Source organism: Cynocephalus volans, chromosome 8, assembly GCF_027409185.1.
Source record: "Cynocephalus volans isolate mCynVol1 chromosome 8, mCynVol1.pri, whole genome shotgun sequence".
Classification (NCBI taxonomy): Eukaryota; Metazoa; Chordata; class Mammalia; order Dermoptera; family Cynocephalidae; genus Cynocephalus; species Cynocephalus volans.
Window position 1 is genome coordinate 115,659,517 of NC_084467.1, and position 72,089 is coordinate 115,731,605.

Below are 72,089 nucleotides of genomic sequence, written 5' to 3' on the forward strand. Positions count from 1 at the left end.
TCCTTGATTAAATGTATATTTGAATACTTATTAACTAATACACACACTGACATAACTTCCTTTTCATCTTCCCAAAAGACAGAAGTTTCCAATTTTCCAAAGGTCTTTCATGCCACTTTCTTAATAATGACCCCAAACCCTGGCCTTAGGCAGCTACTGATCTACTTTGTGTCTCTTTCTGTTTTACCAATTTTTGAGTTTCATATAAATAAAATTGTGCCCCCCCCTTTTTTTACTTAAGACAATGTTTTTGAGATTCATCCATGTTGTTACATGTATTAGTAGTTTACTCCATTTCATTTTTGTGTAACATTTCCTCGTATGGACATACTACAATTTATCAATTAACCTATTCATGAAAATTTTGGTAATCTATACTTTTGGGCTTTCAGGAATAAGCCTGCTATGAACATTTATGTACAATTCTTTTGGTGGATGTGTGTTTTTATTTATCTTGGGTAAATACCTAGGAGGAAAATTGGTAAGTTATATATTGTGTTTAACTTTTTGACCTAAGTCTTATTTAGAAGTATATTGTTTAACTTCTAAATTTTGGCAATTTTCCATGTATATTTTATTTATCAATTTTTAATTTGATTCCCTTGTGGTCAAAAAATATATTCTGTGTGATTTCAATCTTTTGAAATCTACTGAGATTTCTTTTTAATGGACTGGTATATAGTCTGTCTTGGTGAATGTTCCATGTGCACTTGAAAATAATGTCTTTTCTGCTGTTATTAGATGGACTGTTTTATAAATATTAAATGGTTGTTCTTCAAATCTTCTATCTGCTTATTAATTTTCTACCTATTTGCTCTATTCTTTACTCTGATCCCAACTATAATTTTGGATAAATCTATTTCCTTTTGAATTTCTGTCATTTTCTTCTTCATATATTTTGGACTTATATTATTTGGTGCATACACATTTATGAGTATGTTCTCTTGATAAATTAACTCTTCTTTCATTACTAAATGCTCCCTTTTATTCTGATATTCCTTATTCTGAAGTCTACTTTGTCTGACGTCAAGATAGTCGTGCTTTCTTGCTTTCATATTATTACGGTTTGCATAGTATATCTTTCTCCATCTTCTACTTTTAACCTGTATATGTCTTTGTCCTTAAAGTGTATTTCTTTAGACTGCAGATAGTTGGGTTTTGCTTTTTCATCCTATATGCCAATTTCTGACATTTAATTTGAGTGACAATTTACATATAATAAAGTAAATTTAATGTAATGTTATTTTTGATATGGTTTAAATCAACTATTTTGCCAATTGTTTTGTTTATTTGTTCCATCTGCTCTTTTTCATTTGTAGGATTCTATTTTCTCACCACTAGTGACATCTTGGCTATGCTTCTTTTTAATACTTTTTTTTAAAGTCATTGCTCTAGGTTCACAATGTTTTTTGTTTTATTTGTTTTACTGAATCACAAGCTACCTTTAAATAATATTACATTACTTCACATGTACTGTAAGGACAATGCCGCAGTATATTTCAATTTCTCCCCTCCTGTTCTTCATATATTGTTGTCAAACATTTCACCATCCTTTTTTTTTTATTGGTTATGAATATTCATGGGGGTACAAAGCTGGCTGACACCACTCATGCCCAAGATGTGATAGCCAGATCCTTTAACTGTACAGTACACATTGTTTTTGTTTTAAACGTTTATCTTTAAGGTAAATTTTAAAATAACAAAAAATCTTGAATATTTGGTGATGCCATTAGCTCTTCATTCTTTTATGTAGATACAAGGTTTCATTTAGTATCTTTTTCCTTTAACCAGAAGAAATTCCTTTTATATTTCTCATAGTGTGCATCTGCTGGCAACAAATTCACTGAGATTTTATTTTCTGAAATAGCTTTTATTTTGCCTTCATTGTTGAAAGCTATTTGCTGGACATAGAATCCTGGTTCGATAATTTTTTAAGCATTTTAAGGATGTTGTTTCTTTGTCTTCTGGTTTGCATTGTTACTGTTATGAGGCCTGTGTTTATTTCTATTTTCCCCCATAAATGTAAGATGTCCTTTTCTTCGTGTTCCTTTAAAACGTTTCTCTTTAGCTTTTCAAGATGGCGGCGGCTGCGGCGGCTGGCGCGGAGTAGCTGAGGTGGAAAAGGCAGCCACTGGGACTCAGGCAGCCGGAAAACTTGTGGTCCTTCCTCTTGCCATCTCTTAAGGGAGGACTGCTGCTGCTGACCGGTCGTGGGGGGTGACCGCCACTTTGCCCCCGGCAGGAGAGGCTGCCTCATTTACAGACAACAGCTTTAAAGTGTGGAGCAGGAAAAGAACTGTTTCGTAGCTGCAAAAGTGAGTCTCGAAACAGGGAACACGGCGCCAGGGCTGCTGTGGATGCAGCCAGGATCCCGGAGGCCGGGGCCGCGCTGAAGGCGGCCAGCTGCCCTATTCAGGATTCGAGGTTTCAGGCCGGCATTAAAGAAGATTCCTGGGAGCGCCCCGAGCGGCGCCGCGACTGAACAGCCCGAGGCGGCAGCGGCCGAGAACTGGGAAAGGCGGCAAACCAGAGACAGAGAGCGAGCACCCAACCTGGCACAGCACTGTGAGTGATCCCTGGCACAGCTCTGTTCGGGGGGTGGATGCCCAAGCGGCCCCCGCCTGCACCACCAGCCCACTCACCGCTGGTGCTGCCTCCATTTTCCCAGGTGCGGGAAGCTCCGCCCTGCTCGGCCATCACTGAGCCCTCCCACTTGCTGGCCTGGCGCCAGGCTTTCCGGAGCCTGCGGACCGGCCTTGGCTCCCACTCCCTCCGCGGTTCTCTGGCGGGGCTGGTGGCGGAGGGCGTCCTGGGCCAGTTTCGGGAGGGCAAGGAAGTACGGGTGGGCCGACTATCACTCCACCATACCCTGGACTCCGGCCCCAGGTAAACTCCCTGTTACTGGGAGGCAGATACCATCTGTGCGGCCACCAGTTTGGAAAAAAGCCTAACGAATTTCTGGTTGGGAATAGTGTGGTAGGAGAGTTCCCAGGTCCGCTTGAACCTGCCGGAGACCAGGCTGCAGGTGGGCGCTAGACTCGGTTTATACAGGGGGGATACAAAGGTGAACAAGACCCGAGAAAGATCTACATAGTGCCACAAAGGCACCCAGAGAGACCGGTTGTCTGTGCCCAGCAGAAACCTGGTAGACTTCCTGGGCGAGGCGGTACCGAGCAGGGTCTTGAAGGCCCAGCTGTTAGACGAGGGGTGCAGAAGACATGCCCCAGCCCAGCACAGTGCGCACAGAGTGGGGAGACGTGCGGCCAGGGAGGCGGAGACTCGACAAAAACCACACACCCGGTGGGGTCGCTACTGCACTATCTAACAGCCTGGGCCAGAGCACACAGAACAGGGAGAAGTCCTGCACAGGAAGTGAAAGCTCAACAGAGATCACACACCCTGTGGTACGTGACCCACCAGCCCAGCAGAGTCCAAGCTGACCAGAAAGGTGGCTCCCCGGAGAAGCCCAAGACCCGAGGCAACCACACACACAAGGCACTAGAAGCCAACTGAGCAGTCACGGAGGGAGCCATACGAAATTGGCAACCACAGCAACATCCTAGTTAGTCATTAGTCTCAAACCGGTGGACTGTGAAACCCCCGGCCACAATGAATAAACACCAAAAAAAAGATACCAGAAATACAAAAAATCAAGAAAGTACACCACCAAAAGTTAATAAATCTCAAACTCTAGATCCTATAGAACAAGAAGCCCTTGAAATGACTGACAAGGAATTTCGAGTGATAATTCTAAAGAAACTGAATGAGATACAAGAAAACTCAGCTAGACATCATGATGAAATGAGGAAAAGTTTACAGGATCTGAAAGAGGAAATGTACAAGGAAATCAATGTCCTGAAAAAAAATGTAGCAGAACTTGCTGAACTGAAGAAGTTATTCAACGAAATAAAAAACACAACGGAGAGTTTAACCAGCAGGCTTGTTGAAGTTGAAGAGAGAACCTCTGAACTTGAAGATGGGCTGTTTGAAATAACACAAGCAGACAAAAAGAAAGAAAAAAGAATCAAGGACATTGAAGAAAATCTGAGAGAGATATCAGACAACCATAAGCGATCAAATATCCGAGTCATGGGTATTCCAGAAGGGGAGGAAAATGGAGATTCCATTGAAAACATATTCAACAAAATAGTGGCAGAAAACTTCCCAGGTATAGGAAAAATCACAGATCTTCAGATCCAGGAAGCTCAACGATCTCCAAACGTATTCAACCCAAAAAGGCCTTCTCCAAGACATGTCATAGTCAAATTGGCAAAACTCAGAGACAAAGAGAGAATCTTAAAAGCTGCAAGAGAGAAGCGTCAAATCACCTATAAGGGAGCCCCAATCAGGTTAACATCAGACTTTTCATCACAAACCCTAAAAGCTAGAAAGGAATGGGATGATATTTTCAAAATACTAAAAGACAAAGATTGCCAGCCAAGAATACTCTACCCTGCAAGGCTATCCTTCCGAAATGAGGGGCAAATAGTATATTTCTCAGACAAACAAAAACTGCGGGAGTTCACTACCACAAGACCACCCTTACAAGAAATCCTCAAGGGAGTACTGGGTTTGGTTCCTGAAAAATAACCACCACTGCCATAAAAACCCAAGAAAAATCTAAACCCGCTAGTATAATAAAAATGGCATTTATGAAGAGAAAACAAGCTAACAAAAACACTATCTACAACCTAAGGAACCAACAAACACAGAAAACAAACAGTAAATCAGAAAGCAAGGAACAAAAGACACTTAAGACAACCAAACAACCAATAAAATGCTAGGAATAAATCAACACCTTTCAATAACAACTCTTAATGTAAAAGGCTTAAATTCCCCAATTAAAAGACACAGACTGGCTGACTGGATCAAAAAGCAGGACCCAACTATATGCTGCCTACAAGAGACCCATCTCACCCATAAAGATTCACACAGACTAAGAGTGAAAGGATGGAAAAAGATTTACCATGCAAACAGAAAAGAAAAACGAGCTGGAGTAGCTATTCTTATATCTGACAAAATAGACTTTAAACTAAAAACCATAAAAAGAGACAATGAGGGACAACTACTTAGTGATAAAAGGACTGATCCATCAAGAAGACATAACAATCATAAATATGTATGCACCCAATGTTGGAGCAGCCAGATTTATAAAACAAACTCTATTAGACCTAAAGAAGGAAATAGACACTAATACCATAATAGCAGGGGACCTGAACACTCCACTGTCAATATTAGACAGATCATCTAGGCAAAGAATCAGTAGAGAAACACAAGATCTAAACAAGACTCTAGACCAATTGGAATTGGCAGATATCTACAGAACATTCCACCCAACAACCTCAGAATATTCATTCTTCTCATCAGCACATGGATCATTCTCCAGGATAGATCACATATTAGGTCACAAATCAAGTCTCAATAAATTCAAAAAAATTGGAATTATCCCATGTATCTTCTCAGACCACAATGGATTAAAACTAGAAATTAATAATAAATGAACCTCTGGAAACTATACAAACACATGGAAATTAAACAGCGTTCTACTTAATGACATATGGGTCCAAGAAGAAATCAAGCAGGAAATCAAAAAATTTATTGAAACTAATGAAAACAATGATACATCATACCAAAACCTGTGGGATACTGCAAAAGCAGTATTGAGGGGAAAATTTATTGCATTAAATGCTCACTTCAGAAGAATAGAAAGATGGCAAGTGAACAACCTAACACTTCACCTTAAAGAACTAGAAAAACAAGAACAATCCAATCCTAAAGTTAGCAGACGGAAAGAAATCATTAAGATCAGAGCAGAACTGAATGAAATTGAAAACCAAAAAACAATTCAAAAGCTCAACGAATCAAAAAGTTTGTTTTTTGAAAAGATAAATAAAATTGACAAACCATTAGCATGGCTAACAAAAAAAAGAAGAGAGAAGACTCAAATAACAAAAATTAGAAATGAAAAAGGCGATATTACAACTGATTCATCTGAAATACAAGGAATCATTCGAGACTACTATAAACAACTATACGCCAACAAATTTGAAAATCTGGAGGAAATGGATAAATTTCTGGACACACACAAGCTCCCAAAACTGAACCGTGAAGACGTAGAAAATTTGAACAGACCAATAACAATAAAGGAGATTGAAGCTGTTATCAGAAGGCTCCCAACAAAGAAAAGCCCAGGACCAGATGGATTCACAGCAGAATTTTACCAAACATTCAAACAGGAATTGGCACCGATTCTTTACAAACTATTCCAAAAGATTGAAATGGACGCAAATCTTCCAAACTCATTCTATGAAGCAAACATCATCCTGATACCAAAACCAGGTAAAGATATAACCAAAAAAGAAAACTACAGGCCAATATCCCTGATGAATATAGATGCAAAAATCCTCACTAAATTACTAGCAAACAGAATACAGCAACACATACGAAAAATTATTCATCACGATCAAGTGGGATTCATCCCAGGGATGCAAGGTTGGTTCAACATACGCAAATCAATAAATGTGATACACCATATTAATAAACTCAAACACAAGGACCATATGATCATCTCTATAGATGCTGAAAAAGCATTTGATAAAGTTCAGCACTCATTCATGACAAAGACCCTCTATAAGTTAGGTATAGAGGGAAAGTATCTCAACATAATTAAAGCCATATATGCCAAACCCACAGCCAATATCATCCTGAATGGGGAAAAGCTGAAAGCTTTTCCTTTAAGAACAGGAACTAGACAAGGATGCACACTCTCACCACTCCTATTCAACATAGTGTTGGAAGTACTAGCCAGAGCAATCAGAGAAGAGAAGGAAATAAAGGGCATCCAGATTGGAAAAGATGAAGTCAAACTGTCCCTGTTTGCAGATGACATGATCCTATATATCGAACAGGCTAAAACCTCTACAAAAAAACTGCTAGAATTGATAAATGATTTCAGCACAGTAGCAGGATACAAAATCAACACTCAAAAATCAGTAGCATTTCTTTTCTCCAATAGTGAACATGCAGAAATCAAGAAAGCCTGCCCATTTACAATAGCCACCAAAAAAATAAAATACTTAGCAATTGAGTTAACCAAGGAGGTGAAAAATCTCTATAATGAGAACTACAAAACACTGCTGAGAGAAATTAGAGAGGATACAAGAAGATGGAAAGATAACCCATGCTCTTGGATTGGAAGAATCAACATAGTGAAAATGTCCATACTACCCAAAGTGATATACAAATTCAATGCAATCCCCATCAAAATTCCAAAGACATTTTTCTCAGAAATGGAAAAAACTATCCAGACATTTATATGGAACAATAAAAGACCACACATAGCCAAAGCAATGCTGAGCAAAAAAAATAAAGCTGGAGGCATAACACTACCTGACTTTAAGCTATACTACAAAGCTATAATAACCAAAACAGTATGGTACTGGCATAAAAACAGACACACTGACCAATGGAATAGAATAGAGAATCCAGAAATCAACCCACACACTTACTGTCAGCTGATCTTTGACAAAGGCATCAAGCCTATTCAGTGGCGAAGGGACTGCCTCTTCAGCAAATGGTGCTGGGACAACTGGATATCCATATGCAGGAGAATGAAACTTGATCCATACCTCTCGCCGTATACTAAAATCAACTCAAAATGGATTAAGGATTTAAATATACACCCTGAAACAATAAAACTTCTTAAAGAAAACATAGGAGAAACACTGCAGGAAATAGGACTGGGCACAGACTTCATGAATACGACCCCAAAAGCACGGGCAACCAAAGGAAAAATAAACAAATGGGATTATATCAAACTAAAAAGCTTCTGCACAGCAAAAGAAACAATTAAAAGAGTTAAAAGACAACCAACAGAGTGGGAGAAAATATTTGCAAAATATACATCTGACAAAGGATTAATATCCAGAATATATAAGGAACTCAAACAACTGTACAAGAAGAAAACAAGCAACCCAATTAAAAAATGGGCAAAAGAGCTAAGTAGGCATTTTTCTAAGGAAGATATACAAATGGCCAACAGACATATGAAAAAATGCTCAACATCACTCAGCATCCGGGAAATGCAAATCAAAACCACATTGAGATACCATCTAACCCCAGTTAGGATGGCTAAAATCCAAAAGACTATGAACGATAAATGCTGGCGAGGCTGCGGAGAAAAAGGAACTCTCATACATTGTTGGTGGGACTGCAAAATGGTGCAGCCTCTATGGAAAATGGTATGGAGGTTCCTCAAACAATTGCAGATAGATCTACCATACGACCCAGCTATCCCACTGTTGGGAATATACCCAGAAGAATGGAAATCATCAAGTCGAAGGTATACCTGTTTCCCAATGTTCATCGCAGCCCTCTTTACAATAGCCAAGAGTTGGAACCAGCCCAAATGCCCATCATCGGAGGAGTGGATACGGAAAATGTGGTACATCTACACAATGGAATACTACTCAGCTATAAAAACGAATGAAATACTGCCATTTGCAACAACATGGATGGTCCTTGAGAGAATTATATTAAGTGAAACAAGTCAGGCACAGAAAGAGAAATACCACATGTTCTCACTTATTGGTGGGAGCTAAAAATTAATATATAAATTCACACACACACACACACACACACACACAGACACACACACACACACACACACACACGCACACAAACCGGGGGGGGGGGAAGAAGATATAACAACCACAATTATTTGAAGTTGATATGACAAGCAAACGGAAAGGACATTGTTGGGGGGGAGGGGGGGAGGGAGAAGGGAGGGAGGTTTTGGTGATGGGGAGCAATAATCAGCCACAATGTATATCAACAAAATAAAATTAAAAAAATAAATAAATAAAAAATAAAAAATAAAAAATAAAAATAAATAAATAAATAAAAATAAAACGTTTCTCTTTATCACTGTTAACCAATTTGATTTCAAAGTACCCTAGAATGTGTGTTTATAATGTGCCCATCTGTGTGTGTGAGCACTCGTGTGTATGTGATACATTAGAGTCATAACAGGGAGCTGAATACATAAATAAACAAATAAACAATAAAAAGAGACAAATAGACAGAAACAACAATCACAGTTATACAATGAAGTTTTAGAGAGAGAAAAGAACCATGGTTACTAGAGGTGGAAAGGGAGAGGGGAGGGGGAGAGTGGGGGTTAATGAGGAATTGGTTGAGGGACACAAAGAATGATTGTGTATTGTAATGAAAAATACGCTAACTATACTGACCTAACCCTCACACATTATATAGAATTATTGGAAATCAACGTTGTACCCCACATGTATGTTTAATACCTTATCTTAAAAAAAAAAATTAAAGTAAAATAAAAATTGTCAGGAGGTGCAGGAAATGGACGAAGCTGGGTACAAGAAGCTGTGGAGGTGGCCCTGGGAGCTGCCGATCAGGCGCCTGGACAAAGGCTGGGCCGCATGTACCCCCACAAGGGCGCAGTCTGCACCCCCAGGCCGTGACGGACATGTTTCCACAAAGCAGGCATTTGGGTTCATTGCACCTAATCCAGCAACTGAAATTCATCACCTCCGACTCCTACCACCCCATCAAAGATGAATTTTAACTGTTGCCGGGTCAGTATCAGCCTGAAGCTCGAATGCTACAAGCTAGCCAAGGAGAAGTCGGAGATGCAGCATAACTATGTGAAGTACTACGAGATGTCCTATGGCCTAAACATCGAGATGCACAGGCAGGCTGAAATCATCAAGAGGCTGAAAGGGATGTGTGCCCAGGTCCTGCCCTACCTCTCCCAAGAGCACCAGCAGCAGGTCTTGGGAACCATCCAGAGGGCTAAGCAGGTCACTGCTCCCGAGCTGAACTCCATCATCCACAGCAGCTCCAAGCGCCAGCTTCAGGCTCTGGCCCTGCCCCTGACCCCACTGCCCGTGGGGCTGCAGCCACCTGCACTGCTGGTGGTCATTGTGGACAATGGCTTCCTATCGCTGTAGGTGCTGGGCTCCCAGGTCCACCTCTCCAAGGAAGACAAGAACAGCCACGATGGTGACGCCCACCAGGAGGATGATGGTGAGAAGTCAGATTAGCAGGCGGCTGGGATGGGAGGGGTAGGGACAAAGGAGAGAGAGGCAAGGAGAGAAAGGGATGTTCAGCACAAGACAGTATAGCTCAGGATGGCTAAACTCCAGTAGCATTTACGGTAGCCACCTGCTGGGGTCCTACCCCTGCTTGTGTGCCTGCCACCCCCTAGATTTGCTCCAACCCCACCCAGTCCCCACCTCCCTTCCTCCTCCCCACATGCAGCCTGAATAGGTGAATACCTGCTCATTCCACAGATGAGGCAACCTGCGGCCTGGCGGGGCAAATGGGAGACCAGGTCAGATGGGAGCAAAACCTCAAGAAATCCAACACCCCTGGTACTTTCCCATTTCACACACATGTAACTGACAGTCTGCTCACTGGGCTCTTCTGGGTACACACTACAGCCTCATACCCTGGCACTGCATGCAAACACGAGGCTAGCCATCCTTTCCCATCCTGGGCACCCTGTCTCTCCCCTTGGGACCCACCTCCCACCCTGCTCACCTCTTCTGCTAGTCCTTGAGGCCCCCATGCCCACCTGTTCCTCCCCCCTTGCCCACAAATAGGAGGCAAAGTAAAGCTAGCTTAGCTGGGACAAACAGGGAAGCGGGGGGTGACCCAGGCTTTCCTTTCTCCCCTTCCCAAATAAACATGAGGATACTGGAAACAAATTTGTCTCCAGATGGAAAGGCAGGATCAGTATAGGCTTCCCTGGATAATTTTCCTATATTTGTATCACAGTCTCTTTCTGTTTTTCTGAATGTTTGAGAAGATCAGTTTCATACATTTTAATTAGTTTCTGTAAAATTCTATTGTAGGGAAAGTTCCATGCAACTTAATCTTTTATGGTCAGAAAAAATGTCCCATACCTCACTGTTTAATTATGTATTTCAGTTATTTATTTACACACATATATTTTTAATTTCCTCATGAACTGTAAAACCACTGCAGATTTTATTTTTATGGATTTAGTGTCAAGCACTCTGAAATCTTGCTGTCTGCAAAGAGATGACAGAATTCACTGACTCCTAAAATTTAAAATAAAGATGACAGTAGGAGTGCTTCCTCTGTATTTCATTTTCAAGGTTTACTTACTAATCATAATAATAGATTTCATTTATCAAATCAGATTTGATGTGCTAGTACTTTTTATCTTTAGTGGTTTGTCTCCAGAACATTAGGTTAATATTTATAACTTCCTTGATTTGCTTGGCAGACATGAAAACAAAGTAGAAACATTGCTTGTGAAATATATTTCAGTGATTAGAGAGCTGAGGGCAGTAGCAGAAGAAGACATGAAGATGAACAATAATTAAAATAAACAACATGGGGTTGTTAACGTATGTTCCATTTAGAACAATAGTAAAAAGCTATTAAATGAGGTCAGTTAATCAAACTAGAAAAAGAATCAAGTAACTTATACTAAGACCTGTTCTGCAAAGGTAAAAATAATCCAATTTGCAGATGAAAACAAGAGGCAGAAAGAAAAAAGGCAAACAAGAAAATAAAAAGGATGCTTTAAAACAAAGAATCAGCTAAATGATCATTGGAATCTTATAGAAACCATGTATTTTTTAAAGTATTTAAATAAATATTTTTTGGAAGGCATTCAATTTTCTCTCCAGTTTTTCTGTAGCAGTTGATACTCTGAATTAAAAATTATAGGAGTTTATTGTTTTGGACTGAGCTCCTGCAGTAGGTGCTAACAGACCAAATTCAAAATCAAACTGGAGTCACCCAGGCTAAATTTCCCTGTCACCAAACCAAATCTTATTATTTGACCTTTGGAGGAATCAGAAGAAAGAGATAACAGCCAATTTCCAATAGGCCAGTTTCAGACCTTAATCAGCATGAAAATGAATTTCCCTTTGTTTTGATCTTTACAATAAAAAGGTAACTTGAAGTAACCTCATATTAACCAATCTACTCATTCTCAATTGTTCTGTCTCTTTGTAACTACCTTATACGGAAAGAAACTTTGAAATAACCAGTCTACATTTTTGTTCGTTTCTGCTTTCTAGAATCCTTTTTCTGTTCATAAAACCCCCCTCTGCTTAACCTGCTGGAACGCTTATTCTATTTTATGGAGTGAGGTATTGACCAATTTTAGAATCACAAATAAAGCCTATTAAGATCTTTACTTGTTTATTTTTCAAACCCCGAATCCAGAAAACCTTTCTTTCGTTTTACCATTACACAATGTAAACATTTTTTATGGGCCTTTACCAATTTCTCCCTAACCCCCTCCCCCGTTCCTATATCTGATGGCCTCAGTTCCATCCTGTCCCTTTGAAAGTTCAATGAATTATTGTGATTATTGTACTTTTCTTTTCTTTTCTTTTTTTTTTCTTTTTTCTTATGAGTGAGGACATGTGGTATTTCTCTTTCTGTTCATGGCTTATTTCACTTCACATAATTTTCTCTAAATTCATCCATGTTGCTGTGAATGGCAGAATTTCATTCTTTTTTATGGGAGAGCAGTATTTCATTGTGTATACTTATCACATTTTCCTTATCCAGTTGTCCATTGATGGACATTTAGGTTGGTTCCAACTCTTAGCTTTTGTAAATAGAGCTGTGTTTAGTGGTGAGCAAGGGATACCTGCTCACCACTAAATATCATGAGCAGGTATCCCTTCCACATGATAATTTCTGTTCCTTTGGGTATACATCCAGCAGTGGGATTGCTGAATTATAGGGCAGTTCCATTTGTATTTGTTTGAGGAATCTCCATGCTGTTTTCCATAATAGCTGCACTAATTTACATTCCCACCAGCGGTGTTGTAGAGTTCCCCTTTCTCCACATCCTTGCCAGCATTTGTTATTCTCTGTCTTTTTGGTAATGACCAGTCTAAGTGGCTTGAAATGATACTTCAGCGTGGTTTTGATTTGCATTTTCCTAATGTTTAGTGATGTTGAGCATTTCTTCATGTGACTATTAGCCATTTGTATATCTTCCTTTGAGAAAGACCTATTCAGCTCTTTTGTCCATTTTTAAATTAAGCTACTTGATTTTTTTTTTTACTGTTAAGTTGTTTGAGTTCCCTATATATTCTGGATATCAATCCCTTGTTGGATGCGTAGTTTGTAAATATCATCTCCCATTCTGCAGGTTGGCTTTTCACTCTGTTAATCATTTCAAGCCCCAGCTGCTTTAAGGATGGAGCTGGTGAGCACACAGAGCAAGAGCTGGCAGAATCCTCAGCTGTGCCCTTTTTTTTTTTGCAGTGGCTTGGAGGCTGCAGGGGAGAAGAGGGCCTTGGTGGCCCCCAGGCCAACAAGACCACAAACGGGGTTCCCATAGACCCACATAAGAGCCAGGGGCCAAATACAACTGAAAAAAAAAGGAGTAAATCAGAGGCTGGTGAGTCATTGCAAGAGACCAGCACATGGCCTGTCCTATGGGAAGTATTTGAAGTGCAAGTGGTGGGGGAGACGGGCCGACCAGGGAAACACTGGGGCCATAGCATGGACAGCTGATCTGCCCTCCAATCAGCATAGGCCCATTCAGTGGACACTGGTCAGGAACATAGAACTGAAGGGGTGCAGTTTGCTGAAAAGACTCAGGCCCAGACAAGTTTCCACACAACCCAGGTGTACCAGACCTCACAAGACCTCGAAGTGCTTACAAGGTCAACAATTAAAACCTGAGTGGCACAAAAAACCTTCCCCAGAGATCAGCAGCAAAGCAACAATTTAGCTCAATGACAGAACTCAAATGTTGGTTCCCACAGGAATTTCCCCAGTTTAGAAGTAAGCAAAGTACAACAAATTGGTTCCAGTGCAGGCTTTAATTGGTGGGAACGGCATAAAACACAGAGCAGAATTGAAAGAAAAAACAAAAACCCACAAATCAGAGACAAATTTCTGATATTAACAATTAAAGGTCTAACACCACCAAAGAACACCTATAAAACCTAGAAGGACTGAAAGCCCCCTGTGAGCCCATGTTGGATGTGGGGAGGGCTGAGGACCTAAGTCACTCCCCCGACCACCACACTGAACCCTGTGATGACCACTGAGCCACTACTGAAGTGCCCTGGACTCCCCTGCCAGAATAAGGGGTGTGCCATGAGCCTTGAGCATGTCCTCCTTCCTCCCCCTCTCACCCCATTCCCCTCTCTCTTCCCCTCACCCCTTCCCCCCACTGCTCTGTAACGTCTTCTTAGAATGTAAAAACAAAAGTAATGATAAATAAATTAAAAAATAAAAATAAATACATTAAAAAAATAAATATATACAATAAAGTTATTGAGACTTACTTATTGGCCCAGAGTATAGCCTATCTTGGTAAATGTTCCATGCACACTTTGAGTGTCTGTATTCTTTTTATATTGTATATAAATGTTAAGTCAAGTTAGTTTTAGTGTTGTTCAAGTCTTCTGTGCCCTTAATGATTTCCTGTCTACCTGTTCTATCAATTATGGAGAAAAGTATGATAACTCTCCAAATATAATAGTGCATTTATTTCTTTCCTTTTTAGTTTAACCAGTTTTGGCTTCATATATTTTGAAGCTCTGTGATAAGATGCATAAACATTTAGGGTTATTGTTTACTTGATAAATTGATTCTTTTATCATTATGTTATGTTCTTCTTTAAATGTGGTAATAGTCTTGCCTCTGAAATGTACTTTGTCTGATTGTAATATAGCCACGTCAGCTTTCTTTTGATTAGTGTCAGCATGCCATATATTTTCTCATACATCACTTTTAACCTATTTGTATAATTATATGTAAAGTGGGGTTTTTTGTTTGTTTGTTTGTTTTTTGTTTTTTTAGGCAGCATGAAGGTAGGTTGCTTTTTTATTCAGTCTGAAAATCTCTGGCTTTTCATTTATTATGGTACGTAGACAATTTATGCTTTATTGATTGCTGGTACGATTGTGTTTAAATCTACAATTTAGCTATATGTTGTCTATTTGTCTCATTTATTCTTTGTTCCTCCTTTCTACCTTCTTCGGGATTGAGAATTTTTTATTCCATTTTATTTCCTTTGTTTGCTTATCAGCTGTAATGCTTTAGCTTGATCTTTAGTGATTATTTTAGAGTTTACAGTATACATCTTTAACTTGCACAGAGTACCTTCAAATAATACTTATTTCACCAATTATATAAGAATCTTACAAGAGTATATTTCTATATTTCCCCCTCCTATCTTTGTGCTATTGTTGTCATGCATTTTACTTCCACATATGTTATAATACATATTTTATGTGTAATATGTATGTATGTATGTATGTATTATATAACACACAATACAATTGCTATTATTTTTTGCTTCAAGTGGCTAATTATCTTTTCAAGGAATCAAAAATAACATTAAACATCTTTTATATTTATTCACATATTAACCATTTTTGGTGCTCTTTATTCCTTTGTATAGATTTGGATTTCCACCTGGTATCATTTTTCTTCTGCTTGAAGGACTTCTTTTGAACATTTTTTATAGCCGGTCTGCTAGGGATGAGTTCTTTCAGTTTTTATTTTACTGTTATTTTTGAGAGATATCTTCATTGGGGATAGGTTTTTTTCTTTCAGTATTATGAAGACATTTCTCCCTTACCTTTGTCTCGCATTGTTTCTGATGAAAAATTTGCTTATTCTGAATGTGCTGTCATTTTTTTTCCTGTCTGCTCTTATAATTTTCTCATCACTGATTTTAAGCATGTTGATTATGATGTGTAATTTTCTTTATGTTTCTTATGCTTGAGACTTGTTGATATTTTTGAAAGTGTGGTTTATAGCTCTCTTCAAATTTGGAAAATTTTCAGCCATTATTTCTTTTTATATATGAATATTTTTTATTTCCCTTCCCTCCTTTTTGGACTCAAATTCTACATATACAGCCAGTCACTGTTGTTCCATGGCTCATTGATGCCATTTATATTGGTTTAGCGTTTTTTCCTCCTTGTGTTTCATTTTGGGTACATGTATTACTATGTTGTCATGTTCACTTACCTGTTTTTTCTGTAGTGTCTATCCTATCCAGTACATCTTTCATTTAGACATTGTAGTTTTCATCTTTAGAAGCTATATTTGCTTCTTTTTTAAATGTATCTTTCACTCTCTACTCAACATGTTCAATTTTTCCTCTACCTTCTTGAACATAGGAAATTTAGTTATAGCAACTGTCTTAATAATCTTTTCTACTAATTTTATCTGTGTTATTTCTATTTGTTTTATTTATTGACATCTCATCATTATGAGTTGTGCATATATATTTTGATAGTGCTGTAGTGGAGATAAAGAAATATTAAATTGTATTTTTTATTCTAATTTTATTTAAGATGTAATTCACATTTCATAAAATTCACCATTTAAAAGTGTAAAATTCAGTAGATCATAATATACTTACTAGATTGTACAACTATCACCACTAATTCCAGAATATTTTCATCATCTCCCAAAGAAACACCATACTTACTAGCAGTCAACCTCCACTCCTTCCTCCTTCCAGCCCCTGTTAACCACTCTGTCTTGTCTCTTGTCTCGACATCTGATGTAATGGAATGACAAAATGGACTTTTACTTTTGGCTTCTTTCATTTAACATAATGTTATCAAAGTCAATTCATGCAGTAGCATCAGCATTCCTTTTTATTACAAAATAATATTCAGTATAGATCTACCACATTTTGATCTTTTTGGCTATTATAAATAATGGTTCTATGAGCATTCATATACAAGTGTTTGTTTAAATAAATGTTTTCATTTCTTTTGTCTCATACCTATGAGTGGAATTGCTGAGTCATATGGTAACCCTATATTTAAGTTTTTTGAGGAACTACCAAAGTTTTTCAAAATGGTTGTACCATTTTGCATTTCTACCAGCAATATATGAGGGTTTCCATTTTTCTGCATCCTCATGAATACTTATTTTATTCATTTGTTTCTAATTTCATTTTGGATTATAACCATACTAGTGGATGTGGTATCCCATTGTGGATTTGATTTGCATCTACCCTAAAATGTTGAGCATTTTTTCTGTGTGTTTCAGAACTTTATACATATTGTCTTTGGAGAAATGTCCAGTACTGTATTAATATCCTTTGTTTTATTTTAATTGGGTTATTTGCCTTCTTGTTGGTGAGTTGTAACAGTTCATATATTCTGGATTCTATGGGTAACATATTTTTGCTTCTTTGTACTTGTATAACTGGTATTTTTTATTTGAATGCCAGACTGTGGATTTACCTTGTTGGATGGTGGATATTTTTGTGTTCCTTTAAATATTCTTGAGCATTTTTCTGGGTTACAATTAAGTTACTTGGGAAACTTTTGGATCTTTTAGATATTTGCTTCTAAGTGTTGTTAGGGAGTGAGTACTATGACTTTAATGTGTCCCCTTCAAAATTCAGGTGTTGCCTATGTGATACTATTAAGAAGTGAGGCCTTTGAGAGGTAATTCGGCCCTGAGGGCTTCTCCTTTGTGAATGTGATTAAGGCCCTTATAAAAGAGGCTTCACACAGCATTTGTTTAGCTTGCTCTTCTGCGACGTGAGGATATGATGTTCCTGTCCTCAGCAGGATGCGGCCCTCACCAGACAACTGAAGCCAATATCTTGATCTTAGACTTCCCATCTGCCAGAACTGTGAGAAAATAAATTTCTTTTCTCTATAAATTACATGGTCTGTGGTATTTTGTCATAGCAACACAAATAGACTAAGGCAGGTGGGATCAGAGCAGACTTTAATCTTGGGCTAATTTTGACCCACTGCTTTAAGCAATACCCTTCTGAGTACTCTACCTGAAGACTAAATGACACCCTCTACAGGTATTTGGAGCTTTCTCCTCTCCAACATTCTGCCCTATGAAATGTAAACCTCTTGGCCTTTCTAAATTCCTAACTCTATATTCTCAATTTAAGAGATTTCCAGGCTCCACATATATCACCCTCCCTGCACTGAAGCTTAGAAACTCTCTTCAATCGGTAAGCTGTGGTAATGGATTCACTTTGTTTCTCCTCTCCTAGAAATCACTGACATTCACTGCCTGATATCTATTGTCTAAAAATGGTTGTTTCACATAAATTGTCCACTTTTCTAGTTGTGTCAGGACAGAGGGTAAATCTGGTCTTTGTTTTACCATCTTGTCTGGCAGAGGAGGTCTATTCACATGACATTTGAGAGGCAGAAGGAAATGAAGTACTTCCTCCTAGTTGATTTTTCCTCAGCAGTAAACAGAGTTGTGAATATTTAAGGGTTTTTTTTGCATCAGTATTCCAGTTTCCATTGTTCAGATTTCTGGGTGCTGAGAGACTGGTTGTGATTAACAGTGGTAGACAAAGCTCTTTGACTTCAGTTTTTTTGGTTCATGGATTACAGCCACTGTAATGTGGTTAGGAATTCAATAGATTCAGTGATGATATCAAAAGCAGAAGCCCAACCAACCCCACACACCATTCCCATTGTGAGTCAATTATTAAGTGCCCTGGGTATTAATTATGAATTTTAATTTTCTATATATTATGATGCTTTGACATTTAGAGGACCTTGGTGGCCATGGAGAGACTGCCCCTTCCAGGCCTATCTAATTCCTAAATATAGCAAATTAGTGTCTTGTGAGTGTGCCTTTCAAATACAAACCAACCAGCCTAAAGCTCACATCTCCAACCCTTAAACTCTCACACACAAAGCCAATATTTCCTCTGTTCTAAATCACCACATGGCGAGATATTAAACTGAAGACCATCAATATAGCCCAGATCCTACTGAAATTATTCAAATAGCCAAACCTAAACTGTTTACCTTTTCTTGATTTGCCTTTCCTATGGAAACCACCGTAAAGGCTTTTGCCCATGATTTCCCTTCAGTCCTCTGCCTCTTGACCAATTTTGGTCCTGCCGCATGTGGCCCTGCATTGAGTGATGTGACCTCTTCTGTAGGGAACTGTGAGTAATAAACTATTGGTTGTAGAACCACTAAATCCTGAAAGTTCTCAGTGCTATAGAATCTATTATCAAATGGATATGCAACTGAGATCCAGTTACCTCTGTTTATATGGAGTTCAAAAATTCTGGAAATAATACTGTAACATATTTTTATAGATTGACAAGGTCCTTGACAATACAATGCCTGTGTTTCCAGATGGTATAGCAAGCATTTTATTGGCAGCTCAAATGACTCTTGCCCATCTTCAAACTCACAACATGTGTGAGAAGCTTGGATTGAGGAAGCTTGGATTGAGGTTTGACTGTCTTGAGTCAAAAAAGATCAATAGCATTTCCAGCCATGAATATAGTATGCCGTTGATAGTTGTGCCCGATGGTGGCAGTAAACCCTTTCAGCAGTCATCTATAAACACATACAGTCATGTGCTTCATAGACATGTTTTAGTCAAAGATTTACTGCACATAAGGTGGTCATCTTATAAGATTACTATATAATACCGCTTATTGTTATTTTAAAGTGTACTCCTTCTACTTATTAAAAAAAGTTAACTGTAAAACAACTTCAGACAGGCCCTTTAGGAGATATTGCAGAAGAAGGCATTGTTGTTATAGGAGACAACAGCTCCATGGGTGTTATTGCCCCTGAAGATCTTCCAATAGAACAAGATGTGGGGGTTGGAGACAGTGACTTTGATACTGACCCTGTGTAGGCCTAGGGTAATGGTTCATGTCTTAGTTTTTATTTAAAAAGTTTAGAAAGTAAAAAAAAAAAAATTAAATAGAAAAACTCTTATAGAATAAAGTTATAAAGAAATAAATTATTTTTGTAAAGCCATTTGATGTGTTTTAAGCTAAGTATGATTACAAAAGAGTTAAAAAGATAATAAAAATTTGGAAGTTTATAAAGTAAAAAAGTTACAGTAAGCTAAGGTTAATTTATAATTGAAATAAAAATATTAAAAAATAAATTTAGCATAGCCTACTGTACTGTACAGCATTTATAAAGTCTACAGTACTGTATTGTAATGTCCTTAGACCTTCACATTCACTCATCACTCACTCATTCACTCACCCAGAGCAACTTCTAGTCCTGCAAGCTCCAATCATGGTAAGTGCGGTATAAAGTTGTACGATTTTTCATCTTTTATCACATTTTTACTGTGCTTTTTCTGTGCTTAGATACACAAATACTCATCATTATGTTACAATTGCCTACAGTATTCAGTGCAATAAAATGCTACAATGAATGTGAGTGTGCAAATATCACTTCAATTTCTCCACATCCTTGTCAGCACTATTTTCTGTTTTTTTTTTTTTAATAGTGACTATCATAACAGGTGTGAGGTAGAATCTAATTATGGTTCTGCTTTGCATTTTTCTGATGATTAGTGATGTTAAGCATCTTTTCTTATGCTTATTGTCCATTTGAATGTCTTTGGAGAAATGTTTATAGAAGTCCTTTGCATATTTTTTAACCAAGTTGTTTGTTTTTGTTGTTGTTGAGTTGTAAAGTTCCCTTATATATTTTGTATATTAATCCCTTAACAGATATATGGTTTTCAAACATTTTTCCCTTTCTGTAGGTTGCCTTTTACTTTACTGATTGCTTCCATTGTTGCACAGAGTTTTTGAGTTTGTTGTGTTCCCACTCATCTGTTTTTGCTATTGTGGCCTGTACTTTTGGTGTTATATCTAAGAAATATTACCAAATCCAGTGTCATGAAGCTTTTCCCCAATGTTTTCTTCAGGGAATTTTAGCTTCAGCCCTTACTTTAAGGTCTTTAACCCATTCTGAGTTAGTTTTTGTATATGTGAAATGTAAGTCTTCCACATCTTTCTTTTACAAGTGGATATTCAGTTTTCCCAACACATTTGTTGAAGCAACTGTCCTTTCCCCATCGTGCAGATGTTGGCACCCCTGTATTCAGTATTATATATAGGAGGGTTTATTTCTCGTTGTGTTCTGTTGGTCTATATATCTGTCTTTATGCCAATGTCATCCTGCATCTAGCTTTATAATATGTTTTGAAGTCAGGAAGTATGAGGCCTCCAGCTTTGCTTTTATTCATCAAGATTCTTTTGATTACTTTGAGATTCCATATAAATTTTAGAATGAGAGATCATTATTTTTTTATCTATATGAATTCAGTGGGCCTACTTTGGGAAATATTTTCTACAAAGAGAATTTGCTTTTGCCTTCTTACTGCTTTAGAGGTTTAGTCTCAGAGGATGGTTCATAACTTAACATTTCTACTTTCTTGTTCTTTCAAGGATTGATATGCCTGAAGCAAAGTTTCTATGAATCAGTTGCAGAGCATCCATGTCTTCTCTGCTTCAGCATTTCCAGGCTGGCTCCCTGCAACTCTTGTTCACTGCTGCTCTGTTTCCCACTGCTCTGGACTTAGTGGTCTACTTCTCTGGCTTTACTCTGTGCCCCCAAAGCCCAAATCCCTGGTGCTCCAGTTGCTGTCTGCTTTAATTCTCCTCTTTCAGCAGCTCCAGGCTCAGCTCTTATTTGTTTATTTTTTCATTTGTTATTCAATTTTGCTTGTTCACTTTTGAAGTAATGGGGTTGGAAATTTTCTACATTTTGTGAGTCACACAGAATCCAGATAAGGTGTCCTGTCTGTATTCTATATATGTAGTAACAATGCCTAGGCTCATGATAGAAAACTGAAATCTGAGAGACCACAGAGTTTTAAACATAACTATATTTTTAAGGTCCTATTGCCCATCAGGAGATAATTATGAGGAAGATAGCTCAGTTACAGACAAAATAAACTATAATTTTCTTAGCAATTTGGCTACAATTTAAACACAATAACCAAACTTCAGTCTGAGATGTGAAATGATGTGGAAGATATTTGTTCCCATGGTAACACCAAAAAAACTCAGCTATTATGAAACTCATATTCACCTATGAAACTACTAAAGAGTGAAGGATGCATGAACAGCCCAGATGAACTGATTTTCAGAGAGAGGAGCCCTTTATAAGTGACCATTTAGCATTGACAGTTTATTGAGGAAAAGGTGAAAAAGAAAGCCTGGTAAAGGCTGAGATAGATGAGCTATTGGTAGTGTTGGTGGCAGGGGAGGGAAATTGGAGTCTGGAAGACTCCAAAATACAGCAATAATGTACTTGACCTAACAATTCTCCCTTGGCTTCCCACTTCCATTTTGCAGAGAAAAGAGCAGTGACTGTGTGGCTAAAAGCAGAAATAACTCTCTACACTCATGCATTTTTATGGTGCCTCAAAATTGGGGCTCTACTACTACTGATTCAAGAAGTAAAACTGAGTTCCAACTGACACCAAGTTCCAGGATCAAACATTGAGAAGATCAAAGAAATCAGACTTGGGCAGAAACAGCTGTGGCATTGGGAGGAAAGGCTAACTAGGGGTGAGTTCAGTCTTAAAAAGTGCTGCCTTGTCCACTATTAACTTGATACTGGGTGAAATTGGAATAATATCTTTAGCAGCAACAGAGAGGGAAAAGATTACTGCTGATTAGAAATAAAAACAAAGCAAAAGAATTACATAACTCAATCTCCACTGTTATCTATATACAATATTCAGTACATCATAAAACATTAAAACACCATAAAACATATTTACATATAATCTAGACATTGGTACTAGCAGAAAAGGATTTTAAAAACTAGTGCTAAATATATTCGAATATTTATATGTAAAAGATGAAACAAATAAGGGGATATAAGGAGAATCTCATAAAATAAATAGAAATTTAAAAAAATAATTCAAAGAATGAGTTCTGTAAAAGAAACATATTGCATGGCCTTAACAGAAGAATGAACAATGCAGAAGAGGCAATAATTTTGAAGAAAGGTCAATAGATGTTATCTAAAATAAAATGTAGAGGAAAAAGCCTAAAAGATATGAAAATCTGAATACAGTACCTATGTCTTGTGTTATAATAATTGGACTGGGGCAGAAATAGTCTTTTTAGAAATAATGGCCAAATTTTTCCTAACCTTGATGAAAATTATCAGTTCACAAATTGAAAACTCCTAGTGAATCCCAAGTGGAGTAAATACAGAGAAAACTACACCATGTCATGTCATAGTCAAACTCCTAAAAACCAAAGATAAAGAGAAAATTTTAAGACAGTCATGAAAAATTACATAGAACTTACAGGGGAAAGGGGAAGAATGTCAGGGGACTTATCAGAAATATAAGCAGAAGATAATAGAGCGAATGACATCTTTAAAGTGCTGAGGAAAAATAAATAAATAAAATTAACAAAACCCGACCCATCCAAGAATTCTACACCCAGCAAAAATATCTTTTAAAAATAAAGGTGAAATAAATACATTTTCTGACTAATGATACTTTGGAGATTTGTTACCAGCAGATTTAAGAAATGCTAAAGAAGTCCTTCAGGATGAAGAGAAATAATACAAGTTGTTAATTCAGATACATGAGACGGACTAAAAATAATTGGGAATAGTAAGTAGAATATTTAGTAATAATAAAATAATCATTTCATACGCCATTAACATTCTAAATGTCAATGCACCCAAATTTATGATGGGGCCATGGAGGGGCCCAGAGCTGGGGCGGGGCGTCCAGGGACAGGGGCGCGAGGGCTGGCCGGGGCGGCTCCAGCGCAGGGATTTAGTTTCCGTTAAGCCGGGCTCGGGAGCAGCGGAACCGGCCGCCGGCCTGGCGTAGAGGGAGGAGCGGTGAGCGGTCCCGGCACCCGCGCCCTCAGCCCGCCGCCGCCTCTGGCCTCCAAGCTTCCTGTTCGCCACCTTCCTCGGCTCGTGCGCGCCTGTCTGCCTGCTGCGTAGACTGCGTTGAGCTTGAGGTGATCAGATCTGAGCTCTGCCCTGTCCTGACGGAGAGGAGAGAGGGGGCGGAGAAGGAAGGGGCATCTGCAAAGAAGGCGGCCCTGTTTCTCCCTACGCGCCAGGAAAAGGAAGACAACGTGGCCATCTTCTTTTCTTTCCTTTTTTTTTTTTTGGATTCAGATGAAGAAATTGCCAAAATTGACGGAATCGTAACAGACCAGTCAGCCTTGGGACGATAATACAGTCTGTGCAAACCCCGTCTCCTTGATCCCCACACCTGACAAGAAGATGAACTTGTATATACCCGAGTTCTAAAATATGAGCCTTGCAGTTTTCCCCTCCAGAGCCTCAGCGCTGCCTATACTGAACTGGGCAGATAGGAGGTTTGGAAAATCATGTTAAACAAGAAGACTTGCTGAAGGGCTAATGAGCACTTTATGCAGCGACACCCTCTCCTGCAGCCTAAAACACAAGCACTTTTTCTGGATTGGTTAATGGAAGTGTGCGAAGTCTGTTAACTTCACAGGGAGACGTTTTCATGGACACAGGCTTTCTTTGATAGATATATGGCAGCACAGGAAAATACTGTAAAACATTTTTTCAGCTTCTTGAGATTACGTCTATATTTAATTGCTGCCAAACTAGAGGAAATCTGTTCGCTAAAGCTGCACCAGATAGCTTATGTTACAGATGGGGCTGTTCATGAGAAGACATTCTTACCATAGAATTAATGATTATGAAGGCCCCTAAGTAGCATTTAAATCCCCTGACCACTTTGTTCTAGCTGAATGCATACGTGCAGGTTGCATATCTAAATGACTTATATGAAGTGCTCCTGCTGCATTATCTCCATGACATCTTCATATAGATGGCACAGCTTTTAGATGTCTGTGTCCTGGATGTTGGCTGCTTAGAATTTTCTTAGTGTGTACTCCTGCTTCTGTCTTGTGTTATTTCTCTTCTTCTGAAGTGATACGAAAGGTCTCAGGATATCAGTGATGTGATACAGAGAACCGAGTCAAGTGGATGATTCTGTTTGCCATGACTTTAAGGGAGAGAGGGAACTCAAAACTGAAGCACTTCAGGGTGGTTTCTGCTGAAAATGCACACAACATACAGACCCATGTAAACAGCTTGGATTTGGTGGACAAAGCCCAAGCAAAGACAGCCATATTCTCTGAACAAAATAGGATTTCTTCTCCCCCTAATGGGGGTCCTCACCCCACCCACAGAACACTAAAGAGCAGAGCAGTGGGCTGAGAACAGTGTGACCACACCAGCATTCTCCACCATACACAGTTGTACAGAAATGCCTGCTTGAAATTCCCTTCTGTCTACTGCAACAGAGGCGTGCATTAGCTTTTACAGATATTGAAATGGAGGAGTGTCTCTTCCACAATGGCAGTATTTCTGTGGATGCCATTGGACAGGGAAAAGTGTTTTTTATTGAATACTTAGATTTTTTAAATAAGTGGATCAAATACACCAGTCACCTCTGGAACAACAATGAATGCTCCAGATGCTTCTAAGGCATGTGATAGTTGACTTGACTGACGATTCACATAAATGACCAGGGCTTGAGTTAAGTCCCACTGTCACTGTTGGCTCCCCTTGGGTGTTGTGGGTTGTGTCCTATTAAGTGGAGCAGGTGGTTGTGAGCATGTGTGGTGATGCAGAGCTCAGAACCAGCTGGGCTGGGGTCCTGCCCTTTTCACACTATCATTTGACAATTTACAGTGCCTTTTATGAACTCTTATAAGTGATGCTATGTCTATCTATGTTTTAATAAAGATAATACTATCTTTGAGAAAAAAAAATTAAGAGGGAAAGACTGACAGAAACAAAGGGAGAAATAAATCACAATTATGGTGGAGATTTTAAAAACACTATCAGCAGTTGATAAAATAAGTGAACAAAATTCAATAAGGATATAGAAGATTTGAACAATACTCTCAACCGCAATGACCTAATATACACCTATTGAACATTACACCTAATGGCTTCTGAATATATGTTTTTTTCCAGCACACATAGAATCTTTACTGTAGTACACCATATGCTAAGCCATTAAGAAAAAAAAAGCTCAATAAATGCTGAAGGATTGAAATCACTAAGTATATTCTCTGATCACAAAATAGAATTTGTCAGTAGCAATAGGACATCTAGAAAATACTCAAATATTTGAAATTAAGAAGCACAATTTTAAATAATTCATGGGCTAATAAAGGATTTAAAAGAGAAATTAGAATACATTTTGAACTGAATGATAATGAAAACATAACAAACTATGTGAGAGACTCCAGAAGTGGAGGAAAAGGGAACTCCAGAGCTTCAAATGCTTATGTTAATCAACAAGAAACGAGGTTTCAAAATCATTGCTCTGACTCCAACCTTAAGAAGCAAGAATAAAAACAGCAAACTAAAACCAGCATAAATAGAAGATAAAAGTAAAATTGAAGAAATCAATGAAACAGAAAACAGAGAAAAGCAATAAAGACAAATGTTTGTTTTTGAGAAGATTAATAAAATTGGTAGATCCCTACCAAGAATAATCAAGACAAAAGAGAGAAAAAAGAAGTTATCAGTATTAATGGTAAAACAAGAGATATTACCACAGATCCTGTTATTAAAGAGGTAAGATGAGAATATAATGAGAAAACTTTATTCCAATATATTTGAAAATGTGTTTTATATGAAAAAATTCCCTGAGAATCACACTTACTGAATCTGAGACAGGAAGAAAGAGATCATCTGAATAGCTCTACGGTAATGATAATTTGTTATTAAAACAATAAATAATAAATATTAAATAAATAATACAAGAAAAAAAATAAGATATTTTGTTTTAAAAAACCTTTCCATAAAGAAAAATCCTGGTCCAGAAGGCTTAGTAAATTTTATCAAACATTTAAAGGGAAAAAAATTACAACTTTCATAAAATCTTTGAGAAAAAAGAGAGGTCAAACAGTTCCCAATTTGCTTTATGAGGTCAGCATAACCCTAAAATGAAACTGTACAAAGAAATTACAAGAAAAGAAAATTAAGACTAATCTTACTCATAAACATAGACACAAAAAGATTCTTAAAATTTAATAAAAGCTGCAACCTCTATCAAAAGGCTATTATATTATTACCATGTGGAGTTTACACCAGAAAAGGAAGATTGGCTTAATATTTGAAAATCAAACTGTAATTAATCACATTAAGTGAATTAGCCAAATAATCGTATGTTTGTATCAACAGGTACAAATAAAAGATCTGAAACTGTCAACACCTGCATGACAAAAAAAACTCCAGTTAATTAGGAATAGAAAGACACTTCCTCAGTTTGATAAAGGGCAAAACCAAAAAGCTATAGCTAACATCATACCAAATGGTGACATTGTGTACTTTTTTCCCCTAAGAATGTGCTTACCATTTTTATTCAGCATTGCACTGGATGTCTCAATGTTATTAAGAATTAATAAAGCAAAAGAAAGAAATGAAAGCCATAAAGAGTAGAAAACAATATGTCTAACTACATTTATTTGTAGGTGACATGATAGTCTTTGTAATAGAGAACATTTAAGCCCATTAATATGTTCTTAGTCCAGAGCCTGCATATTTAGTATTCAGCTTGCAAAATTTGTGGTAGAAACAAATTAGCAATGTTACCATCCAATTCAGGACAAAGAATAATTATAGAATATCTCATTAGAAATACATCAATGAGTTAAACTACTTTTGCCTTATCTAAAATTTTAAAGAAATATGAATAGCAGTAAAATTCATCACAAAATACAACTTATTGTGGATAAGATGGCATATAAAAACATTTAGATCTGTACAATTTAGCTGGGAAAATTGCATTTCATAAAATTAAGGGCTACAAAACAAAACTCAGAAATGCAAACCATTGTAGGTATGATTTAACATTTTATTCACCAAATAGTTTTTTTTTACCATGTATAAATTTTTATTTGGAAAATAATTGATCCCAATGAATATAATTTTAATACAACATAAATAAAATTGGGAAAGATAGAAATTATTTAATTGTGGTTTTAGAATAATGGAATTTACTTGGCTTAATGGAATTCGTTTGGTATTCTTTCTCATAGATACTTTTATTTAGAGATTTAAGTAAACAATGACCCTGGAAAGCTAGAGAAATTAGATTTGTTCAGATTACAAAAGCATTATGGAGATCTCATTTAAGGTTAACTGTAACTATGAGAAGTAGCACAGAGGTAGATAAAATCCTCCATTTACCAACAAAGCTCAGCACATCAATATAGTTTAATTACATGGACCAAATTGTGTTTGCCTGTTTTTCTTAAAGTGGTGGGTTAAGATAAGGATCTCAACAGATGAACAGCTGTCACTGCAGGTGCGTTCCACATCAGGCTCCAGATTTTCAGTTCACAGTGCAGTGAAGCCAGCAACATAGAATATTCAGAGGATTTGCTCTTTATACACCATTAGAGTTCTAACATGATGCTTGTGAATGTCTAAATTTCACCCTTTGGTGGCATCGTGAAATTTTCCTATGGGAAAAAAAACCTGATTTTTTTATTTTGTATATGCTTTTTTTGTTTGTTTGCCCATAAAACATACTAGAAAACATCTCTTGTATGATGCGGCACATCTCAGCCCACTTTGTTTTCCCCTCCAGTCCTTGTTGAGGAAATTGGTGACAGAACCTCACTTCAGTTGCAATGTATATCCCCTGCTTTTTTGCTCAAAGGCTTTTCTCATGATGTGGTTGGAACACCTGTGAGAAACTACTAAGCATTTGTGAATGCTCAAATTGCAAGTGTGGGTATATTATCACCCCATGGGAAGTCCTTGACAATTAGGGGACAGTAGTCATGGATATGTTTTCCTCTCATGTTCTTCATGTGGACATTTCTGAGGCATGATCTTTATCTCTCATCAGAGGGTCCCAGGGAGATCAGATCCCAGTTTTCCATTGTGGTAATCAGCCTTATAACACGACTGTCTTGGCTTTCCCTCTTTTCCTGAAAGTTTTACTTTTCCCAGGGTCCCACCCCTGCTACCTGGCATAATGTCCCCAAATGGAATTAACTATAAAGCTCTCCATGTCAATATAGGTTACTGTGTAGGCTTTCTCTCCTTTCCCGTTTTAGAGTCTGTTTCTGGAAGGAACCCAAGCATAAACCACCACCCCTGTAAGGAATATTTGCAGCACTCAGAAGTCTCTCTCACAGCTACTTTTCCCAGTCAACACCCTTTTATTTTTATTTACCATTATTTTTATTTTGGGCCACAGAATAAGTCTTAATATATTCAAAAAGAGTAAGATCATAGAATCTTAAGATCTTAAGATCATAAGGTCTGGTCTTGTGGCTGGTCTTGTGGTAGTGAACTCCCATAATTTTTGTTTGTATGGGACATACACTGTTTTCCCCTCATTTCTTAAGAATAACCTTGCTGAGTATAGAATTCTTGGCTGGTAATTTTTTTTTTTTTTTGACGGATTTTGAATTTTCTTCTGGAATTTAAGGTTTCAGTTGAATAATTTGTTGTTAGTCTGATGTGGGCTCCCTTATAGGTACTTGACACTTTCTTCTGCTGCTTTTAGAATTCTCTCTTTGAGTTTTGCTAGTTTTACTATAATGTATCTTGGAGAGGAACTTTTTGTACTGAATCTGTTTGGGGATCTTTGGGCTTCTTGGATCTGAGGGTCTGCCATCTCTCCCTATACCTGGGAAGTTTTCTGTTATTAGTTCCTTGAATAGATTTTCAATCCTTTTTCCTTTCTCCTCCCCTCCTGGGATATCCATGATTCAGATGTTTGTGTGCTTGAGGTTATCTGCTAGCTCTCTTAAATTTTCTTCATTTTTCTAATTATTTTTCCTTTTTCTTTTTCTTTCTTTCTTTCTTTTTTTTTTTCTTTTCTTTCTTTCTTTTTTTTTTTTTTTTTTGTCTGCCTGGGTTATTTAAAAAACACCATCTTCGAGGTCTGAAATTTTTTCTTCTGCTTGTTCTAGTCTGCTGCTCAACTTTTCTATTTATTTATTTCATTGAGTGAATCCTTAATTTCTAGCAGTTCTGATATTCTTTTTAAAGCTGTTCATATCTTTGTGTATTTCCTCCTTCATATCCTGCATATATTTTCTTATTTCATTGTGTTCTCTAATTGATTCTTATCTTGTTGAGTTTTCTTAAGATAAGTGCTCAGAATTTCTTCTCGGAGATATCAAGGGTTTATTGCTCTATGGGGTCTGGTAGTTGAGAATTACCACATTCCTTTGGTGGTGTCATATTTTCTTGTTTATTTGTAGTTCTAGTATTTTTTTCATTGATGTTTGGTCATCTGGTAGGACATTAGTTTCTTCTATTACTATGGAATGGGCTATTGAGGGAAAAGACTTCCTCCTCTATTTGTAGGCTCTGCTGGTGACTCTCTTTGTAACAATGCATGAAGTTGAGTGTGTGGTAGGCTGCCTCAGCTCCTGTTTGGTCACTGAGTGCGCCTCTGTGGGGCTTGGGAGGGTGTGGTCATGCCTGCAGCTGCATCAGATTTATTCTTTTATTTAAAAAAATGCTTCTTCTGCCATTGATTGTAGACCTTCTTTTTATTAAAATAAACATTTATTTAATTTAAAGCTATAAATATCCCCCATGCACTACTTTATCTACGTCTCATAAATAATGTTGCATTTTTCTTTAGTTTGGGAATATTTCCTAATTTTTCCTGTTATATATTCTTTGATTTGTGGATTATTTAGTTTCCAAATATTTGTGTTTTAAAACATATTATGGGCCAGCCCCGTGGCGCACTCGGGAGAGTGCAGCGCTTGGGAGCGCAGCGGCACTCCTGCCGCGGGTTCGGATCCCATACACTCACTGGCTGAGCGTGGTGCGGGCAACACCATGCCAAGGGTTGCAATCCCCTTACCAGTCACAAAAAGACCAAAAAAAAATAAAAATAAATAAATAAATAAATAAATAATATTATTATTGATTTCTAATTTACTTCTGTTGTGATCAGAGTACATAATATGAGCAACTTCTATTCTTTTAAATTATGAATTTTTGTGTGTGTGACTTAGTTTATGATTTACCTTGATGATCATGTCATGTGCACTTGAAAATAATGTGAATTTTGCAGTTGTTGTCTGTAGATTATTGTAAATATCATTTAGATTGAGGTGGTTGTTTGTTTGTTTATGTCTTCTATGTTTTTACTGACATGGATGTGCATATGAAAATTTCTAACCGAATCTCCATTGATTGTACAATAGCCTATTTCTTCCTTTAATTCTATCAATCTTTGCTTCAATTATTCTGTATTTCTGTTATTAGGTATACACACAATCATGTTTGTATGTTTTTGTGATGAGTTGTGCCACTTATTATAAATTATCATTCCTTATCTCTGATACATTCTCTGTTTCAATATCTACTTTATCTGATGTTAATAAAACCATTAGAATTTTTAATGCTTAATGTTTGTATCATTTTTCTTTATCCATCACTCTACTATCAATCTCTCTTGGTCTTTAAATTTAACGTGAATTTTTAGTACCACATATAGTTGTATCTTACATTTATATCCTTTCTGATAACATGTGGCTTTTAATTAGTGTTTAGTCCTTTAACATTTATTATAATTATTAAAAAGTTAAATTTAGAACTATTGTTCTACTTTTTGTTTTCTGTTTGTCCTCTCTCTTTCTTTCTGTTCCTCCTTTTCTTTTGGATTGATTGAATATTTTTTAAAATTCAGTTTTAATATTTCTACTACCCTTTATCTAAGCCTCTGCAATTTTTGGTGGTTTTGCTAAAGATTCAATATATATCCTTAGCTTTTGATAGGTTAATTAGAGTGAATATCATACCATTTCACCATAAAATGTAACAATTTTATAACATAAATTGATTAAATTTCTGTATATTTGGTATAAATTATGTCTTTTTTGTGTTATAACCCTCACAATACAATATAATAAGAATAATAACAATGGAAGTTATTTGTATATCTTAACATATTTAACATTTCTGGTGCTTCTCATTTCCCTCTTAAAATCTAAGTTTCCTTCTGGTTTTATTTTCCTTTAGCCTAAAAATTCTTGTATAGCATATTTTTGAGATCCATGTCTGTTAAAGACAGACTTTTTTATTTAACCTAAATTTTTTAAAAACTTTACCTTCATTCTTTAAGGATATTTTCACTCTATGTAGAATCTTGGGTTGACAGTTTATTTTCTTTCTGAACATTAAAGATGCTACCCTTTCTTCTGGTCTCCACTGTTTCTGATGAAAAGTCAAAATAGTTCAAAATTGTTTTTTGTGTGTGGTTGCCTGCCTTCACAATATTCTCTTTATCTTTGTTTTCATCAGTTTAACTCTAATGTGCCTAAATGTGGTTTTCTTTTTATTAGTTATACTTAGAGTTTTCTTAGTTCCTTGAATCTATAAGTGAATATATTTCATCAAATTTGGGAAAATTCTAGTCGTTATTTTTTCAAAGATTTGTTCTTCATTTTCTATTTATTTTCTTGGAACTCCATTTACACATATGTTAGACTTTTTGATACAGTCACACAGATCTCTTAGGTTCCGTTTATTTAGTATTTTGTTGTTGTTGTTCTTAAAATTGGGCAATTCCTTTTGATTTGTTTTCAAATTCAATAACCTTTTTTTGTCTTCAGGTCCATTCTGCTTCTATACCTATCCTTAGAAATTTTTAATCCATGTATTATACTTCTCACTTCTAGAATTTTAATTTAGTTCTTTTATGTTTTTTATATATTTTTTGCTGATATTTTCTATATTTTTATTGAGAGCATATTTTCTTTTATATGATGGGGTGTAGTTACAATAACTGCCTTAAAAGTTCAGTCTGCTAATTCCATCACCTGAGCATTCTTGCATCAGTCTCTGATGACTTTATTTTTTCTTGAAAGTGGGTCATGATTACTGAAATTTTTTTATCTGTATCTTGGACACTGTGTATGATATATTATTGATACTCTGTATTTTCTTGTGTTTCTCCAGAAAGTGTTGCTCTCTCTTGTTTTAGCAGGAAGTTAACCTGGTTGGAAATGAATTGCAAATTCAGTCTCCCCTGGGCTGGATAACCACTCAAATTTTAGTTTTGTTCTCCAGTTTTTACAGGGCTGCTTGGAGACTTCTATGTATGCTTGGTTCAGGTCTTGGCCAAAAGTTTGGGCAGAGTTATGTACTGAACTTGTGGCTCCTTTTCCCTTTATTCTCCTTTCTTTCAACTGTCTGTACGGTGGTTCTTCAAATTAGTAAGAACTGCAGATTTCCTCTCAAAGTTTTAATCACCTGCATCATGCCAACTTGGCTTCCTCTAAGGCTAAATGCCAAAAAAAAAAAAAAAGAAAAGAAAAGAAAAAAGAAATAAAAGAAAGGTAAATTCACACAGTATTGATTCCTTCTTCCAGGTGTTGATTCCCCTTCAGTATCTGCCAAATTTTTCTCACTTTCTAATACCTCCAAGTAGCTGTGTTGCACCTAGAGTTGTACCCACATTTTATAGTTGTTTTCTGCAATAAAATCTATTTGTCTATTCCTGAAAATAAAACCTTACAATGGACTTCTTGATATTTCTACTTGTATATTTAAATGATATCTGAAAGTTAACATGTTAACAATAAAATCCTGCTTTTCAAACTAGCTCCATCTGCAGGCTCTCTCATATCAGTTATATAAATTTTATCCTTCCAATTGCTCATGCCCAAATCCTATTATCATTCTGGATTTTATTCTTTCTCTCATACTCCCCATCTAATCCATCAGGAATTCCTGTTGACTCTACCTTCAAAATATATTTGCCGCATGATCACTTTTTACCACATAAACTGCATCAGCTCCTGCCCAAGCCACTATTGTCCATTGCCTTGATTATTCTAATACACTCCTTAGTGGATTCTCTTATTCTGCTCCTGTCTTCTAGAGTCTGTTCTCAACACAGTGCCCAGAATGATACATTTAAAACATAAATCACAATCATGTTACTCATCCCCTCTAATTCAAAAATGGTTTCCATTTCTCTCAGACTAAAAACCAGGATTCTTATGATGCCTTCCAAGGCCTTACATAATCTAGCCCATACTACATCATTATTCTTAGTTGTTAATACTCCCTATCTCATTAATTCTGCCCCAATTATACCAGCCTCCTTCCTCTTCTTTGAAAATGTCAGACATGCTTCTGCCTAAGGGCCTTTGCATTGTCTGTTTTCTCTGCTAATATGCTTTCTCCCTATATAATTAGGCTAACTACCCTATTAACTTTAAATTTTTGTTCAAATTTCACTTTCTCAGTGTGTCCAACATTGATCTCCTGATTTAAAAGTGAAACATACACCCCATGAATGTAAGTTCCACTAGGTCATATTTTACCTGTTTAACTCATTGATATACTACAAGTGCTTTAAAAATTTTCTGACACATAATAATCATTCAATAAATATATTTTTAAAATAAATAAACATAAGATGGTGGACTTGTGGCCATTGCCTTTACAGTAGCCTAAGAGACAAAAGACTGAGAATGGCCAACACAATATTGAAGGAGAAGTACAAAATCTTCAGGATTCAATGTATGATACACTTGTATTTAAAATCTCACTCAAGAGAGGAAAAACATCAATGATGAAACTGCTTGGGCTGGGTGTTGGGAGATGAGGAATAACAATGACAATATATCTATCATATCTGCATAACAAATATTTATACAGAAGCTCAAGCTGTAGAGTTACTGTTTTTAAAATTAAGAAAATTTATCCTCTGATTTTGTTGGAATGTTAAGAGTTCCTCTCCTTATTTATATTTTTTTCCAGATAGTTTTCTCTAACAATACTTACTGGCAAGTTCGTATGTACCTGCACACTTTGGAGCCAGTCAAGGATGCTTGGCCTTTGGATCACAATAAATGGAAGAAATAGGAAGGAACAAAAAGTAAATTTGTGGTTACTACTTAGATCTTATGGGCACTCCATTCATGTCTGTTTGTAAATCCTATTAGTCCTCAGAAAGTCTACATGGGTATGTGGGTATGTGTGGAAAATTCCTGACAATGTTGGAATATAAGTGCATTGTGTGATGCAACAGTAAATACATAAATATCAAGTGTGACAGAGCTAAACATACTTATACACCCACACACATATATGTGTGTGGGTGTATATAGGAGGGCACTTCAAAAAGTTCATGGAAAGATTTGGATTTTCTTTCTTTCTTTCTTTCTTTCTTTATTTAAAAAAAATTTTTAAATCTTTTTTTTTTTTTAAATTTTATTTTGTCGATATACATTGTGGCTGATTATTGCTCCCCATCACAAAAACCTCCCTCCCTTCTCCCTCCCCCCCTCCCCTCCAACAATGTCCTTTCTGTTTGCTTGTCGTATCAACTTCAAGTAATTGTGGTTGTTATATCTTCTTCCGCCCCCCAGTTTTTTTTTTTTTTTTGTGTGTGTGTGTGTGTGTGTGTGTGAATTTATATATTAATTTTTAGCTCCCACCAATAAGTGAGAACATGTGGTATTTCTCTTTCTGTGCCTGACTTGTTTCACTTAATATAATTCTCTCAAGGACCATCCATGCTGTTGCAAATGGCAGTATTTCATTCATTTTTATAGCTGAGTAGTATTCCATTGTGTAGATGTACCACATTTTCCGTATCCACTCATCTGATGATGGGCATTTGGGCTGGTTCCAACTCTTGGCTATTGTAAAGAGTGCTGCGATAAACATTGGGAAACAGGTATAACTTCGACTTGATGATTTCCATTCCTCTGGGTATATTCCCAACAGTGGGATAGCTGGGTCGTATGGTAGATCTATCTGCAATTGTTTGAGGAACCTCCATACCATTTTCCATAGAGGCTGCACCATTTTGCAGTCCCACCAACAATGTATGAGAGTTCCTTTTTCTCCGCAGCCTCGCCAGCATTTATCGTTCATAGTCTTTTGGATTTTAGCCATCCTAACTGGGGTTAGATGGTATCTCAATGTGGTTTTGATTTGCATTTCCCGGATGCTGAGTGATGTTGAGCATTTTTTCATACGTCTGCTGGCCATTTGTATATCTTCCTTAGAGAAATGCCTACTTAGCTCTTTTGCCCATTTTTTAATTGGGTTGCTTGTTTTCTTCTTGTAAAGTTGTTTGAGTTCCTTATATATTCTGGATATTAATCCTTTGTCAGATGTATATTTTGCAAATATTTTCTCCCACTCTGTTGGTTGTCTTTTAACTCTTTTAATTGTTTCTTTTGCTGTGCAGAAGCTTTTTAGTTTGATATAATCCCATTTGTTTATTTTTCCTTTGGTTGCCCGTGCTTTTGGGGTCGTATTCATGAAGTCTGTGCCCAGTCCTATTTCCTGAAGTGTTTCTCCTATGTTTTCTTTAAGAAGTTTTATTGTCTCAGGGTGTATATTTAAATCCTTAATCCATTTTGAGTTGATTTTAGTATATGGTGAGAGGTATGGATCTAGTTTCATTCTCCTGCATATGGATATCCAGTTATCCCAGCACCATTTGCTGAAGAGGCAGTCCCTTCGCCAGTGAATAGGCTTGGTGCCTTTGTCAAAGATCAGCTGGCAGTAAGTGTGTGGGTTGATTTCTGGATTCTCTATTCTATTCCATTGGTCAGTGTGTCTGTTTTTATGCCAGTACCATACTGTTTTGGTTATTATAGCTTTGTAGTATAGCTTAAAGTCAGGTAGTGTTATGCCTCCAGCTTTATTTTTTTTGCTCAGCATTGCTTTGGCTATGCGTGGTCTTTTATTGTTCCATATAAATGTCTGAATAGATTTTCCATTTCTGAGAAAAATGTCTTTGGAATTTTGATGGGGATTGCATTGAATTTGTATATCACTTTGGGTAGTATGGACATTTTGACTATGTTGATTCTTCCAATCCAAGAGCATGGGATATCTTTCCATCTTCTTGTATCCTCTCTAATTTCTCTCTGCAGTGGTTTGTAGTTCTCATTATAGATATTTTTCACCTCCTTGGTTAACTCAATTCCTAAGTATTTTATTTTTTTTGGTGGCTATTGTAAATGGGCAGGCTTTCTTGATTTCTCTTTCTGCATGTTCACTATTGGAGAAAAGAAATGCTACTGATTTTTGTGTGTTGATTTTGTATCCTGCTACTGTGCTGAAATCATTTATCAATTCCAACAGTTTTTTTGTAGAGGTTTTAGGCTGTTCGATATATAGGATCATGTCATCTGCAAAGAGGGACAGTTTGACTTCATCTTTTCCAATCTGGATGCCCTTTATTTCCTTCTCTTCTCTGATTGCTCTGGCTAGTACTTCCAACACTATGTTGAATAGGAGTGATGAGAGTGGGCATCCTTGTCTAGTTCCTGTTCTTAAAGGAAAAGCTTTCAGCTTTTCCCCATTCAGGATGATATTGGCAGTGGGTTTGGCATATATGGCTTTAATTATGTTGAGATACTTTCCCTCTATACCTAACTTATAGAGGGTCTTTGTCATGAATGAGTGCTGAACTTTATCAAATGCTTTTTCAGCATCTATAGAGATGATCATATGGTCCTTGTGTTTGAGTTTATTAATATGGTGTATCACATTTATTGATTTGCATATGTTGAACCAACCTTGCATCCCTGGGATGAATCCCACTTGATCATGATGAATAATTTTACGTATGTGTTGCTGTATTCTGTTTGCTAGTATTTTAGTGAGGATTTTTGCATCTATATTCATCAAGGATATTGGCCTGTAGTTTTCTTTTTTGGTTATATCTTTACCTGGTTTTGGTATCAGGATGATGTTTGCTTCATAGAATGAGTTTGGGAGATTTGCGTCCGTTTCAATCTTTTGGAATAGTTTGTAAAGAATCGGTGTCAATTCCTCTTTGAATGTTTGGTAAAATTCTGCTGTGAATCCATCTGGTCCTGGGCTTTTCTTTGTTGGGAGCCTTCTGATAACAGCTTCAATCTCCTTTATTGTTATTGGTCTGTTCAAATTTTCTACGTCTTCACGGTTCAGTTTTGGGAGCTTGTGTGTGTCCAGAAATTTATCCATTTCCTCCAGATTTTCAAATTTGTTGGCGTATAGTTGTTTATAGTAGTCTCGAATGATTCCTTGTATTTCAGATGAATCAGTTGTAATATCGCCTTTTTCATTTCTAATTTTTGTTATTTGAGTCTTCTCTCTTCTTTTTTTTGTTAGCCATGCTAATGGTTTGTCAATTTTATTTATCTTTTCAAAAAACCAACTTTTTGATACGTTGATCTTTTGAATTGTTTTTTGGTTTTCAATTTCATTCAGTTCTGCCCTGATCTTAATGATTTCTTTCCGTCTGCTAACTTTAGGTTTGGATTGTTCTTGTTTCTCTAGTTCTTTAAGATGAAGTGTTAGGTTTTTCACTTGCCATCTTTCTATTCTTCTGAAGTGAGCGTTTAATGGAATAAATTTTCCCCTCAATACTGCTTTTGCAGTATCCCACAGGTTTTGGTATGATGTATCATTGTTTTCATTAGTTTCAATAAATTTTTTGATTTCCTGCTTGATTTCTTCTTGGACCCATATGTCATTAAGTAGAATGCTGTTTAATTTCCATGTGTTTGTATAGTTTCCAGAGTTTCATTTGTTATTAATTTCTAGTTTTAATCCATTGTGGTCTGAGAAGATACATGGGATAATTCCAATTTTTAATTCTATTTTTTCCACAAAGTTTTTGAAGTATCATCACGTGTGTGTGTGTGTGTGTGTGTGTGTGTGTGCGCGCGCAAGGTGATTAAAAATTTCATGCAGCTTCCAGTCAAGATGGTGGGATAGATGGTCTCCAGCATCACTCTCTCCCATAAATTAACCGATTTACAACTATGAAAAAACAACAACAGCCAAGCTGGGACCACTAGAGCTCAGTGCAAGAGGACGAGAGACCTGCGAAGTGCATGAATGAGAGAGAAGCCACGATGAGAGAAAGAAAAAAGCCCCACTGATCATTTTGAATCCCGGCCATTTCCAGGCTTGAGCTGCTGAGCGCACAGAGCAGGAGCCAGCAAAAAGCTGCAGCTGTGCCTTTCAGATGAAGTTGCTTGGAGGTGGCAGGGGAGAAGAGAGCCTTGGTGGCAATACCACTAATAGGGTTCCCATGGTCTCACACAGGACTGAGCAGCCACAACAACTGAATAAAAGAAGCCACTCAGAGGCCAGTTAGTCATCGCAAGGGACCAGCACATGGCCCATCCCATGAGAAGTGCTTGGAGCATGGGTGGTGGGGAAGATGGGTCCACCAGGGTAACACTGGGGCACAGCAAGGACAGCTGACCTACCCCCCAAGCAGTGTAGGACCACTCAGAGGAGACTCGTCAGGAATATAGAATTGCATGGGGTACAGTTTGATGAAAAGACTCAGGCCCAGACCAGTGTTTCTACAAAACCCAGGTTCACCGGATTTCACTAGAATTGGAAGTACCTATAAAGTCAATCATTAAAACCTGAGCTGAACAAAAAGTCTTGCCTAGGGAATCAGCAGCAAAACAGCAATTTAGCTCAACCACACACCTCAAGTACTGGTCCTCACAGGAAGTTCCCCCATTTTAGAAGTAAGCAAAGGACAGCAAGTTAGTTCCAGCACAGAGTCTGAGTGGCAGGAACAGCAAATAATCCAACACAGAACTGAAAGAAGAAACAAAGTACCCACAACCACAGATGAAGTTTGATATTAACTAGTAAAGGTGTTCACCAAAGAACACCTTTAACACCTAGAAGGACCAGAAGTCCCCTGGGCTACCAAACCAGAGAGGTGGGAGGGCCGGGGGCCTCAGCTATGCCCCCCATGCCCACAACCAGTCCCAAGGGTGGGGGCTGAGGGCCTTGGCCACAACCCCCATTAACACAACCACCCCAATGATGATGACCACCAAGCAGCTGCAGGAAGTGCCCAGGCTCTCTGGAGCTGAGGCAATGGGGGGCTGAGGGACTAGGTCATGCCCTCCCCCCCAACAGGAGCAACCAGACCAGTGACAACCATCAAGTCACTGCAGGGAGTGTCCCAGGCTCTCTTGAGCCAGTTCGGTGAGGGGCTGAGGGCCCCAGCCACACCCCTACCACACCCACAGCAAGAACAGTCCCAGGTTCCTGAGCTGGGGAGATGGGAGGTGAGGGCTTTTGCCATAACCTCTAACATCTGCACCCAGCTTGGCAATGACCAAGCCACCATGGGAAGTCCCTTGGTCTCCCTTGTGGGAATGTGTGGGTGCCACAGGCCTCAATCCTGCCCCTCCTCCTTCCTCCTTTTTCCATCACATTTCCTTCCCCTTTCTCCTCTACCCCTCCCTCCCTCCCAACTGCTCAGGAACAACATCATAGAATGTAAAAAAATAATATTAATTAAAAAAAGTCATGCAAGTATTAAAAGCCTATTTAAAGAGTTTCCTACTATCACAATGAATGCAAAGGATGTTGAAAAACATATGCATGAATGTATATACGTATAAATATGTATACATAAATGACAACTATTACATTATAAATATATATATGTATAAATACATATACATAAATGGCAACTATTATTATAGACAACTGGGATTAGTTACTGAAAAACCATGCACATATCATGATATGTAAGAGATATATATATATGTTAATAAAGACAGATATGTTAGTCTTCCACTTATGCTTTGTTCAAGTACATATCAACTATTTAAATTTTAAAATAGAAGTAGGAAGGAAAGCATGATTAGAATGTACTTTAAAAATTGTATAATTTCAATATTAGGGCAGTATTATTTTAAGCGATAGACCTTGGAATTTTTTATTTAAATAAGAAATCTAGTGGTATTATAAGTTTTGGTTATTGTTTCTGCAATCATATGAAAGAAAAAGAAAAACATAATGTTTCTTTTGAGGCTGAAGAAAGAAAAATTAAAATTATTTATGCAGTTTAGAAAACAGAGACATTATTTATTTATTTATTTTTAATTTTATTTTGTCAATATACAATGTGTTGATTATTGTGGCCCATTACTGAACCCCCCTCCCACCTTCCTCACCCCCCTCTCTCCCAACAACTTCATATCTGTTTGCTTGTCATATCAACTTCAAGAAATTGTGATTGTTGTGTCTTCTTCCCTCCTACCCCCCAGTTTGTGTATTTATTTATTTACTTTTACCTCCCACAAATAAATGAGAGCATGTGATATTTCTCTTTCTGTGCCTGACTTGTTTCACTTAATATAATTCTCTCTAGGTCCATCCACATTGTTGCAAATAGCAGTATTTTATTCTTTTTTATAGCAGAGTAGTATTCTATTGTGTAGATATAACACATTTTCCATATCCACTCATTTGATGATGGACATTTGGGCTGGTTCCAACTCCTAGCTATTGTAAATAGTGCTACAATGAACATTGGAGAACAAGTATACCTTCAACTTGATGATTTCCATTTCTCTGGGTATATTCCCAGCAGTGGGATAGTTGGGTCATATGGTAGAGCTATCTGCAGTTGTTTGAGGAACCTCCATACCATTTTCCATAGAGGCTGCAACATTTTCAGTCTCACCAACAATGTATGAGAGTTCCTTTTTCTCCGCAACCTTGCTGGCATTTATCGTTCACAGTCTTTTTGGATATTAGCCATCCTAACTGGGGTGAGATGGTATCTCAGTGTGGTTTTGATTTGCATTTCCCGAATGCTGAGTGATATTGAGCATTTTTTCATGTGTCTGTTGGCCATTCATATATCTTCCTTTGAGAAATGCCCATTTAGCGCTTTTGCCCATTTTTTAATTGGGTTACTTGTTTTTAGGTTGTAAAGTTGTTTCAGTTCCTTGTATATTCTGGATATTAATCCCTTGTCAGATGTATATTTTGTAAATATTTTCTTCCACTCTGTTGGTTGTCTTTTAACTCTGTTAATTGTTTCTTTTCCTGTGCAGAAGCTTTTTAGTTTGATATAATCCCATTTGTTTATTTTTCCTTCGATTGCCCATACTTTGGGGGTCATATTCATGAAGTCTGTGACCAGTCCTACTTCCTGAAGTGTTTCTCATATGTTTTCTTTAAGAAGTTTTATTGTATCAAGGAAAGATACCAGAAATATGAAAAATCAAGAAAGTACTCCACGAAAGGGTAATAACACTCAAGCTCTAGATCCTGTAGAACAAGAAGCCCTTGAAATGTCTGACAAGGAATTTTGAGTGATAATTCTAAGGAAACCAAATGAGGTAAAAGAAAACTCAGCTAGACAACACAATGAAATGAGGAAAAGTATACAGGGCCTGAAAGAAGAAATGTACGAGGAAATCAATGCCCTGAAAAAGAATGTAGCAGACCTTGCCGAGCTGAAGAATTCATTCAGAGAAATAAAAAACACAACAGAGTTTAACCAGCAGGCTTACAGAAGCAGATGAGAGAACTTCTGACCTTGAAATGGGCTATTTGAGATAACACAGGCAGACAAAAAAAAAAAGAAAGAAAGAAAGAAAAAGAAAAAAGAATCAAAAACATTGAAGAAAGTCTAAGAGAGATATCAGAAAACTTTAAGCATTCCAATATCCGAGTCATGGGTATTCCAGAAGGGGAGGAAAAAGGAGATTGCATTGAAAACATATTCAACAAAATATTGGCAGAAAACTTCCCAGGTACAGGAAAAGACACAGATCTTCAGATTCAGGAAGCTCAAAGATCCCCAAATGTATTCAACCTGAAAAGATCTTCTATAAGACATGTTGTAGTCAAATTGGCAAAACTCAAAGACAAAGAGAGAATCTTAAAAGCAGCAAGAGAGGAGCATCAAATCACCTATAAGGGAGCCCCAATCAGACTAACAACAGACTTTTCATCACAAACCCTAAACGGCAGAAAGGAATGGGATGATATATTCAAAATACTAAAAGATAGAGATTGCCAGCCAATAATACTTTACCCTGCAAGGCTATCCTTCCAAAATGAAGGACAAATAGTATAATTCTCAGACAAACAGAAATTGTGGGAGTTCACTACCACATGACCACCCTTACAAGAAATTCTCAAGGGAATACTGGGTTGGTACCTTAAAAATAAGAAACATTTATTTAAATTCAATACACTTGTGGACATCAACTCCAGCCTGGAAAGCATTGTCCTTTGCATAGCTTTTGAGTAAATCCACCATGACTTTTGAGGCAGCATCATTTTCTTACAATCCACAAGTGTCTCATGGGTATTTTTAAAAGGGTGTGTTTGTTTCAGTGGTGAGATTCTAGTGTGAAATCCATTTTCTAACTTGATCTAGCTCAGTGGGAATGCACTGGATGGATGCTGCCATTTTAATAAAACTGCAATATGCTGCATATCGTATTGGAATATTTTTATCCATTCTATTGAGAGGTTTACTAATAAAAGACCATTAGATCTATAGAGAAAGAAAAAGAGAAACTCTATTTTTAAAATCAAACAAACAAACAAAAAAACACAATCTGCAGATTGGGACAATGGGATCTCCAGGGAAAACTGAAAATGCACGCTCCATAAGAGGGAGGTAGGGAATGGTATTTCTGTCTTGCAGGGTCAAACTTACATACATATTTAGCAGTTTCAGGAGCTTCTGTGAATATTTATGAGTGAAGTCATGCATGTGTGCAATGGGTAAACATACACATAACATATTGCCCTTGCTCACTTTGGGGTGTAGACTGAATATTAAAATGAGGTGAAATGTGGCACCTGATGTCAAAAAGTAACTACAGGGCACAAAAGACAGTTGACACACAGTCTCTCTGAACTGGCCAAAGCTGGTTTGGCGATTGTGCCCCTTATCAGAGAAAGAATGTTTGTGAATCTTATTTTCTGTCCAATTGAGCTATAGTACGCCACAAGAATGGGGTGTGGGGGTTGGCTGGCTGGTGGACAGATGGTCTGTTGGGAGCCAGATGGGAAAGTTTCCAGCTGTGGCTGCTTTAATATTATATTTCAGGAATTGGTTTCTGCTTAGTTACAGGAAAGAAAAGTCTCATTACAATCAGTAACGTACATATATGGTTCAAGTTGGGGAATGTGTGTCTAATTCCTCATCCTACTATGGCCATTTGCCATTTAGTTCTGTTTGATAGTTTTGGAGCATCTCTTTTTGGCCACAGGGAGCCCCCCCCCCTTTTTGTCTTTTGGGTACATTTAATAGGTTGCTTAACAACTGCAGTCATAGAGATGGTCTTTCACCTTCCTGAAATTTGACCAACTTCTCACATAGGCTTTCAATCAAAGCATCTTGCTTGTCTGGTTCCAAGACTAAGAGGATAGAAACCACACTGCTCATCACACTTTCAATATCTTTATCATCTTCCTTCAGACACACATCACAGGCTTCAGTAATTTGAGCTAAGTCTACAGGAAGTCCACCTTCTGAGTTCTCTTCTGAGATCTCAGCTCCTTTAGATTTTAGATAAGCACAAAGCTCAGCAGCTCAATCTTCTTCACTGATGTCGATGAATATCCTTCACTGAAGATGCACCATTCACAAACCAACCCCAGACAGCCATTATTAATAAGGAAACAATACAGAGTTATAGACTGTTTGGAAGTTAAGTGTTACTTTCATAAGCTATGGCAATAGACTTCTAAGTCTAGTTATTTATGATACCTTTGTTAATAAAAACACATTTGCAAGTAGAGCCTAAAAAAGTGAAGAATATTTTGAAAAGTGAGAATACCCAACGATGTGCAGTAAATTTAGTCTCCTCAAAATTAATTTGTTGAAGCTTAACCCCCAGCACCTCAGAACATGACTGTATTTAGAGATAAGGACTTTGAAGACATAATTAAATTAAATTGAGGCTGTTAGAATGTGTCTTAAATCGATCTGACTGGTGTCCTTATGTGGAGAATAACTTGGACACACAGAGAGACAGCATGGGTGTGTGCACACAGAGGGAAGACATGTAAGGACATGGCAAGAAGGTGGCCATCTGAAAGCAAAGGAGAGAGGCCTCAGAAAAAACCAAACCTGCCAAAATGCTTGAAAAATTTCCTTGGACTTCGAGCCTCTAGAGTTGTGAGAAATACATTTCTGTTATTCCAGTCCCCCAGTCTGTGACACTTTGGTATGGTGGCTGTAGAAACAAATTCATCTAGTGTTGGCAAATTTTTCTTCTAGGAAATAATTAGTCCTTAACAAGGAAGTAAAGTAAACAAGCATATAGCAGGAATTGCAGGTTAAGAATTAAACATTTAGGCAACATTTCAGAAAATATTGGGAAAATCAAAGTCTTCTTAGCATAGTCTTTGTAGAGAATGCTCATAAAGAGAACTTTGAGCCTTCACATAGCAAAGAGTGCCTTCTGCTGCTTTCAATGTGATAATAAAAAACCTGGGCAAAATAAGCAAGGTAAAAAAGCAATATTAAAAAAAATTGGCACTAGGAGAGACATCTACTAGGAGTGTTAATTATTATACTTTAGTGATTGCTAGAACTGGTGAGAACTATTAAACATGGCTAAGAAAGTGTTTCCTGACACCAAGAATTCTTATGAGCTTCTTTCTTTTTTTTTTTTTTTTTGTCCTTTTTCGTGACCAGCACTCAGCCAGTGAGTGCACCGGCCAGTTCTATATAGGATCCGAACCCGCGGCGGGAGCGTCGCAGCGTTCCCAGCGCCGCACTCTACCAAGTGCGCCACGGGCTCGGCCCATGAGCTTCTTTCTGAGGAGTTACAAGTTGATGCCTCAACTCTCAAGGTATCATATGTGGTGCTCATTATGTAGATTCAGTTCCAATCCTTTTTGATATCTTCATAAATTTCTGAATTAAAAATCACTTGAGATAGTCTCATGGATATACAAGTATGATCTCACTGTCTAGGTCCTGCTTGATTATTGTAGTAAAAATTCTAGTGCTCATGGTGAGCAAGGCCATGTAAACAGTGCAAATATAGATAAAACAGATTTAGTGAGGCTTATTCTTTTCCCTGTACCTTTCTCTCGTGAGAATTCTCACACTATTTTTTATGGTTGGTTTACCTGTTTCTTTTTCTAGAGTTTGAGTTTTTATCTTTCTGCTTTTTGTAATCTTAGGATTTAGGGAAGTCCTTGGTATTTAATAGATTGTTTATTTAAGCATTGACTAAAATATAAGAAAAAGGAACTTTGCTTTACATCATCTTATATTCATAGTTACCCATATCTTTGAGTTTTTTTCTTCACTATGAAAAATGAAGATTGTTTTTCAAAATCATTAATTCTGTTTTGGAGCTTTGTCTTTCCTGAATATAATGATTCATATCTTTAATTCTGGAAAGTTCTCAGCCATGATTTCTTTAAATATTTTCTCTTCCTATTATGTGTTTTATCTCTTTATGAAATTCCTATTGGATTTATATTAGATTTTATACTAAACTTTATGTCTCTTAATTTTTTTTTTTCATATTCAATAGCTCTTATCTATGTATTGCACTACAAGAAATTCTTCAGGTCTCCCAAATTGGAAACATTTAAAAATTGATTTCTCTGTTTTTTAATCCACCCATTGAATTTTAAATTATAGTGTTTAGAGTTTTAATTTCTAGACATTTAATTTGTTTTAAAAATATGACTTTTTTTTTTTGGACAATGTATCTTTATTTTCTGGAGTCATTTCTTTTTACATTGTTAAGCTTTTAAAATATAATTTCCTGTATGTGTGATTTCTTAAGGCAACTAAACTATTTTATCTGTCAACTTTTCTTCTGATAGATTGTTTATTCCTATGTTCTCCAATTTGGGAGGGTGGCCTCACATTAGAAAAGACTTTATGTGTGGGTATCCTTTGCAGCTCATATTGGATGTCATTCTCTTGAGATCCACTTTCCTTTGTAGGAGTGAAGGAAATTTTCCTTTCCCCTCACCTCTGAAGGTTTGATACTTTCAGTGTATAAAACAAACTTATATTAGACAGATTAACAAGAAAAAAGGCAAACCAATTATTAACATGCATATAGATGGGGACCACACAAAATATGACTAAAAGAAGAGCCAGATGGTTGAAGTTTTCATACTGTACGGAAAGAGATAGGAGCTTGGAGTCTCCTGCAGTGTGGTGGCATGAAGCTACAGGAGGGTGTGCAGAGAAAGTGCACTGCAAAAAATTGGTTGTCTTATTAAGCAGATAAAGTCTCTCAAGTAATAGCCCTCAGAAGAGTATTTAACATCCTGTGGATATCTCTGGGTTGGGGTGTTGATATCATCTGAGCTAGATCCAGATAAGGCAGATAAGGGGGCACCAGAGAAAGTGGGTATATGGAGGGGAAAAAAAACACATTTTTTTTCCTATACTCTCATAGCACAATTATCACAGAAGACTAACTTCTGTGATCACATGTGTGAGGGTTTCTCCCCACTAGCAAAAAAGACAGCAATTCTTCAGTGGATACCAGCTGGGTGGCCTCCAATTCACTTCCAACACTATCTACTTGATAGCATCAGATCCCACAGGTTGAAAGCTCAATCCCCCAAACTGCTCCAACCCCTCCAACTTCTGATGCCTATTATAAGCTCCAGGTTGTTTTACCTGTGCTTCTCACTGCACTTCTCACTGACTGGCTACAAATTGGGGTTCCCACATCCCCCACTCCTTGGGATCATCTGATTTGCTGAGTGGCTCACAGAGCTCAGGAAAACACTTGCTTACATTTTTACTCATTTATTACAAAGAATGTTATAAAGCATACAGATGAAGAGTTTCATAAGGTGAAGTATGGGAGAAGGGGCATGGAGCTTCCATACTTTCCCTGGCAAGCTACCCTCCAGGAACCTCCATGTATTCAGCTGTCTAGAAGTTCCTCAAATCCTGTGCTCTTCGGTTTTTACAAAAGCTTAATTATGTAGGCATGATTAAAACATGGACAACTGTGCAGAAATGGAATAGGTCAAAAAGGATGTCATCTAACACTAACAGACTGGGTGGGGACACCCAGCAAGGCATGTTTGTTCAGATTCTTCCTGGCCTCTCTGTGTAGCCTTTCTTCCTCTCAGGCTTGAGGCAGGGCCCCTCCTGAAATGGGGGCCTATGACCTCCAACCAGCTAAGGTAGGTCAGACAATTTTCTGCCTTGGAGAGAAAAAGGAGCTGATGAAAGGAAGGCAGGAGAAGATCAGAGTAGCATGAGCCAGGAAGCATGGACAAAAATCAAAAATATAAATGTAATATCACAGCCTGTTTACAACTGCTGTTTACTTCACAATATAGATTTTCTTTGCAGATGCAAATCAAAAGGACAGCTTTTAAGAACTATTCCTGTGTCTGCAGCCCCTCCCAATAGCCATCTTGAAATATGTCAGAAAAGCACACTTTGGTGTGGCATATTTTAAACTCCCACACTTTAAATTCCAGCAGGTGTCACAGGAGTATTACAAACTTGGAATCACTTTTTATTTCAGCTTATTAAGTTGTGAATTTCAGGATCGTGCAAGTAGAGATTTCTACTCCAAACCCAGACTTGTAATTAGTAATTCTCATAATAGGAAAAACAAAACCAACATTTAGTGAATAGATAGACAAGCTTTTTTCTCTGTATAATTGGATGGGCTTTTTTCTAGTCTGTGTTGTCACTCAGGTGAGGGTGTAACAGAAGCCTCGGTTGCAGCCTTCACCTTGTTTGCCTGGTCAGAAGGCACATATACTGATGCAAGTGACCACAGTACCCAAACCCCTGGGGAATCCATATAAGATAATGCCACATATGCCCTTGTGTCAGATCCTGTTTGCCTCTCTGGGTTTCCATTTCATCTTTGTTTTGTTTCCTAGAAGGCTTTGCTTATTTCATGGTAAATGCAGTTCTGCATTTAAAAGGAATTAAACAAATTATCTTGTATTTTTCGTTGTTTCACACTAGTAAGTCTTTTCAAGTAATGTAGTGTGCTATCTTGCCAAAAACAGAATCATGGCTGTGTTTTATACATTTACACACAGGAATCTAAAGGCCATATTGTAAAACAATGCTTCAGATTTGGAAAGAAAGTCAAGGAGAAGTTACTGAGATTAGATTAAATGGATAAGGAGTATGAGAAAATGAAGAAGAGGCTCTGGGAACTGAGATAAGGTCTGAGAGGGGAGTGATGGCAAAGACATGGAAGAGTGAGAGGGAATAAGGAAGAAGCAGAGTGTGGAAAAAGAAGAACATGTGGATGGGATGGTGTCAGGGCACAGTGAGACACGCAGGATGTTGGAGCCATAAGTAATATTAGAGAACATTCAGTTCTTTCAGTACATCCATTTTACAGATAATGAAACTGAGGCCAGAGTGCTGATGATCTCTCCTATTTAGTGCATCCAGCAGGTGTCCCATGCAGAATTTCTTCCTGACTTTCAGTCTATAGCCCCTTTCACTGCAAGAAATTTGCTGTGAGAGGTGAGAAGCACATAGGCCAGATGAAGGGAGAACCACTGAAAGCCAGAAAGATGAGAGACAAACTTGAATCAGAGTAGGAGGGAAAACAAGAAGCCCATGAAAAGGCATGTGGTTACAAGAGGCAGTGGTTTTCTCTGCTGGGGAAGCTGAGGTTTCTGTTGGCGAGGAGGGGAAAGTCAGACAAGAGTATGAGACTGTATGGGAGAGGAGATCACATTTTTGTTCTGAGGAGAGGTTTATGGAGGAAGAAGAAATTCAAGAGCTATGGTGGTATCTGGGGTAGCAAGTAATAAGAGCTGCTAGAAACAACATGAGCTTGCTTGGGGCCTGAGCAACAATGGATCAAGAAGAAGGATCCCCAGGGGAGATCTGATGACAAATGTAAGAATACTGGACTCCTCTACGATAGCTGGGACCCCCTGTCTGGTTGACTTCTAATCAGGGTGTATCCTACTGATAAACCAGAAATCCGAGTTCAGCTAAATTCCTAAAGCCTTGGGGGGAAGGGCTTGGAATGGGGTGACCGTCATATGCCTACATCCTGGAACTGTTACTACAGGACTATTTTTAATCTAAATCAAGACTTAGTAATGTCTTAAAAAGGCTATAAATTAATCTGGGAATGCTGAGCATGTGTCTTATAACCCTTACTCATAAATCTGTATGTAAAATGTAACAAAGGATCAACCACTAACCTATGCCATGCTATGTAACCAATAGAAAAACTGATGTGCTCATTAGAGGTTATCCCCCCTTCTCCCCTGTGTTCTCCCCTTCTTTGTGACTATAAAAATACTGAAATCTGGCCCACAAATTGTAGCACATTCCAAGGCACCTTGGCTGCATCTGCTGGGCTGCAATCACATATATCAGCTCAAATAAACTCTAACGTATTATCAGTGCCTCAGGTTCTTTTTCCAGGTTGACATTACTCATCCTAGCTTTTTCCTCTACGGTCTCCTATGTTTAGTGAGCGCCCAATTGTCAGTGATCTATATATCTAGCTCCTTCTCTCCCAATTATTTTCTTTTTTTTCTGGTCCTGGTCACTTTCCCCACCTATTTTATCTCCTCATTTTTTCCTGTGGTTTTGTTCTTTCTCAGCTCCCCCAGTCCTCAGCATCCCTCAGCCAGTTCCTGAGAAGCCCTTCTCCTTTCCTTTTCCTCGTTCAGGTCTTGTCCTTCATCCACCGTAGCTGAACATCCACTCAGGAGTGGAGCTGGCTAGGAAAGTCCCACAGACCCACAGTGGCACTGTGACTCAGGCACCGGCTGCTACCTGCATCTGGTCAGGACCGACTCTGCTCATGGAAAAGTTGAAGTGAAACTTGTGGCTCATCTCCTCTTCTTTTCCCAACCTGACCCTTCCTTCCTCTTCCCTCTCCAGCATCTATTATGCACCTTGGCATATCTGAGCAGCTCCCACCCATTGGTCTCAGAACTACATTCTCATTTAGTTAATTCTCTTCCCTCTCCTTCCTACCCAATTCTAAACTGGCCCCACCTGTTTTCCCCATCCCACACTCAAAGGTGTAGGCCACATAATTTGTGGGGTCCAGTGCAAAATGAAAGTGTGGGGCCCTGTCTTAGTCTGTTTGGGCTGCTATAACAGAATACCATAGACTGGGTGTCTTACAAACAACAGACATTTATTTCTCACAGTTCTGGAGGCTGGGAAGTCCAAGATCAAGACAGATTCAGTGTCTAGTGGGGGCCACTTTCTGGTTCATAGAAGGGACCTTCTGGGTGTGTAGTCACATGGTGGAAGGAGTAAGAGAGCTCTCTGGGTCTCTTGTATAAGGGGCTAATTCCATTCATAAAGGCTTTAATCACAACCTAATGGCTTCCCAAAGGCCCCATCTCTTAATGCCATCACATTGGGGATTAGGATTTCACCATATAAATTTTGAGAGGACACAAAGAATCAGATCATAGCAGGTTTGTATTCAAAAAGCAGAAAAAAAGTGCTTTTAAACATACAGAAATATAAAAAATTTATTTCTTCTGATGTTTTTGTCTCTCTCTGTCTCCACCTGTTATGGTGTTTTTGTTTCCTTACTGTTATTATTGTTTGTTTAATATACTAATGTTGCACCGCTTGGGCACATGGATACTCACAGGGTGAGTGCAGAGGCTTGTAGGTGCCTGGGTGTCCTACTCTGTGAGTCTGAGCACATGTAAGCTGCACACTTGCTACCTGGATCCCCTTGCTGCCAGCTGCCCGACTGACTGACATGTGCCCCACTGAAGGGAAGGGGAAAGTCAAACTCCCCTTACCACAGTTGCCACCCCAACCTTTGGCAGATGAGTGACAACCAAGAATATGTAAGAACAGTGAGGAGAAGCTTGGATCAAGGGTGGGAGAGAAACTCGCCCTGATTAGTTTCAAAACATGCCATCCTGCAGCCTAGATAATGTGGAGGTTGTGCCTCTGGTCTTATTCTCCCTGTGCTCCTGCCAGGGGCAAGGTAATCATGGAGAGTGATGGCAGAAGAGGCTTCCCTGCTGATGAGACCTGGGTGCTGCACTGACTGAGGGTGGCAGTGGTGGCAGGGTGGAGGAGGTAGAGGAGTCCAGACCTGCCTGGGGCTACAGACAGTAGGGAACAGAGCAGACAGCAGAGAACGAGTGATGGGGAAGCAGAGGAAATCACGGGAGGTGGGATCACATGTAAGCAAAAGAGGCTCCTCCAAACTCCCATTGCAAGTTTCACTGGCTCATTGGACTTCACTTCTAAAACACAAATTCAAGGCAAAATTATTCAGAATTTCAAGATGGTGATCATAGAGTATTAACTCTGTGCTACTGCACTGGTTGCACACCCATGAAGCCAGTCCTGGTATATGATACACAGACTAATTGACTATTTTGGGGATGATCCTGACTCTGACTCTTCAAACATGCTTTGACTATGGCCTCTTCCAGGCTTTCAAACATTATAACCCTGGACGGCTCAGTTTTCCACAACCAAATTCACCATCTCCCTTGTCAGACTGAGTCGAGCAGCTGCCCCCTGCCTGATCAGCCCAATATCATCTCTCTTTCCATCCTCCCCACCTTTGCATCCCCTACTCCTTGCATCCATTTGGGAAACATTTTTATGTGTGTGCTAAATTCATTTCCCTTTCTTATTCCCACAGAGTGAAGTCTTCACAAATCACCCACTGACCTCCCTTGTTTTATTTTTCCTCTGACTTGCCTTATAAGATTCATCTGTCCCCAGTCCCAAGCACACACCCTCTTGCTGAATCCTAAGTCTCCCTCTTCTCCTCATTCCTTCCACTAATCTCGCTTTCCCTGAGCATGTCCTTCCTGCAGCCCTATTTTATTTGAGTGAGGACGAAACCTCATAAAGTTTCTTAAAGGAGGCTTTCAAGGGTCACAGTCACTACATTTCTAAGAGATTTCCTGGGAGCTATTCCTTGAGATAAAGTAAGCTCAGCTTGCTAAACTTGTAGTTTGTGGGTGTGAGTAAATCTAGTCAAGAGTTAGCTAGATTTGTGTTTTGCTGCTGTTTCAATAGTCTTCAAATTCCTGTAGCATTAGGGTTGTCTCTCAGTATCCGTGGGGATTAGTTCCAGGACCACCACCTATACCAAAATCCACTAATGCTCATGTCTGGTGTATGAAATAGTGAAGTATTTGCATATAATTTATATACATCTTCTTGTATAATTTAAATCATGTCATCTAGACTACTTATAATACTAATTCAATGTAAATGATATGTAAGTAGTTATTATTAGTATTGTATTTTTGTGCTTTGATTTAAAAAATTTTTAAAGTATGTATTATTTTTAAAATTTGTATTATTTTTTTCCCCTGAATATTTTCAGTCCACGGTAGGTTTCATCTGTGGCTGCGGAACCAGTTGCTATGGAGGGCACTGTACTTCTTTTGTTGACACTAGTTTGCCAGGAGGTTTTTTTAATGCCTGATCCACTCTCAAGTTTATTTCCTTTGCATTTTGCCTTAGGAGATCTATCTCCATGCTCTTTTGCCTCATCCAGAGGTAGACTGCTCCTGCTTGTTAATGTTTGCTCTTCTGCTTGGGAGAGGGAGTGGGGGATTTAGGTTTTGTTCTGGTTCAGACTCATGCTTAGGCAGATGACTTGTTTTGAGTTTTTTTGAGTTGGGCCATCTAACTGTTCTGCCTTTCTCCTAGCAGTTTGGGACATCTAATAGTCTAGAACCAGGATATTTTCTTGTCCCTTCCCATTATTTTTCTTTCTCTCAGCTGCAGTTTTCTCCTGTGCCCCGAGGGCAGCAGGGCTTTTGACCCCTCCTTCATCAGGTTAAGCCTTTTTTTCTGTATGGAAATAGGGGAGAAAGATCTTGTTAAAACTTCTTATCTTTCCCATGTACTAGGTACTGTCATACCTCAGGCCAGTGCCATGAGAGAGATCTGGTCTATATTGGTGACCCTAGCTTTTCAGGAGCCCCTGGTGAGTCTATGCAAATGAGCTAAGAAATTGATGTGAATTCCCCCTGTGTTTGTGACTCTCAGGGCTTTTATATACTCGTGCTAGCTTTGAGTAATTTTTTGATTGTTTTAACTGAATGCTTCTTACTGGCTTGTATAATCTGACATCCGTCCCAAATAAGCACGGATTTGCATCTCCTCTCTTCATGGAGGAATCTGTTTTTGTGAGATTTGGTGTTAATTAGTTGCCCTGGTATTTCATTTCTCTGATAGATTTAAGACAACTTGTGGTTTTGAATATCCAGCTTTTTAAAATTGTGAGTATGGAAGTGAAATTTCTTCCAGTTTGCTGAGTTCTTATCTTCACTTTTCAAAAATTACTTTCTTTCATAAATTAGCTTGAGATAATTTTTTTTTCTTGTAAAGCAAGTAAAACCAAAATATATAACCCAAACACATTTATACAGATGATGCTTACAAAATACAAACAAATATTTGAGAGCATTTAAATAGTTATAAACACCACAAAAGAGGATGGTAAGCCTGTTTAGGAGAGACTAACTTATGACAAGACAACCATGGAACAGCCAAGTAGAAACAAAAGAGAATTCTGAATAAATGACTTTAGAATACTCTATTAACTTCACTTCCCACAAGATTTGACTATTTTAAGTTTCTTATTATGAGTTACAGGAAATTTACAGCAGGACCCTGTTTGTAAATGTTATGCTTAATAACTTATACTTTTATCCAAAATAAACCTGTATAAGATCCTCATTTCACTATTTAGGGTTACAAGTAAACTTATGATGTCTTAAAAGTAACATGTTGAAGATCTCCTTCAAAATGGCAAGAAATAATTGGATGCATGGGCCAAATTTATTCATTCGTTTAATAAATATTCACTAAGCAAACATCCCTTCCTGGGCACTCTATTAGATGGGGTATACAGTACTACAACAGTATAGAACCAATACTCCACAGCAAGTACTGAAGTCAAGATCATGAGTGGGCAAACATCAGCTGAGGGTTGCCACTTTAGAAAACGTTGTTTCAACCAGGCTTGTCTTTATCTAGAGAGTTGACATGTTATAATAAAATGCAGCACAATAAGATTTATTGGTTGTTGGTGTGTGTGTTTTTATCCCTAAGTGGACTAAAAGCTCTTTGAATAAAGTGACTGCATTGTCAACCATGGTATGTTCATAAGCACAGCAAGATGCTTGGTTCCAGGCAGGTGCTAAATGACTGTGTGGTGAGTGAATATATATCGATGAAAGTCAAACAGAGGAAATTTTTTGTTATATGTTTCAGTGTCCCTGTGGTTTATTTGATGGCTACTGGCTCTTCTCTAAGGATAATAGTGAACTGGTGGTAGTTTATAGTGTTACTCAGGGAAATCATAAGGGATTCTGAAAAAGCATATTAAAAAAAAACACTGATAAGTCATAGATGTGAATGTGCTGGGTATGAGAAAGAAGAGACTACATGAGGGAATATAAAAGGACAAGAGAAAAAACCGAGTGACCAAAAAGAGCAGAAACAGGAGAACATTAGGTAGCACACTGGGAGCCAATAAGTTTCAGGCTTTTATTGTATAAATGTGAAAAAACAAATGTCCCTAGTGGAAAAGTGACTTCTCAATGCCACAGAAGAATTATTCAATAACAGTTGAGTTAGGGGAAAGTGAACAGATGAATGTTGGTGAAAAAGAGAGAAGCTGCAAGCCAGAGAGGAAATGAGAAACTGAGCAGGACCAGGATTGTGGGAAGCAGCAGAATTTTTGTTCTTGTTGTTGCAGACAGAGGAGTTTTGTCTGTTGATTGGAGAAGGAAGTCAGAACAGAGATAGTATGGGAAAGGTTTGTTTAGAACAGAAATCAAAGACCAACTTTTCTGAGAGAAGCAAACAACGTCTGCAAATAAAATGCTGTTTCTGCTGCTTCCATTGCTGGCTGTTCTCCCAGGTGGTGACAATGAGAATGGTAAGGACTTTGGAAACTGCCCAGTTGTGCACAAGAGGGTGTGTGTGTGTGTGTGTGTGTGTGTGTGTGTGTGTATTTCTGTGGGTGGTTTCCAAACATATGGCTGAACAGTAGGAGTTCCAGGCTGATTCCATTCTGAATGTCTTTGACTCTAGGTGCCTGGGCTCTTTTGAAGGTGTTGATAAGGTGTGGAAGCCTGCAGTAGGTGAATGTCTGCTAGGATAACTATGGCTGTCTTTCTCTCAACATTCTGAATTCCTCCACTCTGGCACATGTACTTCTGCATTTTCTCTCTTTCTCAGTGCATTTTTGCTCCCCATCTTATCTGTTCTTTTGCCACAGGGTTTGAAGAGCCTATCTCCTTCCATGTCATCCATATCTCATCCTTTCACAACCGTTCCTGGACACAGACTCTTCTCTCAGGATGGCTGGGTGAGTTGCAGACTCACAGGTGGGACAGCGGCTCTGACACCATCATTTTTCTGCAGCCCTGGGCCAGGGGCAACTTCAGCAACAAGAAGTTGATAACACTGAAAAAGTTTTTCCACGCACACATTGTTAGATTTGTTCAGGGATTTCACTACTACGCCCGTCAGTTACAATTTGAATGTGAGTTCAGTTCCCTCAATGGGGTATGTGGAGGTCAGTATGTGGAGGTGTCTCAATGAGTTTCTTATTTCTCTTGGAAACAGCTTCCATCCTTTTCTGATTCCCATTCCACTTTTTCCATCATTAAAATGCAGTCACACTCTTTTGGACAGGGGCTATAAGCCAGACCCTGATTCTTCAAACATTTCAAATCTGCCTTGTATAAACTCCTGTCTCATTGATTGTTGGGTTGAGGCTTATTATCCTCTCTTCGAGGTATCCTGTGGCCACCCTTTTCTCTGGCCTCCAACCAAGTACTCTCAGCGTCCTCACTCTTTGACTGACTCTCTACAGTATGATTTTCTTCTGCATTCAGTCTCTCCACAGTCTCTGTCCACACATTCATTGCAACCCATGCATTCCACTCACCCTAGGTTGTTATCATTCCCACTCTCTCACAAGAAGGCCTTCCTTGCCAAAACCATTTACATACCTTCTTTGAAAAATTTCCCCTCCTTCTTATGTTATTCATCTTTTCCTTCAACTCCAATCCCACCAATTCCTCTTTCTTTGAAATTTTGATCAAACCAAACTTTTTTCCATTCCCTCAAATCCCCTAAACGTCTCACTTCTGCTTCTATCCTCTTCTGCTTCCACTCCTTTTGTTTTATCTTTTTATTCCCTCTTCCCTCTAACTCATAACCTTTCTTCCCCAGATCCTTTTGAGACACAGATGACAGCAGGCTGTGAGCTGCACCCAGGGGGGGTCTCTGTAGGCTTCCTGTGGATAGCTTATCAAGGATCTGATTTCATAAGCTTCCAGAACAATTCATGGCTGCCATCCCCAAAGGGTGGAAGTAGTGCCCAGTTTGTCTGCAGAGCACTAAATCAGGAAGAACATGAGAAGGAAATGGTCCAGAAGCTCCTCAGTGACAACTGCCCACATTTCATCCTGGATATTCTTGATGCAGTAAAGGCAGAGCTCCAGCGACAAGGTCAGTTCTGTACCCTCCCTCCAAGGATTTTCCATTCTAAAATTTTACCTTCTTATTATCCTCTTCAAAACTTCTAAACTGATGTGGAAATTTGAAAGTCTAAGTCCGTTATAGGATTCTTACGTGAATGTCTTTCCTGTTCTTTACAGTGAAGCCAGAGGCGTGGCTGTCCAGTGGCCCCACTCCTGGGCCTGGACGTCTGCTGCTGGTGTGCCATGTTTCTGGATTCTACCCGAAACATGTGTGGGTAATGTGGATGCGGGGTAAACAGGAGCAGCTGGATACTCAGCGAGGTGATGTCCTGCCCAATGCTGATGGAACGTGGTATCTCAAAGTAACCCTGGATGTGGATACTGGGGAGGCAGCTGGCCTGTCATGTTGGGTGAAGCACAGCAGTCTAGGAGGCCAGGACCTTGTCCTCTACTGGGGTGAGAAGGAACTGGGGCCCAGGCTACAAATGGGAGCAGGAGGTTCTCAGTCACAGCTAAAAAATATGGGATTTTAAGGTGTCTAGAGCCAAAAGGAAAAAAAAAATAGGTAGCCAAAAAAGTAGAAATGTGGATAATGAGGTACCTGTAGATGCAGGTGGATGTTGAGGGTTAGATGAAGGATTCATATCTGAAGAAGGATGAGAGAAGAAATAGAAAGGAAAGACATTGGGGACTTAAACACTCAAATAAGCATTAGCAGCCCAGGGAAATGCAGTAAAACATGGAGTGAATGGGGTAAAACAGTGAGTGAATTTGAAATAATATCCTTGGTGTCCACCCAAATCCACAGATCATCACATCTCCACGGGCTTGATCTTCTTGGCAGTGATATTGCTTCTCGCTCCTCTGATAGGTCTTGCATTTTGGCTTCGGAAGTTCCGGTGAGTTCTTTGTGTCCATGTTTCCTGCTCTTCCCTCCTCCACTTGTCTTCCTGACATTTTTTATTTCTCTCTGCTCAGTTCCCCTCTCTGTCACTCCTCAGATCTCATCTCCACTTTATGCAAAGTGACTCCATCTCTGTTCTCCTGCACTTCATATAGGACACGCTGTGAATTTCTGCTCCATCATTCTCCCTTTGGAACGAGGACCCAGCAGCCCAGGGGCTCGAGATATACCTGAACACAACATGGTGATGACATCCTTTCAACTCTCCTTGTAAAACTTTTGTTGTTATTTATCTCTGCTTAATAATCAGTTTTTAAAATAAGCTAAATTTAGTTTTGCAGGGTTTGTTGTTCACACATGGTTCTGGAACTTTAACATTAAAATTTTGACTTTGAATGGAATGGGGTCCTAGAAACCTCCACATTTTCAAATATTAATGGATCATCGGGCCTATTTCAGATGTCACTTCCTCCAGAGGGCCTTCCCCTAGTTAGCAAGTAGAAAGTAGTTTCTCCCTTGTCTGAAGTTGCACCACATTTCAGCTGCACTGTGTTAACTGTACGCCTCAGTCCCTATCCTTCACTGCAGTTAGTTAGGTCCCTTTCTCCTTCTAATTTTTCACCTCTTTGAGAACAGAGTATGTTTCTTCTCAATATACATAGCCCTGTGAAATGTCTCGCCTGCATATGACATGTTCTCAATACAAATCTGTGTTGAATTTATGTTGGATTTGTAGACTTTTCTTATTCTCTTCCTTCCTAACAATTTTGTAGTAGTTGAGACTTTTCATGCTCTTCTTGTTAAAAGGCTTGTCATTTTGCCAAGAGACTTCCCACTTTGCTAATTCTGTAGTTTCCTCTCTGAGCCCCTGAGGAAAAACACAGTTTTGCCTTTTACTGATCTTATCATTCAACTATAAAGATCTATTAGAGTGAAGGTAATGTTGCGAGTATTCTAAATGAAAAGCAAAGCAGGATGTAGGCCCTTACTATTTATTGTGGTTTAGGGACAAGCAGCAGAGTGATCACATTGCAGTGTGTTAGAAGCACAGAATCTGGGGCTTCCCCTCAGACTTACTGAATTATGATTTGCATTTGAGAAGATCAGCAAGAGATTTTGAGGTGCATTAAACTTTGAGAGTCACTGATTTAGGATATGACTGAGATGTAGTAAAGTGTGTCACTGAAGAGAAAATGGTCAAGTAAAGGGAACGGGAGTGTTTCTCCTTGGGTTGAAGTAGGACCAAGGCAGGTAATGTACAGACGTCCATTTTCATTCTTCAAGGCAGTTATGTTCTATAAAGTTGCTGCAAACACTGAATTAGTGACTACTGAGCCATTGCTCTTAGGGCAATAGGGCTATGTTCTTGTGGGATTCTGTCACAGCATTTTTGTAAACCTATGAATATATAAACTTGTTTTATGCATGTTTTGCTTCAAAATATCTTATCTAATATGTATATATATTACAAAACATTCATTTTATGTAGCATTTCTTTATAATAAAACACAATCTGAGAAGTATTTAATATTTTCCTGACTGGTTCACATGATCATATATTTCTTTCACTTTCAGCCTCAGAACAATGCTGTCCACTATATTTAAAAAAATCTGTTGTTGGGCCGAGCCCGTGGTGTACTCGGGAGAGTGCGGCGCTGGGAGCGCAGCGACGCTCCCGCCGCTGGTTCGGATCCTATATAGGAATGGCCGGTGCACTCACTGGCTGAGTGCCGGTCACGAAAAAGACAAAAAAAAAAAAAAAAAAGAAAAAAAATCTGTTGTTATCTCTCGAATACACAAATTTAGCTGCTGTTCCATAGCTTTATTATAGTGTTATAAATATTACTTTCCAAAGCAGCCTCACCTACAATTAGGGGAATTTCCTCTTTTTTCTGGGTGTGTGGTATTGTTGATTCACTGACATTGAACTCACAGCCAGCAGCACTATAACAAGAAAGCTCTTCTAACTCATGTTTTCTCTGTAAGGCACACCATAGACTTCCTGTGTTTCGGAACATTGGACAGCTCTTCTGCAATATGTTTTGAGGCCATTTTAAAAAACAAAATCTCTAACAAAGAGCACAAAAATGTGAAAAATGTGGCACTAAATAAACCACAAAAAGGATGCCTGTTAAGGTATGAGAACTGAAATACCTTCTTGACTTTAGTTGGGAATGTGTCCTTTCAGTAACTCAAATTTTGCACCTCTCTGTGCATATCCACAAATGGCTGTTTGAAAGCTCAATGAGTATTGATTTGGGGATTAAAAATAAATTTTATCAAGTAGATGAATTAGAATATATGGAATTTGTGAATATTGATGGTCTGCTAATGACCCCAAATGGCAGTGTTAGTCCCATTATGAATTGCTAAACTTCAATTACTTAAGATTCATATATTCAACAAATATTTCTTAAGCACTTACTGTGCAGCAGGAACATATTGCATATAAAGAGGCTGAGGAAAAAAGAAAGATCGTCACTGTGCTCTGTGATTGAAAATTTTGCCTTTGATACTACAGATTACTGTTTTCATTTTTTTTTTTTTTTTTTTAGTTTCCTATTACACTAACTTATTTGAGTTGAACTTGGGGCAAGAGACTTATCTCTAATTTGTTCAGAAAGCTAAGAAGAAGAGCACAGTATGTAAGGAACGTGCAGAGGGACCAGGTACAGGTGGCAGCAGCTGAACATATAAACAATTTTTAGAAAACAAAGTTGTGAAGGGGGAAGGGAAAAGTGTGAAAAATATGAGATGAGGGAGAGCGAAGATCAGGACTGCTGCTGTCTTTCTGCCTGGACTATACATGATTGGGTACACTCCATCTAGGTTCCAATCTACCTCACCATGTTTGCATGGCAACTCTGGTTTTGGGCTGGTTGACTCCACCCCCAGCTGTGTTAATCATTCTTAGGCAATCCTGAAGACTCATCCTTGACAATGTGATAGGTTAAAGAATGGACATGTGACTGACAAGTTAAGCAAATCATCATACAGATCCCATTTACCCTTCTCAAAACGATGGATCAGGCTATGCACCATTCCTAAACTGGCTCAGTTTATATGAAGCCTGATTCCTGGGTTTGGAGTTAGGGGAAAGAGATGCTCTTTCTTTTCCTGGATGTTATGGTGTGGAGTATAAAACTTGAAACAGGTCAAGTCATTTTTTTCAGCACCAGAGAAGCAAGCCTGTGGATGAAATTATGCAGGCAAGAAGACGGAGACAACAGATCCACAGAAGAGTCTAGATTAATCTCTACTCAAAGCCTGATGACCCATGGGCTTCTCAGTTATGTCAGCCAATACATTTCTTCTACTATTTCATCCTATCAAGTTGGGTTTTCTCTCCATAGTGCTGAAAGCATGCTTGCTGTTGAACATAGACCCCGGGGGACCCTTGGCTGATTTTTGCTCTTGGTTGCAGCATTCATCTTTACTTCCCTCTTCCTTCTCTCTTCCTGAGATTAGCTATTCCTTAAAATTGATTTCCTTTCTTTTCCTTTTTTCTTTTATGTGTCCTTATTTTGTTAAACACTTGTACTGTCTTGCTTTTAACTATGAGATCTGGATCTATTCTCTCCTGGACTCTTTACATTTTTCTAACAAAGCAGAAACTCACCAGGAGTCAAAGGGCTGGTTTTGCTGCTCGGTGTGTGAGAGATTTTGGAAAGTTTCCTGATCTTCATTCTTTTCTTTAGTCAAGTTGAGGCAAAAATGTATACTCTCATGTTATTGATAGGAATGAAAACATAATCTAGAACCAGCATTTATTACTTTAAAAAAATCGTTTTCATTGTACATGTTTATGGGGTACAGTTTGTTGTTTTTATACATGCATATATTGTACAATGATCCAACAGAATAGCTAGCATATATATCACCTAAATATTTATCATTTCTTTGTGATTATAGCATTGAAGATGCTTTCTTCTGGCTATCATGAATTATACAGTACAATATCATTAGCTCTTGTCACCCCAGGTCACCAGAACTTTATCATTCTATCCAATTCTAACTTTGTAACACTGCACCAGTCTACCAACCTTTACTGGTCCCTCTGTCTTCACTCCCTTTCCCTACCTCTGGTTACCAGTATTTATTTTCTATTTCAGTCTCTCTCTTCTTTGTCTCTCTCTCTTTTTAGTTTATTTTTCTTAATTGACTCATAATCATTGTCCATATTTATGAAGTACAATATATAACAATCTGGCACATTCACAGTGTGTTAAGTGGTCAGATCAGGGTGCCTGTCATATCCATCTTCTCAAACATTTGTCACCTCTTTGTTTTTGGAAGATTCAACATCATCTCAACTAGCTATTCAAAGATACACAGTACTTTGTTGTTGACTGTGGTCTTCCTATATTTCTTTGTCTTTTTATTTTTTGGTTATTATTTTTTTATTTTTTTGAAGTTTCTTATTTACCTTTTATTAACTGAGAAATTAGAATATGGGAATAGTTGATAAGAATGAATTAAGTAGAAATTTGAGTGACATCATTTTTAATATAATTTTCTTGCCTATTTCTCAGTTATCATATTTTTAAAATTTTTTTAAATATTATTTTTATTTAATACATATTAATGCGGTACAGAGTTGACTAGTGTTTGTGTACAGTATGTGATGATCAAATCAATATTATTAGCATATTCATCCTTAGAAATCATAATTACTTTTTGTGTCCCTTACCCGATTACTCACTATGTCACCTTTCTCTCACCCTTTGTCACCTCTAGTTACTACACGTCTGTTCCCTTCTTTTGAAATTTCAATGTTTTATTACGGTCTTTCTTTTATTCTTTGTTTCTTAGCTCCCACTTATGAGTAAGGATATGCAGTATTTCTTTCTGTGTCTGGCTTATTTCACTTAACATAATTTTCTCCAAGCTCATCCATGTTGCAGCTAATGGCAGAATTTCATTCTTTTTTAATGGCTGAGTAGTATTCCATTGTGTAAATGTACCATATTTTCCTTACCCAGTCATCCACTGATGGACATTTAGGGGTTGGTTCTATATCTTGGCTATTGTAAATGGAGCTGCGATGTACATGGGAGTGCAGGTATCCCTCTGACATGATGATTTCCATTCCTTTGTATATATGCCCAGAAGTGGGAATGCTGGATGGTATGGTAGTTGTATCTGTAGTTTGAGAAATTTCCATACTGTTTTCCATAATGGCTGCACCAATTTACATGCCCACCATCAGTGCATGCGTTCCCCTTTCTCCACATTCTCTCCAGCACTTATTTTCTGTCTTTTTGATATCAGTCATTCTGATTGGGATGAGATGATATCTCACTGTGGTTTTGATTTATATTTCTCTGATAATTAGTGATGTTGAACATTTTTTCATATGCCTGTTAGCAGTTTGTGTATTTTCTTTTGAAAAATGTCTATTCAGTTCCTTTGCCTGTTTTTTTAAATTGAGTTATTCATTTTTCTACTATTGAGTTGTTTGAGTTCTTTGTATATTCTGGATATTAATACCTTGTCAGATGTATAGTTTGCAAATACTTTCTCCCACTTTGCAGGTTGTCTTTTTACTCTGTTGATTGTTACCTTTGCTGTGTGGAGCCTTTTTTTTTTTTTTTTTTTTTTTTTGATATAATCCGACCTGGTAATTTTTGATATCATTCCCTGTGCTTCAGAAGTATTTTTCATAAAAATCCTTACCCAGTCCTATGTCCTGAAGTGTTTCTCCTATGTTTTATTTAGAAGTCTTATAGTTTCAGGTCTTACATTTATGTATTTAATCCATTTTGCATTGATTTTGGTATATGGAGAGAAAAAAGGATGTCAGTACGTTCTTCTGCATATGGATATCCAATTCTCCCAGGACCATCTACTAATGAGACTATACTTTCCCCAGTGTATGCTCTTTGCTCCTTTCTCAAAAATCTGTTGACTGTAAATGTGGATTTAATTCTGAATTCCCTGTTATGTTCCATTGGTCGATTTGTCTGTTTTTGTGCTAGTACCATTCTGGTATTTTTTTTAAATTAATTTTTTTAATTGAACATAACTATTTATACATATTTATAGGGTACAGAGTTGACTATCAGTATTTGTGTACAGTATGTGATGATCAAATAAATATTATTAGCATGTTCATCATTACAAATCATGATTACTTTTTGTGTCCATTACCCAGTTACTCCCTAACCTCCCTCCCCTTTCCCATTTCCCACCTTTAGTAACTATAGGTCTTTTCTCTCCTCTTGAAAGTTCAACATTTTATTTTGGCCTGACTTCCTGCCTTCCTTCCTTGCCACACTCTAATTGACTGAGCTAACCCACTGGCACCATGCTGTTTTTGAACTATAGCTTTATAGTATATTTTGAATTCAGGGAGTATGATAATCCCCACATTATTCTTTTTGCTCAGGATTGCTTTGGCTATTCAGCATCTGTGGTGTTCCATTTAAATTTTTGAATTGTTTTCTTTCTATTTCTGTGAAGTATGTCATTGGTAGTTTCATGGGGATTGCACTGAATTTTTAGCTCCCTTGAGTAGTGTGCTTCTTTTGACAATATTGATTCTTCCAATCCATGAACATGGAATGTCTTTCCATTGTTTTGTATCTTCTTTAATTTCTTTAATTAGTATTTTATAGTTTTCATTATAGAGATCTTTCTCTTCCTTGGTTAAATTTATTCCTAGGTATTCTTTTTTTTTTTGTTGTTACTAATGTAAGTGGGATAACTTTCTTGATTTCTTTTTCTGCAAGTTCATTGTTGTTCTATAAAAATGCTACTAATTTTTGTATGTTGATTTTGCATTATACAACCTTACTGAATTTGTCTATCAAGTCAAGGAGATTTTTGGTGGAGTTTTTAGATTTCTCTCTATGTCATCTATGTCATCTGTGAGCAGGGAGAACTTGACTTACTCCTTTAAAATTTGGATGCTCTTTATTTATTTTTCTTGCTTAATTGCTCTGGCCTTGACTTGCATTTGCATGCTGAATAGAAGTGGTGAGCGTGGGCATCCTTGTCTTGTTCCAGTTCATGGGGGGAGGCTTTCAGCTTTTCTCCATTTAGTATGATGTCAGTTGTGGGTTTCATATATTGTATTAAGATACTTTTATTCTATGCCTAATTTGTTAAGAGTTTTTATCATGAAGGGATGTTGAATTTTATCAAATCCTTTTTCTGTGCCTATTGATGTAATCATATGGTTTTTATCTGTCATTCTCTTCTTTGTTGGAAAACTTTTTATTACTGATTCAATCTCATTACTTTTTATTGACCTATTTAGGCTTTCTATTTTTTCTTGGTTCAGTATTACCAGGTCATGTGTATCAGGTAATTTTTTCATTTCCTCTAAGCTTTCAAATTTATTGGCCTATAGTTGGTCACAGCAGTTTATGATTATCTTTTGTATTTTGTTGTTACCTGTTGTAATGTCTCCATTTGCATGTCTGATTTCACTTATTTGGATCTTTTCTCTTTTTTCATGTTTAGTCTGGCTAATGATTTCTTGATTTTGTTTACTGTTTCAAAGAACAAACTTTTTATTTGATTGATTTTTTGTATTGTATTTTTAGTCTCAGTTTCATTAATTTTTGCTTTGATTTTTATTATTTCTTTTTATCAACGTATTTGGGGTTCACTTTGATTTTGCTTTTCTAGTTCCATGAGGTGCATTTTTAGTCTGTTTATTTAAAATCTTTCTATGTTTTTTGAAGCGGACCATTATTGCGATAAATTTTCTTCTTAATACTGCCTTGCCTATGTCCCATAGATTTAGGCATATTGTGTTTTTGTCTTCATTGATTTCAACAAATGTTTTGATTTCCTTCTTTTTTTAATTTTTATTTTATTGGTTATGAATATTCACGAGATACAAAACTGATTTTCCCCATCATGCCCTAGATGTGAAGGCTAGATCCATACCAGCTGCATGCCCATTACCACAAATTGCAATTGTACCCTGTGTCCACCACCCAATTATCCCCAACCTCCCTCCCCCTCCCTCCATTCCCCCACTCCACTTTGTATCCCTAGGTATGTTCTCTCTCTCTGCAAGTCCAACGCACCACTGTGGTCTTTCTTTCCTTCCTTCTTTCTCTCTTAGCTCCCATTTGTGAGTGAGTACATGCCATATTTATCCCTCTGTGCTTTGCTTATTTCACTCAACATAAGTTTCTCCAAGCTCATCCATGATGTTGCAAATGAGAGAATTTCATTCTTTTTTATGGCAGAGTACTATTCCATGGTGTATGTATACTATATTTTCCTTACCCAATCATCCACCGATGGACATTTAGGTTGGTTTCATATTTTGGCTATTGTAAACAGGACTGTGATGAACATGGGAGTGCAGGTATCCCTTTGACATGATGATTTCCATTCCTCTGGGTATATACCCAGAAGTGAGATTGCTGGATTGTATGGAAGATCTATCTGTAGTTCTTTGAGAAACTACCATACTGTTTTCCATAGTGGTTATATTAATTTATAGTCCCACCAATGGTGTAGAAACATTCCCCTCTCTCCAAACCCTCACCAGCATTTGTTATTCTTTGTCATTTTGATTATAGCCAGTCTAAGTGGGGTGAGGTGATATCTCAAACTGGTTTTAATTTTCATTTCCCTGGTGATTAGTGATGTTGAGCATTTTTTTGTATACCTGTTGGCCATTTGTATGTCTTCCTTTGAAAAATGTCTATTCAGCTCCTTTGCCCATTTTTTAATTACGTTATTTGTTCTTTTAGTGTATAATTGCTTGAGTTCCTTGTATATTACAGATATTAATCCCTTGTCAGATGCATAGTTAGCAAAAATGTTTTCCCACTCTGTAGGTTGTCTTTTCACTCTGTTGATTGTTTCCTTTGCTGTGCAGAAGCTTTTAAGTTTCATAAAGTATCATTTATTTATTTTTTCTTTGTTTGCCTGTGCTTTCAGGCTCATGTTCATAAAGTCTGTGCTTAGACCTAGTTTCTGAAGTTTTTCATCTATATTTTCCTTTAGTAATTTTACAGTTTCAGGTCTTATACTTAAATATTTAATCCATTTTTAGTTTATTTCAGTGTATGGTGAGAGGTGCATGTCTAATATCATTCTTCTACATATGGATATCCAATTTTCCTGGCACCACTTGTTGAAGAGGAAGTCTTTTCCCCAATGTAAGTTTTTGTTGCCTTTGACAAATATCAGATGGCTGTAAGACTTAGGGGTGATTTCTCAGTTCTCTGTTCTGCTCCACTGGTGCAAGTGTCTATTTTTATGCCAGTACCATACTGTTTTGGTTACTGTAGCTTTGTAGTATAATTTGAAGTTAGGTAGTATTATGCTCTGGTTTTGCTTTTTTTGCTCAGGATTGCTTTCGCTATTTGGGGTCTTTTGTTGTTCCATATGAATGTAAATCAGTAGGTAAGTTAACAACAAAAAGAATACCCAAAATAACAAAAACCAGAAATGAAAAGGAAGATTTTACAACTGATACCACAGAAATATGAAGAAACATTAGAGACTATTATAAACAACTATATGACAACAAATATAAAAACCTGGAAGATATGTATAAGTTTCTGGACACAAACAAACTACCCAGACTGAACCAAGAAGAGATAGAAAACCCAAACATACCAATAACAAGCAATGAGATTGAAGGGGTAATCAGCAATCTTCCAACAAAGAAAAGTCCAGGTCTGGATAGATTTACAGCTGAATTCTACCAAACATTTAAAAAGTAATTAATACTAATTCTCCTCAAACTATTCCAAAAAATTGAAACAGAAGCCATTTTACCAAACTCATTCTATGAGGCCTACATAACTCTGATACCAAAACTAGATAAAGACACAACAAAAAAAGAAAACTACAGTCCAATATTCTTGATGAACATAGGTGCAAAAATCCTCAACGAAATATTAACAATTAGAATACAGCAACACATTAAAAAAATTACACACCATGATCAAGTGGGATTCATCCCAGGGATGCAAGAATGTTTCAACATACTAAAGTAAATAAATGTGATATATCACATCAACGAATTCTAGGACAAAAGCCATGATTATCTCAATAGATACTGAAAAAACATTTGACAAAATCCAACATCCATTCATGATAAAGACTCTCAACAAATTAGGTATAGAAAGTATCTCAACACAATAAAAGCCATCTATGACAAGCCCACCACCAGTATAATTCAGAATGGGGAAAAACTGAAGGTTTTTCCCTTAAGAACAGGAACAAGACAAGGATGCTCACTCTCACCACTTCTATTTAACATAGTACTGGAGGTACTAGCCAGAGCAATCAGGCAAGAGAAAGAAATACAGGGCATCCAGAATGGAAAAGATAAAGTCAAACTGTTCCTATTTTCAGATGACTATATATATAAAAACCTATGTATAGATACTATATATAGAAAAACCAAAATTCTCAATCAAAAGACTCCTAGAGCTGGTTAATAATTTCAGTAATGTTGCAGGATACAAAATAAATGCCCCCAAATCAGTTGTATTTATATTCTCCAATAATGAACTAACAGAAAGAGAAATCAAGAAAGTAAGCCCGTTTAAAACAGTCATAAAAAAATAAAATACCTAGGAATCAATTAACCAAGGAGGTGAAAAATCTCTACAATGAGAACTGCAAAACACTGCTGAAAGAAATTGAAGAAGACACAAAAAGATGGAAACACAGTCCATTCTCTTGGATTGTAAGAATTAACATTGTGAAAATGTCTATACTACCCAAAGCAATCTACAGATTCAATTTGATTCCCGTCCAGATACCAAAGACATTCTTCACAGACATCTATATCTTTGAATTTCTTTATTCACTATGAAAAATAAAGATTGTTTTTCAAAGTGATTAATGTTGCTTTGTAGATTTTGTCTTTCCTGAATCTAGAGATTCATGTCATTCATTAATTAGAAAAAAATTTCACCATGGTTTCTTTAAGTATTTCCTCTTCCCATTATGTGTTTGGTTTCCTTTTGAAATTTCCATTGGACTTATGTAAGATTTCACACTAATGTTACAGGCAGTCAGGCTCAGCTTACCCTTTCGCATTAAACAAATGTTTTGAAAGTACAAAAGTTGGTGCAAGGATTGGAAACTTTATTCAGATAACTAGCATCTGGGGGATGATCAGGATAAAATTATTCCCCCTTCTGATGCCTGTTCTGGAGTTCCTTTAGGGGAAGAGGCCGGAAAGTGAGGTAAGGGTTTTTTTTCTGCAGGAAAAAGACAGGCTGGTCATGGAGTCCACAGAGGGTCTGAGTCAGATGTCAGGGTTCCGTGATGGACTGGTTGCTTTGGCATCATGGAGTCTGTGACTTGTGGACTGGTGAGCTCTAAGCCTTTGATGTTATTTTGGGGGTGGAGTCCGTATCTCCTAGAGAGAACTCAAAGACAATAGCCTCAGTTAAACATCACTGGAACATAAAAATACCTGACTAGGGCCTCTAACTTATGTGGATGCAATTTTTCTTTAAGCAAGAATGTGAATTAATAATCAGCTAGGATGCTTTGCCTCTCTCTTGTATTTCCTTTGTTTGCAATTGATTTAAGGAGGTAAGAAAAACAAGAAAACTTAGTTTCAGTACTTTATTGTAGGTGCGCAACATCTAAAGTAAGTCATCATAAGAGGGTGTAATGGGAGGTAAACAGAAATAAACCTTTGAGAAGGATCCCCTTGGAGCATGATTTCATCTTAGGGCAGTTTTAGCTATATGGTCAGTTTCTTATTTCCTCTACTAACATCACAGATTGATGATTATCGGTTCCCAAGTTAATGGCTAACTGAAATTTTCTGCTTGGTCTTAGTTACCCCAACGATGGCTATTCTCTAGCTAAGATCCCTTTCACTAACCTTAATATCTCTTCTTTTTTTCATGTTCAGCAGCTCTTTATCTCTGTATTACATGAGGGGAAATTCTTTAGATCTCCCAATTTGGAATATTTTAAAATTGCCTTCCCTATATGTTGTTTAACCCAGCATTGAGTTTTAAATTATAGTGCTTAGAGTTTATATTTTAAGAGGTTTTTTTTCAACTGAATCATAATTGATTATACATATTTTGGGGGTTCAATATTGACATATGTTGATCAAAGCGATATTACTAGTATATATATTGTTACAAATTGCACTTATTCTTTATGGCGTTTGTCCAATCTCTCCCTTTCCCCCTCTCACTCCCACCTCCCACCACTGATAACCCTAAATTTCTTCTCTCCCTCTGAAAGATCAATGATTACTCTGTTGATTTGTTGCCTAGATGATCTGTCCAATGCTGAGAGGTGTGATCAGGTCCCCCAAGATTATCATAGAGCAGATGCTTCTTCTGTCACTCTGGAATGGGCTTTGTGGAGAGAAGCATCCTCTTCTTTTCTTTGTCTCTGCTGGTGACTCTCCTTGTATTCATGCACTCCAGTGGCTGGTGGACCATCTGCATGGTGGTTGTGGCATCTAGCCACTTTCGTGGCAGTCATGGTTACTGTGGTGGTTGTGGTGGGCCACCCACATGGAGGTGATGTTTTTGGCATGCTCCTTGGTGCTGGCGGTGTGCCTGGTTGTGTGTGGGGGGTCCAGTCCCTGGCTTGATGCCTTAGGCCCCTGGTCAGGCCCTCAGGCACTGGCAGTGTGCCTGGGCTGGACCTAATTTTCTGTCCTTTGCTTACTTCTAAAACGAGTGAACTTTCTGTGGGGACCAGTACTTGAGCTCTGTGGTTGAGCTAAATTGCTGCCTTGCTGCTATTTCCATAGGGAAGGCTTTTTGTACAGCTCAGGGCTTAATGGTTGACCCTATAGGTACTTCTGGCTCTCCAGGGACCTGGTACACCTAGGTTGTGTAGAAACTCTGATCTGGGCCTGAGTCCTTTCATCAAACTGTACCCCATGCAATTCTGCATTCCCAACCAGTCTCCTCTGAGTGGTCCTGTGCTGATTGGGGGGCAGATTGGCTGTCCTTGCTGTGTTCCAATGTTTTCCGGTGGGCTTATCTCCCCTACCACCTGTGCTCCAAACACTTCCCGTGGGATGGGCTGTGTGCTGGTCCCCTGCAATGACTCACCAGCCTCTGAATGGCTCATTTTTTCAGTCGTTGAGGCTCCTCCTGTGTGGGTCCATGGGAACCCTATTAGTGGTCTTGCTGTCCTGGAGCCACCAAGGCCCCCTTCTCCTCTGCTGCCTCCAAGTAACTCCACCCAAAGGGCACAGCTGCAGTTTCTGCTGGTTCCTGCTCCATGTGCTCAGCAGCTCCAGCCTTAAAGTGGCCATGGCCTGAAATGCTCTTGCTCTGAGCAGTTTTTTCTTTCATCATGGCTTCTCCTGCTTTCACGAACTCCGTAGGTCTCTCCTCCTCTTTCCCTCAATTCTTAGCAGCCCCAGCTTCGCTGTTGTTGCTTTATTATAGTTGTAAATTGGTTGACTTGTGGGAGAGAGTGATGCTGGGGACCATCTATTCCACCATCTTGACCAGAAGCCATATATTTTAAGAGGTTTAATTTGCTTTTAAAAATGCTTGATATTATTTGATAATGTGCCTTTATTTTCTGGTATTATTTCTTTTAGATCTTTAAGCTTTCCAAATATAATTTCCTTTATGTGTAATTTCTTAGGCAAGTTAACTAGATAGGTTGTTTCTCTCTGGGTTATTTAATTTGGGAGAATTTCTGTATTCTCAAAATTTAAGCTTGTAGTGTGGTGGTTTGAGTCAACCTAGTCAGGAGTTAACTGGGTTTGTGTTTCACTGTTGTTTCAATAATCCTCAAATTCCTCTAGTGTTACAGTTGTCCCTCAGTATCCATGGGGATTTCTTCCAGGACCACTCAGATAACAACATCCACTTATGTTCAAGTCCTTGATACAAAATGGCATAATATTTACATATAACCTATGCACATCTTCCCATATACTTCAAATCACCTCAAGACTACTTATAATACTAATTCAATGTAAATGCTATGTGAATAGTTGTTATATTATTTTAAAAATTTGCATTTTTAAAAATTATTATATTGTTATTTTTCCCTTATTATTTTCAATCCATGATTGGTTGCATCTGCACATGTGGAAACCAGGGATATGGAGGGTCAACTATTCTTCCTATAGTGGCTCTGGTTTGCTTGGAGGTTTTCTTAACGTCTGCTCCACGCTCAGCTTTGGTATTTCC

General features: G+C 37.9%; 1 protein-coding gene and 3 pseudogenes across 1 annotated transcript; 3 read left to right on the forward strand and 1 right to left on the reverse strand.

Moving 5' to 3' along the window:
- The first annotated feature begins 9,499 nt into the window (after positions 1-9,499).
- Positions 9,500-10,076, forward strand: LOC134385083 (TLE family member 5-like; annotated as a pseudogene).
- A 4,779-nt stretch (positions 10,077-14,855) lies between these two features.
- LOC134384310 (G1/S-specific cyclin-E1-like) lies at positions 14,856-25,042 on the forward strand (annotated as a pseudogene).
- Positions 25,043-42,804: 17,762 nt separating this feature from the next.
- On the reverse strand, positions 42,805-53,679 carry LOC134384311 (eukaryotic translation initiation factor 3 subunit M-like; annotated as a pseudogene).
- A 1,758-nt stretch (positions 53,680-55,437) lies between these two features.
- LOC134383968 (T-cell surface glycoprotein CD1a-like) lies at positions 55,438-57,953 on the forward strand. The gene is made up of 5 exons (XM_063105522.1): positions 55,438-55,495; positions 55,838-56,104; positions 56,800-57,078; positions 57,228-57,506; positions 57,859-57,953. Exons 1-5 carry the CDS (start codon positions 55,438-55,440, stop codon positions 57,951-57,953), a joined length of 978 nt encoding a protein of 325 aa, XP_062961592.1.
- The last annotated feature ends 14,136 nt before the right edge of the window (positions 57,954-72,089 follow it).

Coding starts and splice junctions, on each gene's coding strand:
- LOC134383968 (XM_063105522.1), top strand. CDS start 55,438: ATGCTGTTTCTGCTGCTTCCATTGCTGGCTGTTCTCCCAGGTGGTGAC. Junction 55,496..55,837: donor AGGTGGTGACAATGAGAATG/GTAAGGACTTTG, acceptor CTTTTGCCACAG/GGTTTGAAGAGCCTATCTCC. Junction 57,507..57,858: donor GGACCTTGTCCTCTACTGGG/GTGAGAAGGAAC, acceptor CCAAATCCACAG/ATCATCACATCTCCACGGGC.